The sequence below is a fragment of the Sciurus vulgaris genome, assembly GCF_902686455.1.
Source record: "Sciurus vulgaris genome assembly, chromosome: X".
In the NCBI taxonomy this organism is placed as follows: domain Eukaryota; kingdom Metazoa; phylum Chordata; class Mammalia; order Rodentia; family Sciuridae; genus Sciurus; species Sciurus vulgaris.
The window spans coordinates 118,364,231-118,435,024 of record NC_136471.1 but is presented as its reverse complement, the minus strand read 5'-3'; the positions used below and the strand labels follow the sequence as shown (position 1 = coordinate 118,435,024).

The 70,794-nt window shown below is 40.5% G+C and overlaps 2 protein-coding genes across 3 annotated transcripts; both read left to right on the top strand.

The window, feature by feature from the left end:
* Window positions 1–18,930: 18,930 nt before the first annotated feature.
* Window positions 18,931–21,312, top strand: LOC306651612 (transcription factor SPT20 homolog; the record flags this gene model as incomplete). The annotated part of the gene is made up of 1 exon (XM_079124261.1): window positions 18,931–21,312. The coding sequence occupies one exon, from the start codon at window positions 18,931–18,933 to the stop codon at window positions 21,310–21,312; it is 2,382 nt and encodes a 793-aa protein (XP_078980387.1).
* Window positions 21,313–37,457: 16,145 nt separating this feature from the next.
* On the top strand, window positions 37,458–70,451 carry LOC306650725 (uncharacterized protein). 2 transcript variants are annotated; one of them, XR_013760992.1, is made up of 4 exons: window positions 37,458–37,531; window positions 41,693–41,772; window positions 41,900–42,062; window positions 44,054–45,801. XR_013760992.1 is itself a non-coding variant. In XM_079122981.1 (3 exons), the coding sequence occupies exons 1-3, from the start codon at window positions 41,340–41,342 to the stop codon at window positions 70,026–70,028; spliced, it is 456 nt and encodes a 151-aa protein (XP_078979107.1). In that variant the 5' UTR covers window positions 39,964–41,339; the 3' UTR covers window positions 70,029–70,451. The 2 variants fall into 2 exon arrangements, 1 of the variants encoding a protein (XP_078979107.1); XM_079122981.1 differs by lacking the exons at window positions 37,458–37,531; window positions 41,900–42,062; window positions 44,054–45,801 and adding exons at window positions 39,964–41,448; window positions 69,762–70,451.
* Window positions 70,452–70,794: the final 343 nt, after the last annotated feature.

Below are 70,794 nucleotides of genomic sequence, written 5' to 3'. Positions count from 1 at the left end.
CTGCCAGTCCCCACCTCTTAAAGATTAACAGAACCTCCTAATAGCACCAGCCAGTGGACCAAAACTACAGAGGACACTTACCCAAACCATAGCAGGCTACAAGTTGTGATTTTTAAAATAATGAATTCTAGTTTTGATGCTTTAAGAAAATCATCCAACTTCCCTGAACCTCAGTGTTCTTATCTGTAAAATAGGGATATCAGACCAGTTCTGTCTAGGAGAAGCAAATGGAGCTAGCAGACAGAACTAAGACATTGAAGTACTAGTTTTCAATTCTGATAGCATAATAGAATCACCTGGGAAACTTTTGAAAGTGAATGAAAGGACTGGGGTTGTGGCTGAGTGGTAGAACACTCACCTAGCATGTGTGAAGCCCTGAATTCGATCATCAGCACCACATAAAAAAATCAAATAAAGGTATTTTGTCCACCTACAACTAAAACAAAATATTTTTTAAAAAAGTGAATGGATACCCAATTGCCTGCCCAGAACAATTAAACAGAATTTCTGGAGGCAGTTCCATATGTTGCTATTTTTTAGCTATATCACCAACCCTTTTATTTTTTATTTTGAGACAGGATCTCACTAAGTTGACCTCCAACTTGCAATCCTCCTGCCTCAGTCTCCCAAGTCACTGGATTACAGTGTGCTACTATACCCGATATGTTGCTATTTTTAAAATCTCCCCAGGTAACTTTAATGAATAGCCATGGATGCAAACCACTGTTTCAAATGCTGACTCCAAGCATTATCAGCCAGAATGATTTGGGTTAATTTCCCTGCACTTTTCTGCTTGTCTATCATCTGGGAGGCATATCACCTGTCCTGTGTGACACACAGCTCCTATGTATGTATGTAAGACCTACTACTGTAATTCTAAGGTGCATGTCTACAGTAAATCATCTGCTATGACTCAGAAGAAAAACTCTCAGTTAATAAAAACTTTTCAAAACACCCCCTACTGCCAACACTGACGTCACTATCCAGAATAACAAGGACCAGTGAAAATTTGTGAGATGGGAAGAAGTGTGCAGAGACTGAGGAGGTTCATTGAAGAGATCACTCAGAGAAAGTAGCTCTTTCTAAAATGAATTCCAGGACAGTTTTCATCAGTTCTAATGTTAGGTCTATGAATTTCCAAAGAAAACTCACCTAGTAATTGATACATTGCGCAGACCGAAGACAGCAGCAATAGGGATCTGAATTACAGTTTTTGAGTGGGCTGCTCTATCATTTGACCTGCACATTCTTTAATCATCAACAGGTCCGTGGAGGATCACAATAGCAGGGAAACTATGAAAGGAAACAGCTGGAAAATGACATCTGGCCTTCAGGGTTTAGGAAGGAAAAGGCTATTCTTGAATAGTTGGATTTAATGTTTTAATTTCCTATTCACTTGGTGGTTTTATTTGACATGGTTTCCCAGGGGTACCATTTTTGCCATGGACTCTGACTGGCAGACTGGCTTGGCTTGTCTGGTCAGCCCACATGGCACATACCCAGTGATCTCTTCCTGGATGGGTATTTTTTCCTCTACTTCATAAGAAAGTTGTCAGGTAGGTGTAATATGTCTTCCTACCCTCACAAGATTCTCCTGTGCCTTTATGGGATTCTCTTTCTCACCTTTCTCAGATACCCTATACTCTTTCCTCCTACCTCCCCCTCATAAAACAAAAGAAACCCCCAGATCTCAATAAAGATCTTCTGGAATTTGTCCATGGGCCCCCAAATTTAAAACTTCTACTCTGACTCAAAATTTCAGATATCAAGCCAGGGCAGAGGTATTTTTGGAATAGGGCCCCTGAAACCACGTGAGCAGCTATGTAGATGATTTGCTAACTAAGACCCATACCTCAACTCTGTTCATATGCATATTCATATGTCCCTATGCATATTTTTTCTTATTCCAGTCATGCCCCTAGGGTGTTCAGATGGTCCTTAGACCTGTCAGAGCATGAAGGTTCCCAGTGAGCCATCCAACAGATGAGGCCCCAAGGGTGTCCTCAGGCTCTCTCTGAATATTTTATCATATGGCATATGGGTACAATTATTGATCTAATAAAGTAGCATGAACTGACATTTTAAATCTGAGGAAGCTCTCCTGTTGCTGGCCTCCCACTCTAATGCACAGCAATGATGAGACTCCTCCTGGTCATGCTCTGGTTCTAAGGCAGGGTAAAGAGAGGCTGTGAATTACAAATCAAGCCAGTAAACTGCAGAGTTTACATGCCTAGAAGACAAATGCAGGCACAAGGATATTCCTTTAGCTCCTTTCAAGTTAATCTCTGCAAGTCTGAAAAATCTAGTAAGGCTTGTGTGTGCATGTGTCTGGGTAACACTAGGGCCATTTAATTTCTCCTATTTTAACTTCCATGGCATCCCCAACTTCCCCAGTCAGTCCTTGGTTCCAGATTGATTCCCCATTTGCCCACAAGCAACTTTGGGCCACAAGCCATCCCCCCCCTTTTTTTTTTCCTCATCTGGACCCTTCTTCTCCTTTGCCATGGGCAAAGCAGAACAATTTCCCCAATATTGTCCTTCCCTTGTTTTTTATCCAAGCAAGTGTCACTTACAAGACAAATAGACTTTTTTGCCATTAACAACTGCTAGAAAACATACAATTTAAAATTTTCCAAGAAATCTTGAAAGAAAACAAAGTCACTTGTGATTGTCTCTGGTTTTCACTGAAATGAGAGTTGTTTGTCTCAGGAATAAATCCACCCAAAGACCCACTTCAAAACTTCATTTGGTCCTTCCATCATGCAGAAGGTCTCTACACTTCTCCCTCCATCCCAATCTGTGCAGATAGATGCAGGTCTTCCAAGTGACCCACTAGGAATCACTAGTACCTAACCTAATGTTCAAGTCCTCACAAATTCAAAGATACCTTTTTATGACTTCAAAGATGAAAATCCTTAATTGTGTCTTTAACTTAATGATTTCTTTCATTTTTATACAAGAAAAGTCAACTGGGGTCATGAGCCTTCCTTTAAATCCTCTATGGAAATTCTTATGACAGGATATGATACCTCCAATCAAGATAAGGGTGATCTCATTTTGTGGAACTGGTTCCTTTTGGTCCATCTCCCTCTTCCGGGACACAGCAAGACTGAATATTTCATGGAGTCAAATGTCTTCTCTCACCTTAGGGTTATTAGATGAACTTATTTTTCCCTCAAGACAAGAAAATCCACTTTCTTATATATAGTTCTTATGTTCTGTTTTTGTGACTAAGCATTTCCAAAACCCCATCAAACAAAAGGATCTCACAGGGAACAGAAGAACGAACACTTAATAATAGTATTAATGATAAATGGAAATTACATCACCTTAATGAAGTCACCTTCGTCAAATCGGTTTTCCTCAGCTAGTATAGTCATCTGTGATTAGCCATGAATGTGTTTAGTTAAATTTTATAGGATGTTATTTTTGTTCAAAGTTATAAAAAAAAGTGACTTTGATATTAACTGACTTAACCATCAGTAAGTCACCTACCAAAATTAAAAGTCATGTTTGGCCAACTTGGTTTTCTTCATAGTTGAAAAGGCACTACCTATATGAGATATTTTATTTTTAATTAATATTTTGAATATGTTAAGAATGTATGCAATATACCACTCAAAGGATTCAAAAGAATGAAAGGTAAAAAGTAAGCCTTCACTGACAAAAGACTGTTACCCAAAATATACAAAAAACTCTTAGAATTCAACAGTAGAAAATGAACAACCAGATTTAAAAATGGTCAAAAGACCTAAACAGATGCTTCACTAAAGACACACAAATGCTAACCAAACATGTAAAATATGCTCAACATCATATGTCATCAGGACATTGTAAATTAAAACAAGGCGATATCAATGCATATTCAATAGAATGGTCAAAATCCAAAACACTGACACCACCAAATGACAGCAAAGATGTGAAGTAATAGTGGCTCTCACTCATTATGGGTTGGACTACAGCCACTTTGAAAGACAGTATGGTGATTTCTTACAAAACTAAACCTACTGGTTTTCAAGATGGCGGCCTAGAGGGTGGCTGCATTTCATGTTGCTCCAGGACTCAGGATTCAAAAGAGGAGATATTGAGAGACTTGGGACCAACTCAAAGCAGCCTGGTGGGTCTCTCCCGTTGGGGAGGCGTCCCTGATGGGACGGTAGTCCCGGAACGCAGGGAACTTTGTGAAGTAGAGCTGCTGGCAAGACACCCCTCCCCCCGCTGGAGCAGTGAACTCGGACAACTGGGAGCGTTGTAAAGGAGGCCGCTCAGCACAGCGCTGGGACTCGGAGCAACCACTGGGGCTCCGGAGGCTGCCTGGGGGAGGGGCAGCAGGGAGAGCTGTGTGGACTCAGAACACCCCCTGAGGAGGAGGAGGAGGAGGAGCATGGACGCTTGGATTTTGAGTGACTGTACCGGAGCTGCAGGCGGTTGCTGGAGGGGGAGCTGCGCGGCGAGCTGTTTGGACTCAGAGTGACTGCTTCTGAACACTGGGGTCTGCCCTGAGGACGAAGAGGAGGAGGAGCGCGGCCGCTTGGATTCGGAGTGGCTATACCAGAGCTACAGGCGGTTGCCAGAGGAGGAGCGGCACGGCGGACTCAGACCACTTCTGAACACCAGGGCTTGCCCTGAGGACGAGGAGGAAGAGGAGCGCGGCCGCTTGGATTCGGAGTGACTGCACCAGAGCTACAGGTGGTTGCCAGAGGAGGGGCTGCGTGGCGAGCTGTTTGGACTCAGACCACTTCTGAACACCGGGGCCTGCCCGGAGGAGGAGGAGGAGCGCGGCGGATCGTTTGGACTCGCAGTGACTGCATTAGCGCTCCACGCGGCTGCTCAGAGGAGAAGGCGAGTGGTGAGTTGTTTGGACTTAAAGTGACAGCTCCTGAACACAGGGGGGCTGCCTGGAGGAGAAGCGTGGTGGGTCGCTTGGTCTTGAGTGGCCGCACCAGAGCTCCGGGCGGTTGCCCAGAGGACCCGTGCAGCGGGTCACGTGGATTCAGAGCCACTCAGAGCGAGTGCTCCTGAACCTCCGGGGGGTTATCTGGAGAAGGAGGAGGAACAGGGAGGGTCACTTCTACTGGGAGTGATTGATTGCCCAGGGCTACGGGTGGTTGGTGGGAGGAGGAGGCATGAAGTGAGTTTCTTGGACTCCTAGTGACCACACCGGAATACTGGGCGGCTGTCTGGAGGAAAGGCGTGTGGCGGGTCTCTGGGTCTCAGAGCGATTGTACGGGGCCCCAGGTGGCGGCTCAGAGGAGGGGCCGCATAGCCAGGCGATTAGGTGCAGAGCAGGGTCCCAGGATCTAGGAGGCTTCTTGGTGGAAGAGCCGCACAGAGACAGGCTTAGGGCGGAGCGAAGGTTCCAGGCCTGCGGGCAGATTCTCTGAGGAGAGGCAGCCTAAGGAGATTTATCTGCGAAGGGTGAGGCTCCCAGGCCCAGGAGGTAGGGCCAGGCCCCTGGGAACTTTGCAGAGGAAGGCAGCCCAGCCCAGGCGGTAGCTGTAAATTGAGGGGAACCTCTAGGAGGGAACTGACCAGCAACACCTCCCCACCGGTGAGTCTTCCCTGCCGGGTGAGGTTTCCCCACAAGGACGGTAAAACCAGAGACTCAGGCCCAAACAGGCCTTGCCTCAGCCCGCAGCCTAGTTCCCCTTTGGATGACCATTGGTCAACAAGTGGAGGCACCTCTGCCCACTAGCAGGGATTATACCCCACCTGAAGGCCACCACTCCTAGAGAGGCAGCTTCCTTGTGGAGCACCGCATTATCAACTTCCTCCAAGACTTCAGCCTACTGAAGGCTAAGGGGGGATATATATAGAAATCTTCAGGGACATTGTAAGTCAATAGAGGAAATCTGCAATATCTCAGCGGTCCACTGATACCTGAACAATATGAGAAAACAAGGAAAGTAAATGCTGCAAACAAATCTAGATGTTACATCAATAAAACCCAATGACAGCATGGCAGAAGAAATGACAGAAAAGGAGTTCAGAATGTACATAATTAAAATGATCAGAGAAGCAAACGATGAGATGAAAGAGCAAATGCACGCACTGAATGATGAGATGAAAGAGCAAATGCAGGCATTGAATGATCGCACCAATCGACAATTAAAAGAGCAAATACAGGAAGCAGAAGATCATTTCAATAAAGACTTAGAGATATTGAAAAAAAACCAAACAGAAATCCTTGATATGAAGGAAACAACCAAATTAAGAACTCCATAGAAAGCATATCCAGTAGGATAGAACACCTGGAAGACAGAACCTCAGACATTGAAGACAAAATATTTAACCTTGAAAACAAAGTTGAACAAACAGAGAAGATGGTAAGAAATCATGAACAGAATCTACAAGAACTATGGGATATCATGAAAAGGCCAAATTTAAGAATTATTGGGATTGAGGAAGGCCTAGAGAAACAAACCAAAGGAATGAACAATCTATTCAATGAAATAATATCAGAAAATTTCCCAAATCTGAAGAATGAAATGGAAAATCAAGTTCAAGAGGCTTATAGGACTCCAAATACACAAAATTACAACAGACCCACACCAAGGCACATTATAATGAAAATACCTAACATACAAAATAAAGACAGAATTTTAAAGGCTGTGAGAGAAAAGAACCAAATTACATTCAGGGGGAAACCAATACGGATATCAGCAGATTTTTCAATCCAGACCCTAAAAGCTAGAAGGGCCTGGAACAACATTTTTCAAGCCCTGAAAGAAAATGGATGCCAACCAAGAATCTTATACCCAGCAAAACTTACCTTCAAATTTGACGATGAAATAAAATCCTTCCATGATAAACAAAAGCTAAAAGAATTTACAAAAAGAAAGCCAGCATTACAGAACATTCTCAGCAAAATATTCCATGAGGAAGAGATGAAAAACAAAGAAGCAAATCAGCAAAGGGAGGAATTATCCTAAAGGAATTGTCAAATAAAGGAGGAAACAAGTTGTGTCAAACAAATAAATAAAAAATGAACCAAATGACCGGGAAACCAAATCATATCTCTATAATAACCCTGAATGTTAATGGCCTGAATTCATCAATCAAAAGACACAGACTGGCAGATTGGATTAAAAAGAAAGATCCAACAATATGTTGCCTGCAAGAGACTCACCTCATAGAAAAAGATACCCATAGACTAAAGGTGAAAGGATGGGGAAAAACATACCATGCACATGGACTCAGCAAAAAAGCTAGAGTATCCATCCTCATTTCAGATAATGTGGACTTCAAGCCAAAGTTAGAAGGGATAAAGAAGGTCATTTCATACTGCTTAAGGGAAGCATAAATCAGCAAGATATAACAATCATAAACATCTATGCCCCAAACAGTGGCTCATCCATGTATGTCAAACAAATCCTTTTCAATTTCAGAAACCAAATAGACCATAACACAATAATACTAGGTGATTTTAACACGCCTCTCTCACCACTGGACAGATCTTCCAGACAAAAATTGAACAAAGAAACCATAGATCTCAATAACACAATCAATAATTTAGAACTTAACAGCCATTTATAGAATATACCATCCAACCAAGAGCGAATACACTTTCTTCTCAGCAGCACATGGATCCTTCTCTAAAATAGACCATATATTATGCCACAAAGCTAATATTAGCAAATACAAGAAGATAGAGACACTACCATGTATTCTATCAGATCATAATGGATTGAAGTTAGAAATAAATGAAAGAGTAAAACAAGAAACTATCCCAACGTCTGGAGATTAAACAATATGCTATTATATGATGAATGGATAACAGAAGATATTAGGAAGGAAATTAAAAAATTCTTAGAGGTAAATGAGAACAAAGAAACATCATATCAAAATCTCTGGGACACTATGAAAGCAGTACTTAGAGGGAAATTTATTTCATGGAGCACATTTAATAAAAGAAGTAAAACTCAACAAATAAACGAATTAACACTACAGCTCAAAGCCCTACAAAAAGAAGAACAGAACAGCACCAAAAGTAGTAGAAGACAGGAAATAGTTAAACTCAGCTGAAATCAATGAAATTGAAACAAAAGAAACAATACAAAAAATTGACAAAATAAATAGTTGGTTCTTTGAAAAAATAAACAAAATTGATAAACCCTTAGCCACTCTAACAAAGAGAAGACGAGAGAAAACCCAAATTACTAAAATTCGGAATGAACAAGGAAATATCACAACAGACAGGATTGAAATACAAAACATAATTAGAAGCTATTTTGAAAATCTATACTCCAGCAAAATAGAAAATTTCAAAGACATCAACAGGTTTCTAGAGACATATGAATTGCCTAAACTGAACGAGGAGGACATACACAATTTAAATAGACCAATTTCAAGTACTGAAATAGAAGAAGTCATCAAAAGCCTACCAACAAAGAAAAGTCCGCGACCAGGTGGGTTCTCAGCCGAGTTCTGCAAAACTTTTAAAGAAGAGCTCATTCCAATACTTCTCAAAGTATTCCATAAAATGAAGAGGAGGGAACCCTCCCAAACTCATTCTATGAAGCCAATATCACATGATACCTAAACCAGACAGAGACTCATCAAGGAAAGAAAATTTCAGACCAATATCCTTAGTGAACATCGACGCAAAAATTCTCAACAAAATTTTAGCAAATTGCATACAAAAACATATTAAAAAGATAGTGCACCATGATCAAGTGGGTTTCATCCCAGGGATGCAAGGTAGGTTCAACATCAGGAAATCAATAAACGTAATTCACCATATTAATAGACTTTAAGTCAAGAATCACATGATTATTTCAATAGATGCAGAAAAAGCATTTGATAAAATACAGCACCCCTTCATGCTCAAAACACTAGAAAAAATAGGGATAGTGGGAACATTCCTTAACATTGTAAAGGCCATTTATGCTAAGCCCATGGCTAATATCATTCTAAATGGTGAAAAACTGAAAGCATTCCCCCTAAAAACTGGAACAAGGCAGGGATGCCCTCTTTCACCACTTCTATTCAACATCGTTCTTGAGACTCTGGCCAGAGCAATTAGACAAACCAAAGAAATTAAAGGGATATGAATTGGAAAAGAAGAACTCAAACTATCCCTATTCGCTGATGACATGATTATATATTTAGAGGAACCTGGAAATTCCACCAGAAAACTCTTAGAACTCATAAGTGAATTCAGTAAAGTAGCAGGTTACAAGATCAATGCCCATAAATCCAACGCATTTTTATACATAAGTGATGAATCTTCAGAAAGAGAAATTAGGAAAACTACCCCATTCACAATAGCCTCAAAAAAAATAAAATACTTGGGAATCAATCTCACAAAAGAGGTGAAAGACCTCTACAATGAGAACTATAGAACAGTAAAGAAAGAAATTAAAGAACACCTTAGAAGATGGAAAGATCTTCCATGTTCTTGGATAGACAGAATTAATATTGTCAAAATGGCCATACTACCTAAAGTGCTATACAAATTCAATGCAATTCCAATTAAAATCCCCATGACATACCTTACAGAAATAGAGCAAGCAATTATGAAATTCATCTGGAAGAATAAGAAACCCAGAATAGCTAAAGCAATCCTTAGCAGGAAGAGTGAAACAGGGGGTATTGCAATACCAGATCTTCAACTCTACTACAAAGCAATAGTAACAAAAACGGCATGGTATTGGTACCAAAATAGAAAGGTAGATCAATGGTACAGAATAGAGGACATGGGCACAAACCCAAATAAATACAATTTTCTCATACTAGACAAAGGGGCCAAAAATATGCAATGGAGAAAAGATAGCCTCTTCAACAAATGGTACTGGGAGAATTGGAAATCCATATGCAACAGAATGAAACTAAACTCATATCTCTCACCATGCACAAAACTAAACTCAAAATGGATTAAGGACCTCGGAATCAGACCAGAGACCCTGCAGATTATAGAAGAAAAAGTAGGTCCAGATCTTCAACATGTCGGCTTAGGACCAGACTTCCTTAACAGGACTCCCATAGCACAAGAAATAAAAGCTAGAATCAATAACGGGGATAGATTCAAACTAAAAAGCTTTCTCTCAGCAAAGGAAACTATCAGCAATGCAAAGAAAGAGCCTACAGAGTGGGAGAATATCTTTACCAATCATACTTCAGATAGAGCACTAATCTCCAGAATCTATAAAGAACTCAAAAAACTCTACTCCAAGAATTCAAATAATCCAGTCGACAAATGGGCTAAGGAAATGAATAGACACTTCACAGAAGAAGATCTACAAGCAATCAACAAACATATGGAAAAATGTTCAACATCTCTAGTAATAAGAGAAATGCAAATCAAAACCACCCTAAGATTCCATCTCACCCCAATTAGAATGGCGATTATCAAGAATACGAGCAACAACAGGTGTTGGTGAGGATGTGGGGAGAAAGGTACACTCATACATTGCTGGTGGGGCTGCAAATTAGTGCAGCCACTCTGGAAAGCAGTGTGGAGATTCCTCAGAAAACTTGGAATGGACCCACCATTTGACCCAGCTATCCCACTCCTTGGCCTATACCCAAAGGACTTAAAATCAGCATACTACAGAGATACAGCCACATCAATGTTCATAGCTGCTCAATTCACAATAGCCAGACTGTGGAACCAACCTAGATGCCCTTCAATTAATGAGTGCATAAAGAAACTGTGGTATATATATACAATGGAATATTACTCTGCCATAAAGAATGATAAAATTATGGCATTTGCAGGCAAATGGATGAAATTGGAGAATATCATGCTAAGTGAGATAAGCCAATCTCAAAAAGCCAAAGGACAAATGATATCGCTAATAAGTGGATGATGACACATAATGGGGGGAGGGAAGGGTTAGTGTTAGGGTTAGAGTTAGTGTTAGGGAGGGGGGCAAGTATGGAGGAAGGAAGCACTGTATAGATGGATAAGAGGGGTGGGAGGGGTGGGGGGAAGGGAAAAATAATAATGAATCAAACAACATTACTCTATGTAAATTTATGATTACACAAATGGTATGCCTTTATGCCATGTACAAACAGAGAAACAACGTGTATCCCATTTGTTTACAATAAAATAAAAAAATAAAATAAAATTTTATAATGAAAAAAAAAATACTAAACCTACCTTTATCATATTATCCAGCAATTGCACTCCTCGGTATTTTCCTAAGCGAGCTGAAAACTCATGTTCACACCAAAACCTGCACATGAATGTTCATAGCAACTTTATTCATAATTACCAATATGTGGAAACAACCAAAATGTCCTTCAAATGGCAAATGGACAAACTGTGGTACATCAACACAATGGAATATTATTTGATCCTAAAAATAAATGAGATCTCAATCCATGAGACCACACAAAGGATCCTTAAATGCATGTTAATAAATTATAGAAGTCAGTCTGAAAAGACTATATGATTCCCACTATATGATTCTGGAAAAGGCAAGACTATGGATACAGTAGAAAGATCAGCGTTTGTCAGCAGCGAGAGGGGAGGAAAGGACAAAGCACAGGATTTTTAGGACAGTGAAACTTTTGTATGATACTATAATGGTGGGTACATTTGTATAAACTCATAGAAAGTACACCACCAAGAGTTAACCCTAATGAAAACTATGGATTTTGGTTGATAATAATGCTTCAAAGTAAGCTCATCCATTGTAACCAAGGTACCTCAGTTGTATGGGATGATGATAGTGGGAGAGGCTGTGGGTGGAGGGTAGGAAGTATGTAGGAACTCTGTGTTCCACTCAATTTTGCTATGAACTTAAAACTGCTCTTAAAAGTGTGTAAAACATAATAATAAAGGAGGCAAGGGACTGGGGATATAGCTCAGTTGGTAGAGTGCTTGCTTAGCATGCACAAGGCCCTGGGTTCAATCCTCAGCACCAAAAAAAAAAAAAAAAAAAAAAAAAAAAAAAAAAAAAAAAAGAAGGGAGACAGATGTTTGCCAAAAAATAAAAAAGTAAACCTTTTTCCTTCCCCCAATACTGCTACCCTGACTCTAAGGTGGTCAGTCCCCAAAGTCTGGAATGACATTCTAAATTCAGAGATATTTCAAAGGCTTTGTCTAGAAATCTTGCAGATTAAGCTACTAAACTTTTGTTCACTTTTGACAAGTTGAAAGTTTAATGGCCTCATTCCTCTAGCAGTGCTCTGAGGGGCTGGTGAGCAGTGAAAAGGGCAAAAGGTGGGAATTACAGGGTATGAGCATCAAGGAGCATGTATAATCCACCACACAGGGACCTTCCTGTGATGACTGAGAGGAGACCCCTTAGAACTGTGTCCACAGTTGATAGATCCAACTAGGAAATTCATGGGTATCAAGAAGTATGACAATTAAAATGGTTGAAGACTTTATTTCTTTTACCCTATCCAATGCTTCCTCTATCTGTCCCCCCACAAAAACCCTTCTGATTAATATGTTTTCTATTCATAGATGCTCTTTATTTTCATTCAATAAATATTATTATTAGATGCAGGGAGAAAGAAGAGTGGAGGATGATTCCCAGGTTTTTGGCCTGAACAACTAGCAGGATGAAGTTGTCATTTCCTGAGATGAGGAAGGTGGTTTTGAACTGTGTCAACTTAGCTGAGGCTATGCTTCTTAGAATTTTCTTCCTTCTCGGCCTGTCCCCTAAACTACAGACTCACAAAATCATGAGTATGGTATGATTCTGTATTAGGGATAACCAAAAGAGAAATGCTCATGATATCTGGAAGACAGAATTGAAGCAGAATCCATTACTCTCTGAAGGTCAATGTCAGGTACTAGGCACCACAGCAGCTCACACACACTGTCACTAATAATCTAGTTCATCTTGTTGGGAACCAGAAGCAGTAACTGGGCCCTTAGCCCCTCCACCTCCCACTGGATCCTCTCCTTTAGGGCTTTTCAGAGTCCTGGTCCTGGTTTCTGTGCAGCTCCATGGCAAAGAGAGCTGCTTCTTTTTCAAGTCACCTGCATCAACAAGGTTAAGGGCAGTAAGAACCAAACACAGGCTTATCCCCAACATTTCCATTTAGATCTTGTTTGTTCCAGGTAGTCCTTGCTCTCTCTTGCTTCATGCTCCCTTCCTTCCTGTCTGCCTGTGCTTCTGACCCCCAGTAGTATCAGGCTCATCCTCAGACACAGAGGCAACAGCCTTCCATAGACTTCTTCACCAGCTTCTTTTTGTGGTTCCTTATTCATGACTTTACTCTGATCCTACAGATGTCCTCTTCTACATCTTTATTTTCCTAACTTCATCTATGATTGTGAGGGGTCCAATCCCTATAAATAAATGTTATTCTATATCACTCATTGTGATTCAATTCTCTGTTCAAACCCCACTGATACACTGCCAAAGAAGCAAGCTTGGGTACAAGATCAGGAGTTTGGTTTGGAAATGTTAAAACTAAAATTCTAATCAGCATCCATATAGGGATTTCAAATAGGGAGCTTGATGTTTTGTGTCTGTAGTTCAGGATAGAGGTCCAAGATTGAAATAGAAATTTGGAAACAGATAATTTGTATAGATAGTCATAAACCTATGACACCTAGGTGAGGTCATCAAAGAACTAACTGTAAATAGAGAAAAGCAATAAAATGATCAAGTTCAGGGATGTTCCAACATTAAGAAAACAAAGTGCAGAGAATATACCCCAAAAGAGCAAATATTGAAGGAAGACTAAAAAAAGGTATTGAGATGAACAAAGGTTATCAGTTGTTAAATAAATCTAGAAAAAGTAGAAATGGTTGCAGACTGTTTATCAAGTAGATGAATAAAAATTATCTTGGCTAGTTTGTTTTTAAAAAATATACCCTACAGTTCTCAGCACCACATATAAATAGATAGATAGATAATACTTTTGTTAAAAAATATACCATATACCCTATAAAGATTACATGATGTTTTTGTTTGCATATCTCCCATTGGCCAGGTACTGTCTTAATTAGGAACAATGGCAGCATTAGCTTTAGAGCATTAGCAGGATAATTCATGACCAGCCATAACAGCAATTTCAGTAAAAACAAAAATAAAATAAGAAAGCACATCTATCATTCAAACAACCCTAGAAATTGAGGTGTTTTATAGTTTGGAGGTGGTTGTTTCATTTCTCAAGACATGGCTTTATGACACTATAGAGTGGTGATTAATAGCCAGGGACAATTCTGCCCCCAGAGACATTTGGAAATGTCTGGAAATATTTCTGGTTGCCATAAAATCCAAGGAACCAATGTTAGTATCTAGTGGGCAGAGGCCAGGGATGCTATTAAATATCCTACAATGTACAAGACATTCCCCATGATAAATGTGAATAATGCAGGGTAAGAATTCCTGACTTAGGGTATGGCTATGTAGAAAGCCAGAATGAAAGTCTTAATGAAACAGTAAAATCAGAAGAAAATCCAATTTTATTTATTTTTCAGAAAAATGATAAAAGGATGAATAAGTGGAAGAAAAATAAAGGAAGATATAGTTTGGGGAAAGAAATGACATGGTATCCAATGCTTATGGACTCTGAAAAGATTTAGGTCCAATAAACACTGACCAGATGAAGAAGCAATGAATGACTGTTTAACAGGAGGTAGGAAGTGATATTCACTAAATCTCACAGAGCCACAATGTTCTTTAGGATATGCTTTATGGTAGCTGGGGCCTGATCACAGGAGAAATACATAGAGTCTCAGAGTGAGTTTTGGAGGGTTAGCCCAAACTAAGATCAAGAGGCAATGGATCTTCAGCATCCCTACTCTGTGTACCCCATAGTGCTAAGTTCTCTGTTTATCCCTCTAATTGTAGCAGGGAAGAGTGACAAAAACCTAAACCTAGATGTCAATGGGTAAAGAACAAGGTAGTCTGCTAATAGGAAATTGAGCCAATTATGATGAAATTAAATGAATTCTCTTATTCTTTTAGAATATCTTAACCTGGTCATATTTTCTAAGCTTGTGTTACAATCCAATGAACAGCACTAGGGGAGGGCTGCAGTTGGAGTTCTTAAAAGCAGCCACCAAGCTAAAATAATGTGCTCTGAAGGTTCAAAGGCTGATGTGCACTCAGAGTAATTTTAAAAAAAAAAATTTTAGTGAAAAGGCTCAATAATTAGGCAGCTCAAGTGAAGGAGATGGGTGAGTCATGATAAACAGGCCAAACCAACAAATGCATTCTGGGGCCTGTTGCCTTTAACAGCTGGGGTAAAAACAAACCTATATGAAATTTCCCACTTTACATCAATGGAATACAATCTCATTTCTTCAATTGTCCGAATATATTATATAGCATATTATCTTAATTTTTCAGAAGTTCATTACCTCAAATTTATTATTATTTTGTGATAAGAGTATATCACAATCAGTCTCCTTGCATTTATTTTTATAAAAAAATGTGTAGTTGTAGATGGACACAACTTTATTTTACTTACTTATTTTATGTGGTGCTCAGGATTGAACCCAGGGCCTCTTATGTGCTACGCAAGTGCTCTACCACTGAGCCACAAACCCAGCCCCTCTCCTTGCATTTCTAAGGAAAACAATATATTGTCTTCAACTATAGTTACCTTGATGTAAAATAGATCTCTATGTTGTATGAAATGAACACATAAAATTTCTTTAAAATTTTAATGTTTATGCTTGACTCTCAATGGGTAAGAGAAAAGCAGTTTAATAATTTGAAAATCAGGTCAATTATCCTCCATTAAAAGAATTATTCCTTATTATTCCCTTATTCCTCTAGAAAATATTGGCCTAGTCATGCATGGGTTTCCTTAGCATGCACATCTCTGCTGAGATGTGAACAGGGATGACTGCAGTTGGAGTTTTTATAATCATGAATATGCTCATAGTTGGAAGTTTCAAAGGATGGTGTGCACACAGAGTAATTAAAAATAAAAATAAAACACTTCATCAGGTGGAAAGACCAGGCAATGAGGCAACTCAAGTGAAGGGGATGGGTGAGCCATGAACACAGTGCCAAATCAACAAGCACATGCTGGAAAGCACACAGACATCCAGAGTCTCCTGCAATATAGCCATGGCCCACACTGCTGTGACATATGCCCACCGGGAGTAAGGAGGAGGCCAAAACCTCCATTTGGGGCCTGCTGCCCTTAACACCTGGGAAGAAAACCTACATGAAATTGCCCACTTCACATTAATGGAATACAACCTCACTTCTTCAATTGTCCAAATACATTATATAGCACATTATCTATACCATGAAGAATGAGTGGCTATTATGGTTTAGATATTAAGTAGACCACAGAAACTCATGTATGGAACAATGCAAGAGACTTCAGAGGTGAAATGATTGGGTTATGAGAGTCTTACCTAATCAGTACATTAATCCCCTGATACGGATTATCTGGGTGGTAATGTTGGGCAGGTAGGGTGTGGATGGAGGAGGTAGGTCCCTGGGAGCGTGCCTTTGGGGTATATATTTTGTCCCAGGTGAGATGAGCTCTCTCTCTCTGCTTCCTGGTGCCATATCCCAAGGCACTTTCCTCCACCACACCCTTCTGCCATGATGTTCTGCCTCACCTCGAATCCAGAGCGATGGAGTTGGCCGTCTATGGATTGAGACCTCTGAGCTGTGAGCCCCAAATAAATTTTCCCGTCTTCATAATTGTTTTGTCAGATCTTCTGGTCATAGCAAAATAAGTGACTAAAATGGTGGCTAACCCCTTCCACTTGCCTTCGGTCCCACATGTTGCAAATGCCACCAGTGCCCTGTCCATCTCCCATGGTACCGGTCCTTCTGTACACACAAACTGACCCTCACTGCAAGCACTTGAGACTCTCAGTCTGAGGGCATCCTCAGGCCACATCAGATGGGTGGCCCTCCTGTGTGGCAACCAGAAATGTCAGTGAGTGGTGCTCCCAGGACTGTCCAAGACAATGAAGGAGAGAAGTGGATAAACACCCCAACTACCCTGCCTCTAGGATAGAACCAACTGAGGCTTGTTCTGTACAGCCCCCCAGAGGCTCCCAGCATGGACCAGTTGTCCACAACTGTCTTCTGCTCATGCACAGCCCATCTGTTGTCTTCTTTCCTGACCCGGACTCGGCTCTCTTTTCCCTCAACAGTGCTTCTTGGAATGAGCTCCCAAATAAACTACTTGCACTCAAATCTTCTACTCAGAAAACCCCTCCAGGGAAACCCAGTGCACAAACCATGCAACAATGAAGATCCAGTCCATCCCATAGTGGGGTGGGCACACAGTCCTCTCTGGTAAGGGAGATACAGCCTGGGATGTCAGCTAAGGGGCAGCATTTACACCACACCGTGGAACTGCAAAGCACAGAAACGTGGGAGATTTCAAGGAGACAAAGGATAGCAAACTATGACTGACTATCCACCCAAGCAGTCCTTATATTTTTCCTAAATTCAGGCATGTGGAAATTTTTAAAAGGAGAGAGAGAGACAGGGAAGAAAGCATAACAGAAAAGAAACCGTTTTCAAGTTCCTTGAGGTAGTCCAGAAGTGCCCGCCTGCTCAACGATGATTGGTGTTTCCAAAGGAAATCATTTTTGTCTGATTCTGAATGAGAGAAATTTTGTTTCACTCTTGGTGGTGCTTGAGGTCAATCAGGGCCTTGGGCAAGCTAGGCAAGCACTCAGCACTAAGCTACGTCTTCAGCCCAATGAGGGCTGTCTGAAAGACACTCTTAGTCAAGGAGCTTTTAATTCAACTTGAGGTAATATTTCTACTGTATCATATAACACTCACAGTCGTTATTGGTACCAAAATAAGCACGTTTATTTTAAAGTAGTCTGTGATTCAGCAGTTTCCCCAATTTATCTTGAATCTTCGCATTACTGATACTTCACTATGAATATCGGATCACCACTGTATCCAAATCTAATATCCAGAGATTCTTGAAACACCTGCCCCCAAAGACTGGCAGATTTCAAGGAAACATAGTTTTTGGGAAACAACATCCCATAAATTGTGGAAGCCTCAATCACACCACGCCAAATTCATCATCGGGACCACAGCCTTAGCCTACAGTTTAATGTATTGCCACCACTAGGAATAATTCCTTTCATCTACATCAAATTCAAGCCACCTTTCAAGGCAAGTAGTTGAAGGTCCCTTTACTATCCTGATCGTATTGTATAGACAATAGAGTGACCCACTATAGTATTTTTAAAAACTATAAAATGCCAACTCTGAAACAAGGAGAAATCAAGGATAAGTGGTTATGTACAAGAACATCATGTTAAGCATACTATGATATGAAATCCCTCAGGCAGGAGCTTGCTGGAGAATGCAATGAGAATTCTGACGCTTGCACCAAACGTATGGAGCCCCCATGTATGAAAGAGCTAGAAACACAGGCTCATTTACGTGTGCCCAACCGATGATGGATACCAGGGCAGCCCTAACATTCGAGGAAAGAATTCCAGTCAGTCAGTCTTGAAGTTCCCTCCAAGACAGATCACACCTTCCATGACGTTCCCGGCAGCTTCATTCCTGTGAACTCTGGAGAACGGTGAAACTGTCCCCACAGCATCCTACACTTTCCCTGGTTGCTGGCGCTTGTGTGCGTATGTTCTTAAAACTGAGCCAGCCCCACAACAGGCACAGCTCTAGCGGAAGTGTGGGCCACAGACAGGAAGTGCGGCCTGTGAGTCTCGTGCCTGCCAGCGTGGAAGTGCGCATGCGTGCTAACGGCCGCTCCTCCATCCTGGCCCCTCGCTTCCACTTCCGGCCCATCCAGGCCCCAACGCGGCACGGAAAGTGGCTCAAACAGGTACAGGTCTCTTAAGAAACTCCCAAGAGTTTTCTGTAGCTCCCTGGGGTGGGTTTCTTGGTGTCCCTGTTGAAGGAAGGTTGTTGGCTTCAGGGTGGACTGTAGAGTTAACAGGACCAAAAGTGATACTGTGGACGTAGTTTCCAACTCACTCCACCAACGCCTGTACGTTTTTCTCTTCTTTTAGGGCCTCCATTTTACTTTAAAATGCGGCGATCTTTAGAACAAGCTTTGGATCGTGCCGAGGATGTCATTGAAAATGCCCAACAGAGACCCCCTAAGAGAAAATACTCATCCAGTGGGGAAAAATCTCTACATCAGAAACTTTATGACATCTTCGTAGAAGAATGTCAAAAGGAGCCCGAGGGGACGGAGGAACTCAGGAGCAATGTCAACTTGCTGGAGAAGCTGGTGGAGAGAGAGTCGTTGCCATGCTTAGTGGTGAACCTGTACCCAGAAAACAAGGGCTATTCTCTGATGCTGGAGGACAAAACTGGGTTCTTTTCAGAGACCATCCAGCTGCCTTATGGGGAAAGGGAACTGCTTGAGTACTTGGATGCAGAAGAATTACCTCCTATTCTGCTGGATGTCCTAGAGAAATCTGAGCTGAACATTTTTCATTGTGGGTGTGTCATAGCAGAAATCCGTGACTACAGACAGTGCAGTGATATGGAGCGGTCCACTTACCAAAGCCGACATATTCTCTTGCGTCCCACCATGCAGACTTTAGCGTGTGATATAGAGTCCATGACAAGTGATGACCTTCAATGGACTCAGGAGGACAAACTTGCCCTTGAGAGCGAACTGCTCTTAGCTACAGCTGAGCCACTGTGTCTTGATCCCTCTGTGACAGTCACCTGCACTGCCAACAGGCTACTGTATAACAAGCAGAAGATGAATACTAACCCAATGAAACGGTGCCTGAAGAGGCATTCATTGTCCTCTCTGAATCTGCAGCAGGAGCTATCCCAACATCAGTCTCCATCTGAGCTAAGACTATTGACTACTTGCAAAAAAAAGAGAGAGAGAGAAGCAGGTCTACAGCATGACCTAAGGATGCCTGCAGCCGGATATTGTGTGGACACGTGGAGAGAGAGATGCTGTGACTTGGCCATACCTTCCCAAGTGGATGTGGAGAAATATGCAAAAGCAAAGGAGTCTGTTGGGCTTGATGACCCACAAGCAACAATCTGGCCAACACCCGGGCTAGATGATTCTGGATTTGAAAGTGAAGGTGGCAGTCAGCTGTGGGAAATGAAGCTCAGCTTCATGCAGTCACTCAATGATCCATTTTTCTCTGGCAAAACAGGACCATGCAAAGAGGCCAGATGTGAGATCCAGATGTATCCTCCCCTCGTCTCCCCAGATGACCATGCAGATGGCTTCATGCCTGGGTCGAAGACTGATGGAGGGGCAGTGAATGTGTGCCAGGAGTTGGTCCAGAGCAAAGTCAAGTGTGCAGGCAAAGTGCCACATGGCCCCAGTGGCTCAGCCCGTCCCAGTCAACCCTCTCCAGGAAAGAAGCCAAAGCAGCCTACCGCCAGATGGGTGCGACCCTCCATACCAGGGAAGGCGATGAAACCTCGAGCTCTGCCTGTGACACTTCCCCCCAGCACAGGACAGACCTTGTCAGGTAACAGTCCTCCTGCACAGCAGGCAAGCAACCTGCACAAATTCCCACCTCATGCCCCAGCTCCTAAGCCAGGTGGCCTTTCTCAGAAGTCCCCTGTGGGTGTCAGCAGAGGAAATATAGTGCTTTCTCCAGCCACCTGGCCCCCTGTCAGGACCTCAGAAGGAATCCTGTCCACCCAGGGTCCGGTGGGCTCCACTGGCCTAAAGGTCATCAACGTGGTGGGCCCAGTACAGGGAGCCCAGGTTTTGATGAATGGTTCCAGCCCCATGCTGGGCCATTCCACCAGTACCTGTGTTCCTGCGAGCATGTATCCCAATGGCCTTCTGCTCCCCAGAGGTCAGTTGCCCAATGCACAGCCATGTCCAACACAGCCACCTGCTCAGGCAGGTGTGCAGCTGATTTTAAATAATACTTTGGGTCCTTTAACTGTCCTCCAGCTTCCACCTGGTTCCCTCATTTTGAGCCCCCTGCAGCAGCATCCCCAGCCACTGCAGCCGCAGCCCCAGCCCCTGCCCCAGCCCCCACCTCAGCTTTACCAGCTGATTCCACAGCAACAGCTTCAACAACCTACAACTGCTCTTCCTCCACCGGCAGGGCCACAGGCTTCTGTGCAAGGTTCAAGTGGTCAACAGTGGGCCTTGCTGGCCCAGCAAGCTGTTGTCATTAACCTCGCTCAAGGCAGCAGTGTTCTGCAGCCCCAGTCAGCTATGTTGTGTCAGCTTGGCTCTGGTCAGCAAACACCTGGGCAGTGCCTTCCTCCACAGAGATTCCAGCTCCCTGCTGCCCCACAAGGGCAGCTCCAGCCCCAGCCACTGCCACAGTGTCTACAGCTGAGACTGGTGCAGTACCCCGTGTCTGTGGCCACAGCACCCACCCTGACAGTTCAATCACATGGGGTTGGTCACACAGCAGGCCAGGCAAAAGATAAAATGAAGAGTAGCACCCCAAAATTCTGAGTCTTGCCTTAGTTTTCTTCTCTTTTTATAAACACACCAGCATTGAGCCAAATCAATTCCAAGCTTTTACTTCATCTTTGGTATTTTTAATGTGTCAGTATTTTGCATTTTAGAGTATAAGCTTTACAGCAAAGCACAATCCCTTAATTTTTTCATAGAAACAAGGAAAGAATTTAAGAAACTGGGATTGTCTCATTTAAATTACTCTTTTAATTGTAAGAACAATAATAATTTTCCTTCTAGTTTTAATGTTTGCCCAAGTCCAATCTAGGTGCTGTTTTAACTCTTGAAGCTTATAATTTCTCTAAAGAAGAAAGTTACAGTAAGAATCCACTTCAAGTTAACATTTTAGGAAAATCTGTTTTTACATTTTTTATTGTGAAAAAATAGAACTGAACTTAATATCTTGACAGTTTTTAAGAGCACAGTTCTGTGGTATTAAGAACATTCACGTGATTTTGCAACAGAACCCTAGAACTTCTTCATGTTGCAGAAGTTAAACTCTGCACCATTTTACACCAGTTTCTCATTTCCTCACCCCAGCCCCTGGCTGCCACCCTTCTGCTCTGTCTCAGAGAAGTTGAGGACTGAGAGGACCTCTGTAAGAGAGATCAGACTGTGTTCATCATTTTGAGACTGGCCTAATTCACTATCATAATATCCTCTAGTCTGTCCATGTTGTCGCATGTGACAGGAAGCTCTTTGCTTTTAAAAAATAATTTCCCTGTACATAATATATACAGAGGTAACATAGGAGAAACCTCTTTCAGAGAATGTAGTTGGCATTTATTTATTTTGTTGAAAAGGTTTTACACAATGTATGAGATGTAATTGCTACAAATCCAGGTTGAAGAAATAAAGTCAAAAGAAATTACAACAAACCAAAGTGATCACACTGAGATTGAGTCCACCAGAGGCCTACAAGCCAGCTGACTGGACTTGGTGGCAGATTTGCTTGTGTGACAGCCCCCAGTCTTTCCAAAGGCTCTCCCTGCATTCAGTGCCCCTGGTCTTGCAATGCCCAGCTCCCCTCCTGCAGGCCCTGTCAGTGATTTTGAAAAGACACTTCTGGGATGTCCTGTTGTCTCTGTCTTTATAAAGTTATTTACATTTTTAGAACACTAGGTTACTTGCAAAGAGGTAAATAAACATTTGAAAATCTGTTCTATTTGTTTGCTTTTCAAATGCCTGCAAGTTTCTCACATGGTTAATTTGACCTTCCTCTTCCTTCATTTCCCTTTATCCGTTCATCATCAATTATTCTGTGTTCCTCACTCCTTCATCCATGTTTTTCTGCTTTCTTTTTTCAGTGGGACTTGAGGATTCCTCACCTTTTGTCTTTTTTCTTTTTTTATAATTTGAGGTGTTGGCCTGGTTGTATCAGTGATAGAGCTCCTGCTTAGCATGTGGGAGGCATTGGGTTTAATCCCCAGCATCAAAATAAATAAATAAATAAGAAAGAAGGAAAAGAATATAATTTTGATCTAATTCCCAGCAGAAAAATTAGCCATTTACAGTACATTTTGGCAACATTTCATGTATTCACAATATTCACAATGTGGTGCACCACTTCTCTTTTCAAAACATTTTTGGTGCCTTGAAAGAAATTTTTGTATCCATTAAGTACTTTGTTGTCTTCTTCCCTAACCCGTGTCCTCAACAATCACCAAATTTCTTTCTTTCTCTATTGATTTCACTTTTTTTAGTATTTCCCAATCAATAAATGGGCAAAGAAATTGAACAGGCACTTCACAGAAGAAATAGAAATGATCAAGAATATATGAAAAACTATTCAACATCTGAAAATATTTCCTATAAATGGAATCATACAATAAGTGGTCTTTTGGGTATGGCCTAATGTGTTTGTGGTTCATTGATGTTTAACATTTACAGGTACTTCATTTCTTTCTTTATTGCCTCAATAATATTCCATTGTTTGTATTCAGCACCTCCTGATTATCCATTCATCTTTTGTTGAACATGGGTTATTTCCACCTTTTGGCTCTTGTAGATAGTGTTGCTACCATCATTTGTGGGGAAATTATTTGTTTTAGTGTCTCTTATATTTTGGGTTCTGTTGCAACTTTGAAGGACAATCTGCATATATAAAATTTCTTTTTCTAAGTACACATGTATGTTTATCTGCCTTTTGTTTTTAACAAAAAGTAATATGGTCTGGCATCTCTGAAAAGGTTTAGTGATGAAATAGGTTGATTTTTAGCAAACATGTTGAATTTGCCATCTGAATGACAATGAGCTTGTTAAAGCATCCTGAACATCATTGTGAATGGTGCCTGCACTTTTAAGAACTGAACTAGTGCAATGAGCAGTTGTGAAGAATTTATGCATGGCCTTGGGCACTCAGCAGACACCTAACCTCAGAATATCACCACATTTGGTATCCTTCCTTTGCCCTATAGCTGGTACTTTCAAGAACTACATGGAGACACTAGCTGAGTTTGTGATTGAGTTACTTGGTCCTTCCTTTCTAGGCAGGCAAATAAATTCAGCTTTGTTTCAGGTTATCATTTGCTAGTTGTTGTTTATTTGCTTCTAATGATCCCCACCTGTTTGGTACTTTGACACGGGGTCCCTTTTGAGACCATTAGCTGGCTACCTTTTGTGAGTAACCTTTTATTTATTTTAGCATCATGAGAACCTGGGGGCTCTTTCCTAACCCAATATGAACCCTTACTCAGTAGCCAAAACTAGCTTTCTGAAGGCTGTCTTCAGGACTTTGCCAGAGGACATTGATAGAATTCTCTGACAGGTTACAGAGAAGGTGATCCCACAGATGAGTACCCATGAAAATTCCAGCAGCCCAGTAAAACAGGACATGTCAGGCAGAACTGGGCATTTGTCACAAGGTGGGAGTTTGGGAACAAGATTATTTTATTCCTTGAAAATCTTTGCAAAGGCAGGGTTGACCTTTGCTCTCTGAGTGCTGTCCAATAGAAATCTAACAAGTTCCATATGTAACTTAAAAATTTTTCTCATAGCCATGTTTTAATAAATAACAAACAACAAAAAACTCCAGGAGAAATTACCTTAATAATAAAATTTATTTAACCCAATGTAAAATATTATCATTCTCATTTTATCAGCATTAAAAATTTGGGGTGTGTGTGCCATGAATTGAACTTAGGGGCACTCGACCACTGAGCCACAACCCCAGCCCTATTTTGTATTTTATTTACAGACAGGGTCTCACTGAGTTGCTTAGCGCCTCGCTAAGTTGCTGAGGCTGGCTATGAACTACTGATCCTCCTGCCTCAGCCTCCCCAAGATGCTGGGATTACAGGCATCTGCCATCCTGCCTGGCTCAATATTTAGAATTTTAATGAGACATTTTTCTTTTATTTTTACTGTTCTCAAACTCCAGACTCTGTCTCAATTTGAATGTGAAATTTTCTTCAGAAGTACTTAATCTGAATTTAGGATTTTATAAAATTGACACTTGTAAAAGTAGATTCACCTTCCAAACATGCTTCGTTTTCCAATAATTGAATCAAGTATCAGTTTGTCAATTTAAGGTGATTAAAAGTAATATTTTAAAAATTAGTTCCTCAGCCTGACACATTTCAATAACCATACTTGGCTAGTGGATGTTGTGTTGGACAACATCCTTCTGGATGGAGGGAAAAGCAAAGCAGATAACCAAGATAGCCCCAGGCAGGAAATGGGTACCAGTTGTTGAGATCCAGGAACTGGGCATCAGGGTACACTGTTGGAATGAGAGTGATGATGCTGCTTCCAAGGACTTGTCTTAGCTCCCTGAAATCCTCACAGCCTGGAGTTGCCTAGGCTGGGATCTGCAGGTAGAAATGGAGGAGCCCCTGCCATGGAGCAGAAGTTGGTAAAAACTGGTAGACAGGGGTGAGCCCTGTGCCAGGCTCTGCACAATCATATGCAAAATGCCTTTGAAGAGGAGCTTAACCACCTAGCAGTCAACTAAAATTCTCTTAACTCACCTCTACCCCAAGCAGCTTGGATCCTGAGGGAATGGGAGAGAGGCACTACCTTCTCCTTTACTCTTCTTTTCACTCCTTCTCCCTGTCCATCTTTCAGCTTGAGTCAATACTTCCTCCTGCACATGTTAAACCAGATCAGCCATGAGTTAATTTTGGGAGCTGGGTGATGGGTAAATGGATGCTTATTATATTCTTCTCTCTACTTTGCCAGTTGAAATTGGCTATATTACAAACACACACACACACACACACACACACACACATGCACATCCCTTTGAACAGCTGAGTTCTTGATGTTAACAGCCCCATTAGCATACCTTTCCCCATCCCAGCATTCATCTTGTACAGGAAGTCCTGACAGACCCCAGCCTTGGACTTGCCCTTGTGTCTTCCTGCTTCACTGCCATAACTGCAGGCAGCAAAGGGTGTGTGAGTTAATTGTTAAATTCAGTTCAACAAGTTCCTCATTAGGGACAAATTACCTGAGTTTGAAATCTGCTAATTTTCCAATCAGAGTGAGTGTTTGCACTTGTGATTTGGAAATAATTACCATATGGTAAAAGCAAACCTATGTGGGGATTAAAGTAAAGGTGAGGGAGGACAGGAGCTTATTTTGGCATCTTCCCTGGAAACCATGTTAGCATATGCAGATTGGTTGAGGTGCCTCTGCGGTTGGGGTGGGAAAGCTCACCTGTAGCACTGTTTTGCAAAAGGCTATTTACTTCGTGTGCTAATCCTCCTGAAAGGTAACCATGGCCTTTGATGAGAGAGGAGTATGGGCTTCATAGGCCAGAATTGAACCTGTGAAAGAGAACAGCATTTTGAATTGAGCTACCTCATCTAAAAATACACCTATATTTTTGCTTTAATCTCTCCTCAGTCTGAAGTTTCTGCATGGGTGATAGAAATATTTCCTTGGAGGTGGAAGTGGTGAGTCTAAATGTCCTTTGGGTGAGTGCACAATGAATATATTAGGGAAACTCATCTGAAAGAATTTGAAGAATTATGAACAGTAATTGCTACAGAATTTGTCCCAGTTACTACATCATTAGTTCTAAAGCTGTTGGAAACCCATGGCAAAGAAGAGCCAAAGTTTCATTTACTTTATAAACCAAAGATCCCCTTGTGAGGTGCTGGGGTTGGAACCCAGGGCCTTGTGCATACTAGATAAGTGCTCTACCACTGAGCTACCCCCAGGCCTCTGAGGGGTTGCTTTTGAAATTTGGAGCCAAGAAAAGCTTTGTCTCCCCTGATAAAGTGTTCTTCCTCCTTTCTGATAACTGGAGTTGTATAAGTTCTCAGGTTTCCCTTTGTACCTCAACTGCCAGAAAACTCAAAACCAAAATTGAAAGTCAAATCAACTAATTTACCTTTGTGGTTAAAACTTTAGCATTCCTTACTCCGTATTTTTTATTTCAGTTACTAGTTCTGTTGTCATAGACTACAAATCTTTTGTCAAGGGAAATTGAAAACAAATATCTCTCTCTGCAAGTGTTAATGATAGGGGACAGATGGACATGAGTGGTGGGAACATAAGGGTAAGGGAATAAATTTATAAAATGGGTCTACTGTGCTGACTGCCCCCATAGCTTTCACTTTTAGAAAACAATTTACTTGCAGCCCTGCCTAGCTTATCTGGACGGGATATGTTACATTCCTCAGCAAACTACCTGTTATCTGTAGGACATATACAGGCCCAAACTAATGCTGGTAAGAGGAACACAAGTTACCCTAAAGGGGGGGGGGGATTTTTGTGATCCTTTCATAGACCAAATACTGGAACTCAGGGAGATAAGAATAATTCCTCCTAACCATAAAAACTGTAAGAACATGTTCCAATGAAAACTGGTCAGCATGGGCCAAAGTGACCTAGAGTTGTCATGGCAGTCATCCTGCTGTCAGTAAAAAGTCCAGAAGTAGACCTGGGTGGCACTCTGTGGAAACTTCTCTGGGACCTTCAATAAAATGGCACACTCACCCTCTCCTCTTTGAGAGGACCCACTCTTTCCCTTGAGAGTGTCCTGTTTCCCCTTTCCTATCTCCTCAAATACATTCATATCTGAAACCTTTCTGACTTGATTTCAAGAATTGGGATTTGAAGGGGAACCTTTATGCTGCCTCAGTTTCCCAGAAGGCCAAAACATGTCTAAATAGTAGCTTCTATTCATTTGCACACAGTCTCCTCTAATCCTCTTAGTTAACTTGCTAGTAATATCCATTAGGTGTTATCCTTATTTGCAAAGAAGAAACTAGGCTCAGATAGGACTTCTTAGGGCAATACAGCTATTGAGTGACACAATGATATTTAAGCTCCCTTTTTGTCCACTTCTGAAGTCCATGCCTTGTGCCTGGATACATGGAACTGACGTGTCGATGGGTCTCAACCAGTGGTAGACTGTGTATGTGAAACCATTTTATACTTTCCAGTCACTGCTTTTGAACATACACCACCAAGTCCTTTTCCTGCCCTTTAAGGACATCTTGGCCAGATCTCATAACTCTGGGTTCTCTTAGTTGGTAAAGTTGATTGCAATTACAATATCAATATCAGTTACAATTTCGTTATCATTTGATTATAATTTGAATATCACATCCTTTGTTCTGGGTGTGGGGGTGGACAGAGAGTGGGAAAGAGAGACAGAGGTCTTCCGGTGGAAATGGTTTCTTTACAGGTCTGATGTTATGATCAGCTGAATGGGGAATCTTCCTGCAGGGGGCTGTTAGTTTTTCTGAGGTGACATCGGACAGCTTCATCTGGGTTTTTCCTTCTCTGGGGAGTTCTGCAGAGTAGCCCTGTGCTCCTCCACATGGAACCCTGGTGGTGGCTGAGGTCCTTTTCCTCATTCTGAAGGCTGTGGGGGTCAGTGGATCAAGGTGGGAATAGTATTCCTATTTGCTTCCCAGTCATGCTGCCCCTCAGTAGTACTTTTTTGAATCTCTCACATTCGGATATTTCTAGACCACGAGGGGGCACCAGACTCCAGGTTCACACACAACACATACCTAGAGAACATTTGTCAAACTTGCCCAAGAATTCTCTCACCAATAATCCCTAAGGGTCCAGGGTGGGCCTGTGGATCTCTGCAATCCAATAAAATTCTAGGCAGGAAACTGGACACCAACTTGCCCCCTGGAGCAATTCCATTAAGGCTATCCTTCTTATAGCTCTCTGGCTTGAGAAACAGGAGCCTCCACACTCTTCTGCTCTGTCTTTGCCACACTGTCCCAGCAGAAAGCAACCTGTCACTGTGGACACTATACTCCTCTCCCTCTCCTTCCCAGTTCTCCCCTATTAACAGAGACTGGAAAAAGGTGGCAGTTGGTGGTTGAAGAGAAAGGTCAGAGTCTTAACAGGGCCAGTTCTGTCATCTCTTAGCAGTCTCTGAGAGGATATGTCTGTTGGATAGTTGCAGCCTTTTTGTTTCCAGTTTTAGGAACTCTGGGATAACAGGAAAAGTCCTATTGTGTACAGGACCATAGATGCATAAACACACCACACACACACACACACACACACACACACACACACACACACACAATGCCCCTTGTTCTTCTCCCCTCCTTGCCTATTTAAGACCTCTGGCTTTGCCCTCCTCCTGAATTCCAATGGGAAAGACTTGAAGGAAAAGAGATGAGACCAAAGGCTAGCGGGACAGTTTTTCAAAGGGTGAGTCTAATGAACTCTTAGAGTTTATTGTACGTAAGACTACAGTCTGTCAGAGTAGAGGATGGGAGACACTAAGGAAGCTTTAGCCCTCCATCCCCTAATCACTATGGGGGACATTTTTAACATGGAAAAGTGATGTTCTTTCAGAGATGTGGAAAGGGTTATATAAATAGAGCTTTAACCCAAATCCCAATGACCTCCCAAGTAGGATTGCTCTTGAACTGTTGATGGCTCCTGTGTAGAAATATTGGAGCTTTCACTGAAAGTAAGAGGAAGGGAGGGAAGGGGGTAGTTTTAATAAGTGTTATTTGGAGCTATGCATCTTTTTCATATTCTTTGAGAAACCAGAGTTATTTTGAAATTATTATTTGGCAGTGTTTGGAGAGTGGGATGTTTGAAGTTGAGACTACGGAGGTCTTTGTGGTTATTGGAAATGATAAAGTCCAGGGTCAAATCAAGGGAGTATTGCCTGAGGTAAATGTGGAGAAGGGAAGGTCAAGGAAGTGAGGGCTTGAGGGCCCAGGCTATTGCAAGGATCATTCATGGAAATAATTGTTACCTGCCTAGTGTTAGAGTGACAATGAATCTTCAAAGTAAACTAGGAAGTTGATATCCCACAATGCAGAAGGAGAGAGGTTTGCTTAGGAGGTCATTTACAGCAAAATGACCCCTTAATATTGGCTGTAAAAAATGTCTTTGCCGTCACTTTTTGAGTTATTGGAGTATTCTTACAGGGGCTGGAGTTATAGCTCAGTGGTGGAACATTTGCCTAGCATGTGTGAGGCCTAGCATTACAAAAAAAAAAAAAAAAGGGAGCATGTTTACATGCAAGGCATTGGGGAAAGAGTAAGGCACATTCTCTGTCAGTGGCATTACAGTCTACTCACAGACAAGGGAAATATACAAATACTATAAATCAAGGAGACTCTGGCAAATACTGTTAAAGATAAATCTTACTGGATGAAATTGGGGAAGGCTGGGCAAAGGAGAATCTTGGCTCAGATTTCAATAGGCTGAGATGGGCATGGAAAGAGAGTGTTCTCAGTAGAGCAACAGCGCAAGAAAGAACAGTGGAAGATGATAAATGCAGAAGAGGAGCTATTTATAGCATGGTGTATGTGCAAAGGGGAAGTGAAGAAGGCTGAAACGACATTCTGGCTCCATAGCATAGATCTTCTTGGTAATTTAAGTGAGGCAAACTGTGCTGTTTGCATAAGGAAGACAGTCATCACAAGATTTATAACACCTTCATGCCTAGAGGGAAAGAAATTCTAAAGCTCTTCTTTCATTTAACAAAGAACTCTAGCAGAAATATTGTTACCTTACAAAAAACAGAATTGACAATGTAAGTATTACTATTTATTACCAGAGCAAGTATTACTATTTATTACCAGAGCAACACTTTATTAAACAAGGTGACCAATCAGAGATGCAGGCCTTCATGGGTTATAGGTTCCATTTTGCAGGGCATAGTAACAGACTGTGATACCCAGGTGTCTTAACAAGTACATTTCTTTATAAATGACACATCCAAAGACAAGTTTAAAGCAATAGCCTTTCACTTAAGCCTCCACCCTGGCCAGGGGAGTGGGATAGATACTTGAGTGAATGTGTCCAATTCTAATTTTGTGACATGGAGGTGTCTCTGCACCACACAACAGTGTCTGTTTCTCTGCAGCTTCAGGAGGAGAGGGGGACATTTTATCTTTCAGAACATTTTTTCACTAGAAGTAGGGGCTGGTGGTTTCAAGATTAAGAATTAAAATTCCAAGAAGTTTAAATCTTACAATATGGAAAAGGTTTTTCCATATTAGTAGAGGAGTTTAACAAATTAAATATAAGGTAGATAATATTAGCTTGAGCCATATAAAATTGCTGACATTTGACTATTTTTGCCCCATTAAAGTGACAGTTTCACATGATTCAACCTAATATCTACCGTTTCAGTCTTGAAAGCCAGATGAGAAATATAAAATTAATTTGGTTAAGTATTGGGAAGCCATCACTGAAAGTGGGGAAGGCTATAAATTGGAGCTGTGGTTTATCATAATTTTTCTGACAGGAGTGTGCAGGAGGCATTAGAGAAGAGGAGCTTGTGGATAAAACCATACTTGTAATATAATATAAAGCTGCTCCCCCGCCCTTTCCGCTGCAGTCATTTCCACGCCTCCCAACTTCTTGTAAGTCTGTGAACATCCTAGCTAGCTATTGGTTCATCAGTCAGCTTGCAAGTATCCTTCTCCGTTATTGGTCCCATTAACCCGCGGAATTCAACTGCTTAAGGATAGCGCCCCTCCATTTTCTCTCTCTCTTCTCACATTCATTCTTTCTCTCACTTCCTTGCTTTCGTGCTGTCTCCTCCTTTTTACTCTCTCCTGCGCATGAGCCCTTTCTCTTTTCTTCTCATTTTCTCTCTTACCCTGCAGGGAGACACTCTGTCTGTGTGCTTAATAAACTCCCTTATGTGAGTTCCCATGTCCGGAGTCATTTCTGGGTTCTTACAATACTTGTATACCTATTGTACTTGAAGTAGTACCCCTAGACCTGTCCATAATATAAATCCATAGAGAAGTTAATTAGCATTAACCTTTGAAGTTAAAGATGGAGAGTTTAAATCTCTCCTGAATGATAAACCATGATGGGTAAACTGTACAAATGAGTTTTCAGCACCCTAGTAGATCCATATCTTGGCATAATGTTTTACCAACCTAATTTTTAAACACACAACCACACACACACACACACACACACATCTACATCAAGGAGGAAAGGAAGCATCTTCAAATCCATGGATCTCCCCTAAATCCTAGGCAAAAATGAAGACTTGTATTTATAGAGTAATACTGAGTGTTCTTCACTGCTTTTAATATCTTTTTGAGGACAAGGGCTATGATATGTATTTGGCATCTCAGAACAAATCTAAATCTCAGGATAGGCTAAGTAGCAGAGAATGCTCTCATCTCATTATTTCTGAAACTTGAGAGTACATGAGAATCACTGAATCACTGGGGGATTTACTGAAACACAGATTGCTAAGTCCCACTTTCTGAGTTTCTCATACATTAGATTTGAAGTGGGGCTGAGAATATTCATTTCTAACAAGTTCCTATGGAATGCTGCTGCTCCACTGGGGATGACACTTTGAGAAACACAGCTTTACCCCATGAGGAAAAAAAGTCTTAATATGCCAGCGAGAAGGTTTCTGCTTCTGAAGAAAGAGAAGCATGGAAGTGGCACACACCTGTAATCCCAGTCTCTCAGGAGGTTGAGGCAGGGGGACTAAAAGTTGGAGGCCAGCCTCAGCAACTTAGCAAGATCCTGTCTCAAAATTTAAAAAAATTTAAAAAAGGATCGGGGGCCAGGTGCAGTGGTGCATGCCTGTAATCTCAGTGATGTGAGAGGCTGAGGCAGGAGGATCACAAATTTGAGGTCAGCCTCAGCAACTTGGCAAGATCCTAAGCAACTTAGTGAGAGCCTGTCTCAAAATAAATTAAAAAAATAGAAAGGGCTGGGGGTGTGGCTCAGTGGTTGAGCACCCCTGGGTTCAGTCCCTGGTACCCCAAACAAACAAACAAAAAACTGGAGATATAGCTGTGTAGCTCAGAGGCAGAGTGATTGCCTAGGATATGCAAGGTCCTGGGGTTCTATCCTCAGTACTGAAAGAAAAAAAAAAGAATAGAATACTCAGGTATCTGAAGTCATCCAGGTAGGTCTGACAACTAGCATTTCTAACTAATTCGCAGATGTTGCTGCTGCTGCTGCTGCTGCTGAATCAGGGGCCACCCACACTTTGAGAGCCACAGTTTAGGTGCTAATCACATGGCAGTCCTCCAGGGTTAGGGTTGTATTTCTAAACTTAAACCTGAGTTATTCTTAGAGGAGCTGGTTCAAATACTCAGATTCTTTGGGCAGAATGCCAGTTGTCTCTGAATTCAATACTTCTTAGTAAAGTGGTAGAAAAAACAGAGGATTCTGTAGGAGGGAGGGGATAGAAGGGGAGGGAGAGGAGAGTTAATAATCTCTTGCTTGAGACCTATTGGTTCCTAAGTCACCAGATCTCCAAAGCTAAATATATATCTATGTGAGTATTTTAGGCAGTAGAGAAAATAGGAAAGTATCAAAGGTGATGGTCCAGACACAATGTTATTAAGATTCATTTTTAAACCTGCTGGCTGTTTGTTGAAACCTTCCTTGGAAAGAGAAAAATGCAAACCATTACTCTCATCTGAAAATTCTTGGGAACAGGAGGGTCTGGGTTTTATAGAACCAACCTGCTTCCTGGAACATTATTTACTTCATAAAAATACCCTTGCTTGCATTTCTTTGCTATTCCTGGGGAAAGAGTGCCAATTTCAAAATCCCTTTCTGTAGTTAAAAATGTTATCAGATATCTTCTTAATATGCAACTACAAAATAATACCTTCTTTCTGTATCAAGAATGCGTTTGGAGGCCTGAAGAACTGGTTTCTTGTTGATAGCAAAAAAAAAAAAAAAAAAAAAAAAAAAAAAGAGAGAGATATGGCCAAGAGAGAGGGCAAGAGGGAATGGCGGGATAAAGGCACCTCTATTTGATCACATCTTGAAATTATAGGGTTGTTGGAAAACTATTATTAAGTCTCCTGGAGAACTAGCAATATTCTAGTTGCCATACTTTTTCTGGCTTTGTTTTTGAAGTAAAGAAAAAGCATAAGTATAGTCAAAAGAATCTGGGTCTTTTTTTTTAATTCCCACGATGACTTTAATATGGTAATCAGCCATCAAGGTGATTAAGGGATTAAGCAATTAAGGAAGGTTTTCCTTACAATCAGTAGCATGTCCCACATACACCATTCCTCCCTGCTCCTCCCTAGTACCTAGGACCACCATGCTCCAAGCCCAGAATTTCTCCTTCACATATAAAAATGTGATCCCCAAAGACCACAGGGAAAGATCTCTGGGTCATCGCCTTTTGGGACAGTCCAAACTCCATACCTATTAGCAGTTCTGATTGACCAGTGTTGTGAGAAGTGGTTGTTAAATTCACTAACATTTTCTCTTGAGAAAAACAAATCCTTCATGTTTGCATAGGGTTTTGTGGGTAAGAGAGCATTTCCAGAGCATTTCCAAGTGTTTTACCCTCAAAATAACTCTGGGTGGAGAGAAGGCCCATGAATAAAAGAACAAGAATATGAAATTGGTTCCAAAAAGAATTGCTTCATGCTATAGTGCGGGTTTTTGCACTTGAGTGTCTGTGAGAATCCCCTGGAGGGCCTGTGGTTTTTTTTAAATTAATATCTCTATGTCTGAAAATATTTTTATTTTGCCTTTACATTTGATCAATGCCTTAGTTAAGTATAGAATTTTAGGTTCTAACCCTTTTTTCCTCCATCTCTGAAGACATTGTCCCAGTGTCTCTCAGCACTGGGTGATGAGAAATCTGAATCAATCTGATTTTGGAAACTTTGAAAATGCCATGGCTTTTTACCTCATTAAAACACAAATTGCCAGGCCCCAGCCCCAAAGTTCCCAAAGTTGTCTGGGCTGGCTGGGGTTCAAGAATTTGTATTTTCCATAAATACCCAGGGCAAAAATGCCTACGTGGGGACCACACTTTAAAAATAACTGCGATTATAACATGACCCAGTCCCAGCCCAACAATATAATGAGTTTGGGCTTTTCATTTCTTTGATGTGTTGGATTCCTCATTCTGTTAGTTCTGCTTTGATAAGCTGCATCCACTCACTCATTTGAATCATTATTATCAGGTTTATCTTTTGCACATCTTTTATCCATCTGCTGGTTTAATGGTAAATCAGAGCGAAAACAACTTCAGCCAAGTCCAAGGTGACATTCTCCCTGTCTTTGCATCTGATGATGGTGTACCCAGATTGTGGACTAGACAACCTCACTGGCTAGATATTTTAAATCCTCATATTTATACATACATATATATATATATAAACTGAGCATCAGAAAAAAGGAAATAAATTGTTCAAGGACTCAGAGCTAGTGAGAGGTCAAATTAGAATATGGATCCAAGATATCCAAATAGAGTTTGGGTACTAAGAATATTCAGGGGTTTACAAAAGTATTCCCAGGTTCGTGATTTTAGAAATCTAGTAGTGTGTTTTAATTTAACTATGAAAGCCTCTAAGTATTGACTAGATGTTTGGGGCAGTTCATGAAGATCAGCCTGGCTAGATCCTACATGAGCTGCTTGATTGGTCAGCTAACTACTTCACTTGCTATGGTATTTCATTTTTGTTTTTTATTTTGATTTTTAAGACAGGGTGATGCTATGTTGCCAAAACCAGTCCTGAACTCCTTGGTTCAAGTGATGCACCCTCCTCATCCTCCTGAGCAGCTGGGACTATATAGGTACCTGGCTTTACAGTGGGGCCATTTCACAGCTTTCAGTTATTTTTATTCAATTGTCTTATTCTTGAATGGGTTATTGAGTAAAGAGAGGTGGCATCAAGAATGCTGATTTAGGACTGTGGTTGTGACTCAGTTGTAGAGCACTTGCCTAGCACGTGTGAGGCACTGGGTTCCATCAGCGCCACATAAAAATAAATAAAATAAAGGTGTTGTGTCCATCTACAACAACAACAGCAATGAAAATCATTGATTTTTTTTTAGTGAAACTATGTTTTGATGGACCTTTGTTTTATTAATTTATTTATATCAGTGCTGAGAATTGAACCCAGTGTCTCACACAAGCTAGGCAAGTGCTGTACCACTGAGACACAACCCCAGCCCCAAGAACATTGATTTAAAGTAGAACTACCTACTGAATTCTTCCCTTAAAGTGGTTAAGAGGGTTAAAAAATTAGAATGAGCTGCTGAGGGACATAAAATAGTAATTCTGAATTTTGACCTCAGATCAGTAAGGTAGATTCATATAATCATTTCTTAGTATATCTAGATATCTCTGGTTCTTCAAAACAAATGTTAAAAGGAGATTTTTTTTATCCAATTTGGCTTTTCCTTTATTGGAAATAAAATTATCCAGCCCCACAGTGTGTTATTTCTGGAGAGTACTTGCAAATAGCAGCCAGAAAGTACTCATGTCTCCTCATTTAGAAACAAAACATGAAAATTATAATAATAAAGTAATTGATTTTTTTAAAGTGCAAAATTCAAGAATTCCAAATATCAGGTCATGGAAGCAGTTTGGAGGGTTTCAACACATAGTTAAATTTTGATCTACATATTAATACACATTTGGTCCCCAAACACAATATTAAAATGTCATTTTGAATTTGTAGATAAACCATGCTCCTTCTTGCATACTTAATTTGAAATAAATTAAGCAGCATGCATCACTTGTTAAATGGGGAAAGTCAAACTTTGTCCTTATATATTATGAATATTACTAAAGAATACATTAAAGTGAAAATTATAATACAATCTTTAATAATATACTCATCTAAATTCATTTTTAAAATATAAAGTTGCCTTCTCTCACATACTGTACTAAAATAACACAGTGATTTAGCATTTCTGTGAGAGTTGATGAAATTACAGACTTCTTTGAATGCCGTTTGTAAGGGTGGAGACAGGAAGAGAGTGGGGGTGACTGCAGTAGAGAGGGTGATTTAGGTCAGTGTGTGTCTGAGTATATTTTCTGTTATCAGGGTTTTCATGCTGCACCATTTTCTAGCACAAGTAATAGAAATCCAATTCAAGGCAGCTTAAGGAAAAAGGGATTTATTGGTTCAGAAAACTGGTGAGTTCAGAGATAGAACTTATTTCATGGACTCTAAGATGTTGAGTGATATCATCAGGGTGCTCTCTGTCTCTCTCTCTGTCCTCTCAGCTGTTTCTCTCTGTGTGTTGGTCTTTTAATCTCCTAGATATTCCTCCACGAGGTGGGGAGGAGAGGGCAAAGTTCATGTCATTGACCTTGGAGAAAAGACAGATTCTCTCTTCTCCATAGATGGATGGATGGACAGATAATAGGAAGGAAACAAGCAAGGAGAGAAGAGCTAAAGTTCTAGGGACAAACTCCACTTTTTTCTACTTCGCTCATACCAAGTATCATCTCCCCAAGTGGTTGGGGACATGGGGTGTTATCATTTATCAGGCCTTGATGTCACTCCACCCTTACTAGGGGGATAGAGAACCACACAAAGCTGAAGAAAGATAGTTTCACATGACAAAGCAGCTTCTGTTACCAGGAAAAGGAGGACTGAAATGCTGGAGAGAGGTGAAACCACAGACAAAGGCTCTAGTGGGTGCATGTGTAACCTGGATGTCTTCAAACTCTCTAGATGCCTTCAATGTCCAAATGAAAATAGCTTGAGCCCCTGAGCTGGGTATTTCCCATTTGTCCCTCCAGATCCAGTCTGGAAAGTGGTTGCTTCCTGTTGATTCTAGCCAATGAGGGAGACCAGCAGGAAATTAGAGACAGGAACAGAGTGAGGAGGTCAGTGTATTTGTTTTTCCAGCTTGCTTCATGCCAGGCTTTGATGGACAGCAGCCATTTTCCTCTAGTGAAGGCCACAGCTCCCATCAGACAGCCCTCTCCCAGAGCTATCGTACCCTCCAGTTTCAGAGAAATTGGTGGAGAAGTGGAATAACTTCAAGTCTAGGTATGAGGGTAAGTTTCTCCTGTTACTTACTCGGGTGTTTCACCATCCCTTGTTGATTTCCTTCAATCCTGCCTGCATTTTCTACATACTTTCTTTATTAAACTTCCCCAATTCTACTTTGGAGTGTGCCATCTCTTTCCTGCAGGAACAAGCCAGATGCACTGCCCCATCCTCCTCACCATGGCAATTCTGGTCCTCCTAGATTCCCCCTTCTATATATTTCTACAATCCTAACCATTTTAAGTGTATAGTTCAGTAGTGTTAATTATAGTATGTTGTTGTGAAATATCTTCAGAACTTTTTCATCTTGTAAAACTAAAACTCTATACCCATTAAACAACAATGCCCCATTTCTCCCTTTTCCCAACCTCTGGCAACCACCATACTACTTTTTGTCTCTATGAATTTGACTATTTAGATATCCCATGTAAGTGGAATCATATGTAGTTATCTTTTTGTGACTTGCTTACTTTACTTGTCTTCAAAGTTCATCTACATTGTGCATGTGACAGGATTTTCTTCCTTTTTAAGATTAAATAATATTCCGTTATATGATTAAACCAAATGTTATTTATTCATTCATCTACTGATGGGCATTTGGGTTGCTTTCACTTCTTGGCTATTATGAATAGTACTTTTCTGAAAATGTGTGTGCAAATATCTATTGGAGACCCTGCTTTCAACTCTATTGGATATATATACCCAGAAGTGGGGTTGCTGAATATCATGTTCTGTTTTTAGTTTTCTAAGAAACCACCATACTGTTTTCCATACTGGTTGTCTCATTTGGCATTTCAGCATAAGGGCTCCAATTTCTTCACATCCTGCCAACACTTGTTATTTTCTGTTTTATTTTATTTTTGATAGTGGCCATCCTCATGAAGGTAAGGTAGTATTTTGATTTGCATTTCTTTGATGATTCATGATGTTCAGCATCTTTTCATATGCTTTTTGGCCATTCATATGTCATCCTCAGAGAAATGTTGAAGTTCTTTGTCCATTTTTTGATCAAGTTATTTGATTTTTTTGTTGTTGAGTTGTCTCATTTTGCTTTTAAACAGAGATCTCAGTGTTAAGAGGAAAAAGATATGTCATCTAGTTTTGTTTTAAAACCCTCACATTCCCATGTCCTTTGAGGACCAGGGACTCTGGGAAAATGGGTGCTGGCAAACAAGAGGGAATGTGTTTGATGCTACACAAAGTTCATCAAATAAAGAAACAGAGCCATAGCTACCCGAATTCCAGGTGCCTCCAAGATTCCCTAGGACTTGGTAAGGTGAGGGAAGAGATTACCTTCATCCACATCTTTCAGCCCTTTCACAGGTTACATATTAGCATCCTTGTATATTAGGGAGGTTATAAATATGATTTTACTCATAGTGTTCAAGAGTCTATGGACACTGGCAAGAAATAATTGTATTTATTTTTCAGAGAAAAATCAACTGTGTTGATCTCTAAAGTAGTGCTAAGAGATCTTTCTGTGATGATGGAAATGTTCTGTTATCTATGCTGTTTTCTATGATAACCATTAGCCATGTGTACTTAATAAGCACTTGGAATGTGGTCAGTGGGACTAGATAACAAATTGGACAACAAAGTATGCAAAATATATCTTGATTTGGGGCAGAGGACTAGGGGATTTAGATAGGTTTGAATTTTACCATTATTCATGAAGTTAAGCCAACACATACAGTTTGGTTATATAGTATCTAAAATTTAAACAACCTACTGGGCATGGCACATGATGATGACAGATGATGAGGAGGAGAAATTTGGGGCATGTAACCAGAGGAGGTTCATGCCTGAAGAAGAGGACCAAGGACCAGGCAGGAGGAACTTGGTGAAGAATATGACCAATCAATATACAAGTACATATATGGCATGTCTTGTCCTAGGGAGAAGTTACAAATGATATGAAGAGTTGGATCCATACTCAAAGGGGTAAAACAAGATATGTTCACATAAAATGCAAGACAGGACATAATGTCAGAGTTATGCCAAATAACCCTGAGAAGTGAAAGATCTGTGTCAGTCACAGATATCAGAACCAGAATGCCTGGATTGATTGCTGGTTCTTCTACTTACTGGTTTCATGACCTCAGGCAAGTCACTTACTATCTATGTAATCAGTTTTTTCATCATGAAATGATAAAAGTGCCAATACCATAGGGTTGTTATGAACATTAAATAAAATACACGAAAGTGCCCAAAACGTTGCTTGGAATACAGTATATGCTAATTAAATATCAGCTATTATTAAAGGGAAGGGGGAAATGGTAGAGTACAAAAAAGAGCATGAGCTTTCATGACCTATACCCACCCAGGCACCTTCTTTAAATATAACTTAAACTCCTTGTGAAGAATTTTACTGAATAGAATGATTATTTATGGTAAAATTAGCTACTTGGAAGTTCACTCATGTAGCAAAAGTCAGGAAAAACAAAAAGGAGTAAAATAAGTTTTTAGGTAAATGTCTCCAGAAGTAGACCTTGAGATGAGGATCAATGTGCAAGTGGTGTATTAAGGACATGCTCCCAGGGGAGACAGGGAAGGGAATGGAAGGGCAGGACAGAGAATGGGAGGAAGCCAAGCAAAGGGATGATCTTAAAGTCCCCACCTCAGCCCGATCCCACAAGGGAGCTCTTGCAGGTAAGTTACACCCTAAGAGTGTATCCCAAATCCAAACAAGGCAGCTGGGTTTTCAGATGCCTACACCTATCCACATTGGCTAAATTCCTCCCTAGGGTGCCTAAACCAGCAGGCATGCCTGCTCTCTACACAATTGAGCAAAGCAGGGTTGACAGCCAGAGAGGGCAGGAAAAGTATTACCAAACTGAGGGAGGGCCATTTAGAGACATCTGACTTTGTCCTCTGAGTACCGTGGGTTTTGCTGAACAAGTTTGGACAGATAACTGAGTGGAGTAAATTGGTACTGCTGATTGCTGAGTGCACAGACTTCTGAACAATAGATCACAAATGTCACACTGTATAAGATCACCTTTGGAACTGTCTGAACTCTAGATTCCTGAACTTCATCTATAGATATTCTGAATCGGTTGGTAGGACCAGAGAAACTTCATTTTCAACATGTGCCCCAGGCAATTTGAATGTGGAGAACCTTGCTTGGATCATGTCCTTAGACTCACTGCCTTAGCGGACTGGTAGAGATTGGCAGGAAGGTGAATTGTCAGACTGGCTTATAGGCAGGGTTCCCACGGTGCTTAGTGTAATAGGGAAGCCATTCATGAGCAGATGTGGAAAATCATGGAAACTGTTTCATGACTGCCTTCCTGGGGAGGCACAAGGTGAGAAAGTTAGTCAGGGGTAGTCTAGAAAGATACTTTTCCTGGAGTAGTCATTATGCAGGCCCTGAGGGAAGGGGGAGAAAGGGATGGGATTTAAAGAACTACAATCAGGAAGTAGCTTAAGATGAGCATATCCCCCACCATCCCACCCCACCCTGATCTGAGTACACTATACTAGGAGGTGTGAATCTACCAGCATGGAAGTGGGGAAGGAAAGAGAAGGCAGTCCATCAATATAGACTACTGTTGGTATCTGTGAACCACTGTGGAAGCAGGAGCTCAGTCCTGCTGGACATTTTTGGGAAATTACTTAGCACATAACTCCAAGTTGTCCCACTTGGAGGTGAAAAGCTAGGGCATTTTGCCATCAAATCCCTTTCATCAATGACTGAGGGCTGTTTTCCTGAAATTTTGGAACTATGTTGGGTATGTGGCAAGACCTAGGGAGAGTTGCAGATGTTTGCAATCAAAAGCTGTCAGCACTAACAGGGCTGGTAAGTGCTGAGCGGATATGGGCAGGACACCTATAGTGCCTGCCAGGGTGAGAAGGAATTATACATTTTGCCAACAAGGACAGTGTCTGCTGCTAAATTGCCTTCTGACTGCAGAGTTTATATTAGGTGGGTCTGCTTGGCTGCAGCTATCCTCAATCCCTCAGCTGCAGGCTCTGATGCTTTCAGTCATTGTGCTCAGCCTGGCCAGATTTCTGGAACAATCTTGGCTAAGGGATTGTAAGGTCCTCTAGTTCATGAGGTACCTAAAGACTTGTGCTGCTGGTGGCTCAGGAATTGGTGTACTCAAGGTAAGAACAAGGCAAGTACTTCCACCTACTCTGATCTTATACATTTTCTGTTCACTCCACAGCTGGTTATTGTAGCCACACCTTCGTCTCAGAAAATCCACTCCAGCCACCATTTCACCAGGCTGAGTACACGAGAAAAACTGTGAGACACAGTTAGCGCTCATAGAGTTCTTTTTAGTACTGTTCTTTTGGTCTGTTTCTTCCTAATTTCATCTCTGGCCTTAATCATTTGTCACTGTCTCGTTTGTTTGCCTCTCATTACCTTACAGTGCTGATAAAGCCGTGAGTAGAGCTGATTTACCAATCCTAATTATCATCAATGAGGAGGCAGTGGGAGTGATAGGAAACAGGAGAAAATGACAAGAATAGTTTGACATAGCCTAAAAAAGGATCCCCAGGCATGTTTCCAGAGTTTAAGGAAGAAAATTTCAAGTACATATAACGTGCCATGAGTGTGTGTGTGTTTTCATAGAGTCCAAAGGAGAGCTAAGAGAAAATGGTTGCTTCTAAAGAAAGCTGATAAAGAGAGAAAGGGTGCAGATCTAAAGAAACCATTAAGGCTGCAGCTCAATAGTTTTGATTTTAAAGCAATTTGTGCAAAAACAGAAACCTGACATCACTGAAGGATAAACACAAAGCATGTCATAAATTTATCAGAATGAAAATGAAAAGACTAGAAAAAGCTCAGATTTGAGGCAAATCCAATGTTAGCAATAAAAAGGCTTTTATGCTATATTTGAACCAGAAATGAAATAAAGGATAGATCTGCTTAGGGTGAATGAAGTGATACAAAGGACAGGGAGAAAGAACCACACTGCTCCTAGTTTACTTCCTCCATTTTCTTATCTTTGATTAAGGGGTGTGCTTTTCTTAACTGGAAAGGATGAAAGACTCTGAGTTAGACTGGAGAGTGGCAGAAATATAAAAGAGTGTCTGGGTGTTTTGAATGAGTTCAAGTCAGGAAAACAGTAGGTGGAAGGGGATGTCACAGAGGGTAGTATGTTCAGTTTTGTATGTCAGGTTTTCAAAGGAGCTTTCTCTCAAAAAAAAAAAAAAAAAAAAAAAAAGGAGAGGGTTCCTTGAAATGAAGGCTCTGAAAACCACAGCAAATGAAAGCTGTAGGGGCCAGTAGATTTAGCCTGATAAAGGTGAGACATGAAAGAAGGGAATCAAACTGGCATGGATGATGTGAGGAGATGCCATTTGGTATCTTTTTATTTTCCAGCAATGGGGATTGAACCCCAGGGCCTTGCACATGCTAGGAAAGCATTACCACTGAGCTACAGCCTTACTCCCTTAGGAGATGCCATTTGGAAAAGGTCTAGATTATGTTGTGGTAGGGAAGACTAAGCCCAGTAGGTTGACATTTTAGGGAAGCACTGTTCAATATTCATATCGAATTCAATATTAAACTTCTGAATGCTTAGAAATGAGTAGCCTTGAACAACTGCCTCAAGGTAATGGCATCTTTACCACAATAAAGTCCAAACTGAGGGTTCCTGAATCTGTCAAGACTGTTGTAGGTAGAATTTTCTTCTAGGGCTTGAGTTCAGGCTAGGATCTCAAGCACTATTTCTTAGTTTTTGTCAAGCCATGAACTCCTTTCAGAATCTAATAAAAAGTAGTTCTATGTTCATTTTACCTAAAGCAGTACCACCAGGGTAAGCCCACCTCTAGAGAGACTCTTCTGTCTCTGAAATGCAGGGATTCTAAATCCTTTTCCTAGATATTGCATTATGATTCTCTCCTCAGTGGGCTTTCTAAATAATTTCATGGTTGACTGTTCAGGCTGACCAAAGACCTTCTGTTTCCCAATTTATGATTTACGCCTTGTGGAGGCACTTAAACATTTTTAACCATCTCAACACCTGTGTTTGGCACTTGCCACACACTATTCAAGGCCAAGTCCCAGAGGTTCGACTTTGTATATCACAAAAGGACTTGTTCCAAGTTGTTTGTCTCTGGTTTCCAGCTGTCTGCATCAGCTCGAAGAAATGTTGTAATACACAACAGTACCACAAGATGACACCCTTGGGAAAGTCTTGCTTTTGGGAGTTGGCTTCCCAGCTCTGACGTCTATTCTAAACATAGCCTTGTAAACTTCGTGTGGAAGAGGGAAGAGAATCTATTATGGGGGAGGAAAAACACCAATGACAAAACAGCCCTGGCACTTTCCTGTGCTGTGGTAGACAGAGTCAAGCCTTGATTACTTTCTTCTACTTAATCATCAGCTTTTGGAGGCAGACACATAGATTTATATAATAGTGTCAGCATATCTTTCATACACATACATATATTTTCTGCGTTTGCTGATGCTGTGTGATTTAGAATCTGCTCATAATTTGGGGGAGGAGCCTGTTATTTTGGATTGTGAGCTTGCATATTCATTCCTGTATCACTTCTGTCCCCTACTTCATTTCCAGTAAGAATATTGGGTTTGCGCGGAGACATCAGAGACATTGCAAAAAGCCCCCCTGGAAAGGGAGAAGCTCGGGTGGATCAGCACTCTCTGCTGCAAACCTCAGGCCAACTGGAAAGAAGATCAAAGGGAGAAGGGAGGGCAGAAGTGGGCCAGGCTGGAAAGCAGGATTAACCACTGAAATTGACATGTCTCTTCAATCTTCTCTCTTTCTCCTTCCAAATTTTTCTTTAAAACAATGTGAAAAAACCCATATTTATGTTGCCTAATGTCTCATGCTTCCCTCTTGTTTGTTTGCTTGGGTGGCACTTGCCATCACTTGGTAAGCTTCCTTAAGAGAGGGAACAATGTCAATTAGAGTACTGTTATCTTTGTTGAGAAAGAACCCTCCATTGGTTTGTGGTCTTTGGCAGGCAGTTAGTGAAAATAATAAGCTCTGAACAGATGCCATGTTTCTGTGGGGCACGGCTCTGCCAGCCATCTTTTCATTTTTGTACCTGCAAGTGGAAAATCACCACTTTAATGAGCCATATACCCTGGGGTAAAAATGTTTGAAATTACTCAATAGAGGAAAGCAGTCTTTTAAAAGATCTATGAGAAGAGGTAATACAGAACCCCACCAAATACCATGGGGGAATTCTTTTCTCCTTATATTTATTTCAAGGATAGTTCTGCTAGAAACCTGCATTTCCAAGCAAAGAATTCCACAGTAGCTACAGAATTCCACAGTAGCTATGACTGCAGCAAACAAGGCACATAGTCATTCAGGGAGCATCTTTCCTGGCCTGGCTCTGTGCTGGGTGTTACTGGCAATGCAGAAATTAAAGCAACACTGTTCCCCTCCTCTTGGAGCTTCCAATGTAGTGGGAAAGACAAACATACAGAGACCCCATGTTATGCCTGGAATTACAGTTGAGTGCCAAGAGCAAAATAAAATCAAAGCACAGCTCTGCCTGGCTGTGCCTGGCTGTAGCAATTCAAATTCTACTAAAATGCAGACTGTTAGTAGTGTCAAATTATCTTTTGTCCTCAAAATGTAAGTAACTGACTGGATGTGGGCTATTTTTTCCTCTTTTTCATACTTTTCTGTTCTTTGTAAAATTTCTAAAATAAGCATGTTTAGTTTTTTGCCCTCATTGTAGAAGCAAGTGGGAGTCTGAAGAGGAAAATATATACTTTTTTGGCAATAGTCATAATAATGTCAACAAAAGCAAACACTTCCTTAGTGGTTACTATGGTGCCAGGTACTATTCTAAGTGCTTTTATATATTAACTCATTTAATTCTCATAAGCATTGTGTGAGACAGACATTATTATTAAATCCATTTTATAGAAGAAAAAAATCAAGGCACAGAGAAGTAAAGCAGTGTGCCCAAGGATACACAGGATTTAAGTGGCAGGTTGGCTCCAGAGTTTAAGTTGCTTAATTTAGTGAATATGATGAAAGAATTTTTTTTCAGTTAATTTTCCAGATAACTGTCATTATGTCTGATGATCAGGTTAATGAATAGGCCATTCTGGAGATCAGGGTGGGGCCAGGCAGGGAGATGCTGGATTTGAGAATCAGGTCTTCATTTGATTCAGTCTTTCTGAGGAACCTTCATTTGTAAACCAATGAGTTTCCCCCCTGATTGACCTGGCCTGGTCCAAAGGGCTCAGGGAAATAGAGAAGTCTTTGTCTAGAAAAGCAGCTAATCCTGGGAGGGAGTTTGGGGAAGGAGTTGCAGGAGGCAGTAGGCAAAGTGTACTGGAGAAGGGAATTGAGGACTAGGGGTCATTTTAGGTCTGGGAGTTGAGATTAAGGGTTAGAGTTACATGTTAGGGTTGGGCTTGAGGGTACAGTTAGGGGGTAGGGATTAATCATATATGATAGTTTTGGAAATTAGAGGGTTGGAGATAGCACTTGGTGTTTGGATTAGGATTAAGAGTTTGGGTAACCATTAGAGTTAGGACTTAGGGTTAGTGTTAGAGGTTTGGATTATGATTAACAGTTAAGATTTAAAGTTCAATTTAGGGTTAGAGGTTAGGGATTAGTGTTAGAAGTTATGATGAGTGGTAGGGTCAGGGGAGCTAGTCAACCTCCAACTCTTTTGTGTGGCTACACTAGCCACCTCACAGGATGGACCCTGAGAATTGAGGGCAGAGTTGAGCTACAGGGTGAGGTCTAGCATATGTTTATGTAATTTAATTTTTAATAATAACTATGTTTAACTGGCTTGCAAAATTCCTGACAATTTGTCAGCTCTTGCAAGCTGGTGCAAGCCTGCTACAACACGCCACTGGTCTGATCCCATATCCAATTTTTTCTATGCCCATCACATTTGTCTCTATATCATTGAGGCTTCCAGTTATACGTAAATATCCAGGAGGACATTCACAAGGTGGAGATCATTCTATTTATCTCAGTGTATTGTATGGTTTAAATAATCAAGATTGTTAATACCTAACACAATGCCTAACACATAGAAGATATTTGAAAAATGTTTTTGGTTGGGACACAATATTACCAAATATAATCCTGTCTTGGATGGATTTTAGGAGCCAGATTGTAACTTTAAAACTTGTAGAGATGTGTTGCACTGTAAGCTAGCTTCTGGGAAAATGCCCATTGTTTTTCAGGAAGAAGGTATAAGATATCAGTCAGTGTCAAGATGACCTTGGAACTTCCTGTGGGAAACTTAGAACTGACTCCTCTATACCCAGAGGCCACCCAAAGGGCTGTTCCATCCCTGACCTGGTTTTCAGTCACAGCATCTTTCTTCCTGTCCATAGCTAGGTTATGTGACTCTACCCATGAAACACACACACACACACACACACACACACACACACACACACACCCTCTGGTGACTACATCTTCTCCAAAATTAAGTGCATTCTCTCCCAAGGCCAGACAATGAGTTGAGAGAGAGTGAGAGGGAGAGAGAGAGAGAGAAAAAAATGAATTAGCTTTTTCACCAACTTAAAAATTTTAATTAGTATTTCAAACATAATACACACACAAGCACACACAAACACACACCCATACACACAAATATAGAGACTTGATAGTGGGATACAAGATTCCTACCAAATATTTAAGAAAAAAATATAACCTCTGCTTTATATACTATATTCCAGAAAAATAGAAGAAAGAACAACATCTTAGGAATTATAAGTTTTAACAAAATAATTAAAAATAAATTTATATTGTGAGAATGCCACAAAATTGAGTGGAATAAAATTGAAGAACATAATTTCTATTATATTCTTTACTTCATGTCTTTTTTCCCTTTTTATGTAAGTAGTTGTAGTTTTATAAGAAAATGAATTAGCTTTTATGGCTTTGAGTAAATCCTCACTGCCAAACCTGGATTGACCCCACCTTCCACTGCCTTTAGGGGTAATTGTGTCTTATTAAAATACATTGACAGTTGATCTGAAGCCAAGGGAGTGTGCTCATTTGAAATAACCCTTGTCTCTCTATCTTACCTACAATTGTAGTCAGTGCACACTTACAGCAAATCTTCATAGACAGAATTGGAGATCCAAAGAGAATCACAGGGGTGAGAAGAGAAAGATTGAAAAACTGAACAAGGGTCTTTGGGTTTTTGGAGATGCTAAACCCACTGGTTAGGGGGTAAAAGACTGGTATAGACTATTTTGTGATTTCTCATCTTGATATTTGACCTGACTCTCTACCTCCATCCCACTCATCCACTGAGAGAGAGAGAGAGGGAGGGAGGGAGAGAGAGAGAGAGAGAGAGAGAGAGAGAGAGAGAGAGAGAGAGAGAGAGAGAGAGAGTGTAATTGGGTGCTTAGTTGCTTAGTAAATTTTCCTACTCATTCCTCCTTTAGCAAATTCATAATATGCATAATTTGAATGTTGCTGTCAGGGGGATGGAAATTTTGCATAATGAGGCCAAAAGCCTTCTGGAAGGAAAGGCACTGTAAATGCCAAGCCCTCTCCTTGAGATTCAGAGATGAAATCTGTTGAGGTGGTCCTGGGTGGCAGAGAGCAAACACCAAGGATAGAGAATGGCTCAAAGATTCCTGTACTCCAGTTCCCATGTGGGTAAGGAGATTGAAGCAGTTGGGCTGGGTGCAGGTTTGGATTAGAAGTGGTATTCCTATGTCTGTAACGTGGAGCACCAATTATTTGTTCTAAGGCATTCCACCTGGGGACAGACTTAGTCTGGTAAAGTGGATGTGTGGATGAATATAAAGTGACCTGGTCACTGGATTTACTCTTTCTCACATTGTATACCCTCTTATTCTCCATCTCTTCCTTGGTATCTATAGTAGGGATAAATGGTCACATCACCTGCATTGTTCCCTTGGCCTAGTGATCTGGCAGACTACTGATGGCAATTGTAGTATCTTCCAAGGTCAAGGGGAGTGTTGTGAGTTTTGATTCCCTCCAAGACAAGCAGGAATTTTCAGATTGGGACACTAAAAATCACAAAGGATTCTTTTTTTTTTTTTTTTTTTTTTGTACCAGGGATTGAACCTAGGGACCATTAACCACTGAGCAACATCCCCAGCCTTTTTAATAGTTTCTTTAGAGACAGGGTTTCAGCAAGTTCCTTAGGGCCTTGCTAAGTTGCTGTGGCTGGCTTTGAACTTGTGATCCTCCTGCCTCAGCTTCCTGAGCTGCTGGGTCAAGGAATTCTTATCATATGAGAGGCTACGAGGGGAGAGGGACTTCTACAAGTCTGGGCAGGTAGGGGCCTAACCATTGCATTCTGGACAATATGGGGGTGAGCCCTCACTTGAATTGGAAACCAAAATCTGACATGCCAGTTGCATAGTAATATGAGAAAAGAGAAAAATAAATATGGAAATATCTTTGTTATATTCTGAAATGTTAATGGGGTACACTCTTATAGTTGAAGTCTCTGGATTTAGTGTGTATCCTTATTCTATATTTTTTTGAAGTGCAGAATTTTAAATTTTTGTTGTGGTAAGAAACACTCATAAAAATTACTATCTTAACCATTTTCAAGTATATAGTTCAGTTGTGTCCAGTCTATTGACATTGTTGTGAAACTATGAAACACATCTCCAGAAATTTTTCATCTTGTAAAACTGAAACTCTATACCAATTAAATGACTCTCCTTTTCCTCTTTCCTGCAGCCCCTTGCAATTGCAATTCTACTTTCTGTCTTTATGAACTTGACTACTTTAGATACTCTATATAAGAGGAATCATATAGCATTTATCTATTTGAGACTGGATTATTTCACTTAGCATAATGTCCTCAAGTTTTGTTCATGTTGTAATATGTGACAGGATTTCCTTCCTTTCTAAAAACTGAATTATATTGCATCATGTGTATACCACAAGTAATTTTATCCATTGGTCCATCGATGGACATTTGGGTTGTTTCTACCTCTTAGCTATTGTGAATAACACTATGAACAAGGTGTCTTGTCAATGTCTATTTGAGTCTTTGTTTTCCATTTTTGGGGGATATGTAGCTAGAAATAGAATTTTTGGATAATATGGTAGTTCTACTTTTAATTTTTTCATATTGTTTTCCACAATGGTTGCATTATTTCTCAATCCTATCATCGATGCATAAGGTTTCTTAATTCTCTATCTCCTGCCAACACATCATTCTCTGGTTTTGATTTTTGTTTTTCAATAGTAGCCATACTAATGTGTATGAGGTGATATCTCATTGTAGTTTGATTTGTATGATTTCTCTATGATTCATGACATTGAACATCTTTGCATATGCTTGATGGCTATTTGTATATCATCTTTAGATGAATGTCAATTAAAGTCCTCTACTGACTTTTTACTTGGGTTATTTATTTTTTTTAAGTTGTAGGAGGACTTTATGTGTTCTGGATATCAATCCATTATTAGATATATGATTTACAAATATTTTCTCCAATTCTGTAGGTTACCGTTTCATTATTTTGATTATTCCCTTGATGTACAGGAGTGTTGGTTTTTTTTTTTTTTTGTACCAGGGATTAAACCCAGGAGCCCTTTATCACTAAGCTACCCCCAGCACTTTTTATTTCCTATTTTGAGGTAGGGTCTTGTTATATTGCTTAGGGCTTTTCTAAGTTGCCAAGACTGGTCTTGAATTTGTGATCCTCCAGTGCAGGAGTTTTAAAATGTGATATAATCCCATTTGTTTATTTTGCTTTTGTTGTCTGTACTTTTGGTGTCAGATCCAAGAAATCATTGCCAAATTTAATACCATGAAGTCTTTCCCCTCCATTTTCTTCTAGTTTTATAGTTTGGGTCATATGTTTAGATCTTTAATCCATTTGAGTTCATTTTTATATGTGTAAAATAGGGGTTCAACTTCAGTTTTTTACATGTGGCTATCAAGACTTCCTGACATCATGTGTTGAAGAGACAAGCCTTTGCCCATTAAGTTGTCATGGCATCCTTTTAAAGATCATTTGACTACATATGCATGAGTTTATTTGGGGGCTGTATATTTAATTCCATTTGCCTATATGTCTGTTCATATAGTAGTACCACTGTTTTGATTATTTTAGCTTGGTAATATGTTTCAAAATCAGGAAGTATGAGTCATACAATTTCCCACATTTCTCAAATTTATTTTGGTTATTTGGAGTTCCCTGAACTTTCATATGAATTTTAGGATTTTTCTATTTCTATAAAAAATACCATTGGGGTTTCGAAAGGGATTGCACTGAATCTGGAGGTTGATTTTAGTAGTATTGTAGTACTGATGTTTTAAAAATATTACGTGTTCTAATCCATGAACATAGGATATTTTTTCATTTATTTGTGTCTTCTTTAGTTTTGTTCATCAATGTTTTATGTTTCTCAGTGTACAAGTCTTTCACCTCTTTGGATAGATTTATTCCTAAGTGTATTATGCTTAATTTTTTCAGAACATTCATTGTAGTGTATAGACATACAACTAGTTTTTGTGTGTTGATTTTTTTTATCCTGGAAATTTGCTGAATTCATTTGTTAATTATAATGGGGTTTTTTTTTTTTTTTTTGGTGTATGTAATCCTTAGGGTTTGGAGTACAATTTTTTTTAAAGATAGTTTAAATGTAAAAACAAGACATCAATATATGAATAATGAATCTCTAAATAGCTCTTGTGAAAATAAATTGAAACTTCACTAGGGGAAAGTATTTTCAAATTTTAGTAACCTCAGAATTCATGGCATCATCTATTTTCCCCTTTGAGATAAAAGTGGATAGATTGTATAATAGTTACCATTGTCCATTATATAATGGAAGGAGGTGGGCAGATTTTTGTCAGTTGAGTCTGTTTTAATATTCATGCATGTGACATTTTTGCTTTCAATGACATTTCTATTCCCTTACCCTTCTAGATTTTTGATAACCATAAAATAGTTTTCCCCATGCCAGTATAGTATATTAAAACACTGAATCAGGGCTTCTAGAGAATTCTGATTATAGTAAGTAGACTGTACATGGTGTTTCAGTCTCACAATTACAAAATTCACACAAAATATCATTGCAAAGTAACAATCTCAGTTTGAACAGATTCTTTGCCTAGGAATATTCTTCAGTTTGGAAATCATGAGCATTTGAGGAAGTTAATGCACATATGAAATAAGAAAAGGTATTCTTTATCCTACTACAATTTGAGAGAATTACTTTTATGTTGACATAATACTCTGAGATATTGATTCTCAATCTCAGGAATTGTGGCAACAATATTGGGTTACTTTTAAACAAACTCTTCTGAATTTATCAGAGTTCTTCAGTTGCCAACATCAGAATCCTCTCTAACTAGTCTAAGGGTTTTATTCCAAATATTAGGAAGTTCTCAGGGAGGGTCAGAGAGCCAGGCTTGGAAGCTGCACAACTAGGCTCAGTACAGTCAGAGAAGTGGGCAAAGCTTCCACCCACTTTATGGTGCTGTTTCTGAGAAACCTCCCTGTGTGAGTACTTATGGCCCTAGATAGATGAGTCAGCTCTGAGTTCCTAGCACTCAAATCCATTTATCATTTAAAAAAATAAATGAATTTGGACTTGAAAACTTCATAATAGTCTTTGAAATATAATAGGCTAATAAAGTTCCTTAATGATTTATTCAATTTGAATCAAGGCCTTCTGATACTTGTAGTCCTAATTATTCTAATTGCTAGGCATTCTAGCCCCTATGAGTATACCTGGTAGGAGCTAGAGCTGAGTCATACCCCAAATAGCTGCTCTTGGAAGTTTTTATAGGCAGAGGGTAATGATAAGGATATCCTCAAAGGAACTGTGCTGAGAGCTGATGAGATAACATAGATTTACCTTATAGATTAGTGCCAGGTATCCCTAAACTGGTTTGAGTTTCAAGCTAGTTTTGACCACTCTCACACAGAGGCTGCCCTGATGTACTGCTCTGAGGGAAATAAAGGCTCAAGACTAGAACCAAAACTGCCCAAGGAAAGGGCAAAGGATTAAAAATCACCTTAGAGTTGATCCAAAACCAAATCAGGATATCCCTTCCAGAGAATAAATGGCTACACATGCTATTAATTTTCTGTTTGTTCAAGTAGGTACAGAAATGATCAATTTTGTGATTTTAAAAAAGTACCACATTCATCTGTTAATTTGACTATGTAAACATGAAATCTAACAGCATTCACCACCTTGGAAATAGAAGTAGATTTAGACTCCAAACTTCAGACTTCAAAGTTATGAATTTGTGCCCTATGATGTGTTCATGGAAATCAAGTTTGGGTTAAGAGTAGTTTAGTTATACATCTGTGGTCTTTGCAAAGTTTCTCCCTTATCAAAGACTTGCTGGTCAACCAACTAATATATCTTTGTAGGGAGTACCTGGTATCCTTGTAACATACCATTCCGGTAAGTGATGAAATCTGCTATCATGTGACCAAACAGTACTTATTTCTACTGGGATCAGACATGACCATCTTTCATCTGCTTTCTCAAAGTGCAAAGAATGAATCACTTGAGATGAAACCATGGAGGCACATTGCCTAGATCTTCTTCTAAGAAAGAACTTGCCATGAAACTGTCAAGAGTGCAGTTAGCTAGCTGGGCACAGTGGTGCTTGCCTGTAATTCCAACTACTTGGGAGGCTGAGGCAGGAAGATTGCAAGTTTGAGGCCAGCTTGGGCAACTTAGTGAGACCCTGTCTCAAAAAATAACAATAAAAAGGGGCTAGGGATGTAGTACCCCTTGGTTCAATCCCCAGTACCACTACTACAAAAAAGAGTGCAGTTAGTTATCAGCACCTTCTTCATCCTATGACTGGCATGGTAAGGGGACTAGGGCCTAGAAATCTCTGCCTAATATAGGGCTCCTATCATGGGCAGTCCTTGCTCCAGTGCTCCCCATGAAATTGGCTGAGACTTTGTCAGAGTGGCATCAAGGTCCAAAGCTCTCCCTGACAAATTCTGCTTTCCACAGCCCACAGTCACATTTCCTTTTACAGATATAAGAGTGACTTTATAGTCTGAAGATTTTCCCTGTCTGGTCCAGCTTCTTCCCCTTTTATTTTTCACAAGTGTCACTCTCCCCAGATAAATCTCTTGCACTCCTGTCTCATCCCCTGCTTCTTCAAGGTCCCCACTGATGAAATATGTATTATCCATTTTCTCTCAGTTTCTGGAAAAAATTATTGATATTGTTTTTTCCATCCCCTCACACCATGATAGAAAACTGAATTTTGCTTTATTATTTAAAACCTCACTATTCCTTTATCCCTCCATTTCAAGGTGCAGAGGTCTGGGTAAGCTGCTTTTCTTGGTATCTTAGGTGATATAAAGTGGAGCCTTGGATTTTTATGTGAAATATGGGATACTTCTTTGGCAAGATACCACACTGAAAAAAGTTATTGTTTAGTCAGTAAACATAGCCCAGCTGGGCCATTGTCTCCCCTTAGAGTCACAGAATTGCACAACTAGAGACCTGAGAAATTTTTTAGCAGTTTTTACTTTCTTTACTTTAGTCAGAACCCATAAGGAAAGTTGTGGACCCTCTTCAGTCAAATTTCAGTTCAGTCATGTCCAGAGCACCATCCATGGACCACAGATTAGAAAGTTGCATTTTAGTCAAGCCAAATCCTAATTTTCAAGAGAAGGAACAAAGAACTAAGAAGTTGAGATGATTGATGCATGATCTTCCAACTCCTGGCTCAGTATGGAGGTATAGGATGGGGTGGGGGAAGATCTGCCCACGTGCCAAGCAGGTTGAAATAAAAAGATGTTGTCAGTGGACATAGATATTGCTGGACTTCCTTTGCTAATTTGTCATTTGAAAGATTATGTTTACCTTCTCTCCCCTGCCTTCACCTGACCCTAACTTTGGAATATTGGGCATCATGCAGCCTCTCTGGCTTCAGTAGTCTCACTTTTAAAACTCTTAGGGGATTGAGCATGAACCAGATAATCATTTACAGTTGGCCCTCTGTATCTGCAGTTCTGTGTAGTTGGATTCAACTATCTGTGGGAAGAAAATATGTTTTAAAAATTGTGCCTGTATGCCTATAATACCAATGATCTGGGGGGCTGAGACAGGAGGATCCCAAGTTTGAGGCCAGCCTGGGCAAGTTAGCAAGACTCAAAATAAAAAAAAAAATAAAAAGTGTTGGTAATACAGCTCAGTGGTAGAGCACCACTTGACTTTAAATCCCCTGTACCATAAAAAATTGCACCTGTAGAACATGTACAGCCTATTTTCTTTTCATTATTCCTTAAACAATATAGTATAACAACTATTTACATAGAATTTACATTGTATTACAAGTAATCTAGAGATGATTTAAAGTATACAGGAAGATGTGTATAGGTTATATGCAAATGCTATGTCATTTTGTATAAGAAACTTGAGCACCCTCAGATGATGATATCCTGGGGGTAGTGGGGTCCTAGATTCCATTGCTTGCAGGATGCCCGGCTATGGGACAGCCGTTAAGCACTTCATGTGTACTATCTCACAACCACACTATGAGGAAGATACTTTCATTAACTCAATTTTATGGATGAGAAAACTGGACCTAAAGGGTTCAGAACCTTATCCAAGGGAGCAAAAATCAGAACTTTCATTTGAGTGGAGAAGCACTGGATAACTCTAGGGCACTTGCTCTGAAGTCCTGCCTCTCCATCTTTACAGAAAATTCTAGCTTTAATACTATATTATTCCATGATTCAACCTTGATACTTCAGTGGGAATTGAGTGCCCTGTGTGTTCCTGGAAGACCTATAATTGCCCACTGAACTGCACTCTTTCTGGTCTTGGCCCAGTGTGGTATAATGACACTTGTCCCTATTTAACAGGGAAGAGTGTGAGGATTAACAAGGTGATGATTGGTAAGTGTTTTGAATCTGTTTAATAAAAGTCTGGTCTTGTGGGCTTCCACATGGGAAAAGAATGATTTTTTAATAGGAGTGAGAAACTGATGAGCACTTAATAGCAAGAAGCATTTTGTTTTTAGATGGCAGTCTCTTAAACCAAGAGCTATCATTTTGTTTAATGATTTCCAACCTGAATAAGCAGTATAACAAGTGAGCCTCAAAATCATTTAGTCAACCAAAAGGCAAACATTTTTGTAACCAGGGGATAGGGGAGCTTTACAACCTTTAAATAATATAATCTTAGAGAACCCCTGCCATCTTACTGACTGGCAGCATAAAATAGGTGGGTTCTAATCATTGTGCTGTGCCAACTGATAGGAGGCATAAATCTAGTTTATTCCTGAGGGTGAAATAAGCTTAGAACCATGTGGTGTGTTTATTTTATTTATGTTTTCAAATGGACTGCAAGGAATTAAAGAATTCAAATGCTCCGAACACCACAATCAAATAATACCCTCTTCTAAAAATGATGTGCTGAGCCCACTGGAGGATACAAACAGAGCCCATGGAAGAGAAGTCAAGTGCAGGGGCCTGGCTTCCTGCAGTTCATGCTCAAAGAGCCAAGAACATGTACGTTAGGCTAGACCTTGGTCTATTAATTCTTATGTCATTTCTCCCTGGAGCATTCATTGCTGCAGACATTTTGACACTCTCCGTGCCCTCATCTCTATTCTCTCTTACCTTCCCTCTCAAGGCAACTTGAACTTTCCCTCATAACCTTATCCATAATTTTTCATGATCATGTGTTAACTTCCACCTCTCCCAGCATACAATCAACTCCACATAATAGACCCAATACTTAATGCACAAAGTGCTCAATAAATATTTGTGGATTTGTGTAATCTTGTGGGGGATGGGGAAGAATGGGTGAAAAGTTTTTCATCATTCTGATCGCTTTGTAAACTTTTAGGTTGACCAGTTAGATTTTGATTTTAGAAATCTGTGCTGCAGAAGTCTGCCTGGGTTCTGGAGTTGATCTGAGAAAGTTCAGAAACATCCCCAGTGCCCTTTTTTATTTTAATCAGCATTACACTTCTTGGCACAGGGAAACCTTCAGCACAACTAGAAAGTCTGTAAAGTTTGTCTTCCCAAGAGCACAGGTTTATAGAATAGTGACAAAACAGTGGGATTTAGAGCCAGAAAGGTGTCAGTTCAAATCTTAGTCCCACTATTTTTTTACTGGCAGTGTGATTTTAAACTTTTTGTGACAGACTTGAAAGTATGCCACTTAGACCTTCTGCTTCCAGAGTGTGATTGAGGGCCAGTCGAGTCTGGGTCTACCACTGCATTTTTATTCAGGTCATGCTGCTCATGTGCTGTTCCCAGCTGATGTCTGTGCACACTCAGGGTACTAACAGGGCTAAGAGATACAGAATTCTTCCAGTGGACCACTTTGGCTTGAGCCAGGGCTGCAGCCCAAGACTCTTCCTTCCCCTTCCTATTTCATCTATTCTCCACAAGGGTCAGACTGACATCAGACTGGCATCTGACATCAGACGGCATCACCATCTGGAGGTGTACCCTTCATCCCCCTGCTCCTTCCCTCTGAGTCCTTCAGGGACATTTCTGCCATATATCTCTTACACATCTAATTCCTTCTTGGCCTGTGTACAGCTAGTTACCTAACCTTTCTATGACTCAAGTTTCCTCACCTGTTAAATGGAGCTAATATTACCTACCTTTAGGGTTGCAGTGAGGGTGAAGTGTAAATAACTTCAGAAAACTGTCTGGTGCCCTGCCATACACAAGCTATTATTAGTTCCCAGCTTTCTGTCTCCATGTTGCCCACTCCTGCTCCTTCCTACTGATATTCTGTCTCTTTTGAAGCGTTTTTTTGTAGCTCTTCTCTTCAGTACCAAGGTATCAATCGTTCCCCCTCCCAATTTGCCTGAATTAATATACTAATGATAGCACTGTTTTAATGTGAATCCTCTGAGAAATAACTCATAAGCAATTCTCACAACAGAACAACTTAAGAAATCAGGAAATGGTGACTTATCTTCAGCACCCTCCTAACTCCTCTTTCTGCTTCTCTTTCTGTTCATCTCCCATCAGTTGTCGCTTTGCTGCCTCCAATAAAAACCCATTGTTAGTGGGGACATGTCATTTGGAGCATGCTTGTGTTTTACTCTGTATCTACTGCCTAGTTTTCTTAATCATAGACCAGGCATGCCTAGGTAACTGGAGGGTGGACAGGTGACACTCCCAGCACCACTGACTCTGGCTGCCTCTCCACTCTGCTCTGAAACTTCCTTTGAAGCACTCCACTCCAAAATGGCAGTCCCCCCTTTGTAGACTGGGTACAAAGTGCTACTGCTTGCACCAGAGCAGTTGACTAATAGAGTGGGGTTTATTTATCTCTCCAAACACAAATACTTAGAGCATAGTACATGGAAGGACCTGTTTGGTAGACAGATGGCCTTCACATAAGCAGGTTGTGGGCAAAGTCCACCCTCTCCTCAAGTGCTGGAGACCTTCAAAATATCTCCTTTAGTGCTCAAACCTCTCTGGACTGGCTTATTGCAACTCACAAATAGACTGATCCCCTAGGACACACCTGGCATTAAATTAACTTGACTTCTGAACTAGGGATAAACTGGGTGTTTAGTTTCATTCTTAAGTGAATTGAGCTTTCTGAACCTTTTGGAACCTCCCTGAAAACCCCCAGCCCCCTTTTCTGTTGCAGTGTTATATGTTTGAGCCACAAGCAGCATCTTTCTGCATCTATAGAGCTCAATAGCATAGGAGATCCTTTACAATGGAATGGTCCCAAAAAGTACAGAAGAGGCTGCCTGGGCTGTTTCTCTGACTTTGATTACACACTATTTCCAAGGCCTTCAGGACCCTCATGCATAGATCACTAGTATAAAACAAAAGAATAATAAGACAGATGATAAATGCTGCTTATTGTAAAAATTCAAACCATGAACAAGCCCAGGTGGCAGATACTGTGGGTGCCCCATCCAAAAACCTTGGCTATCACCATTCCCATGCATACCAGTAATACCTCCTCTAAGCCCCTGACTCCCAGTCTGAGAGCTATCTTGGGCTTGCCAAAGCACAGGGAATAATGAAAGTAAATGCCCCAGGAGTGGTTCTCAGCTTATGATGGCAGAAGCTGGTATGTGACTGACTCTTTCTCTTTTCTGCAGGATAAGAAAATTCTAAGGTAGTGGTAGTCTACACCAGTTTTTAGTTGCCCCAGTTGCCCACAGTGATAACCTCATCACTAACATGTTCTATACTAATTTTCTTCCTTTTCTGTTTCATATTCCCACTTTCCTCCCAGTACTTCCTGGGTGCAACTCTTAGTTAAACTACTTGCCCTCAAATCCTTGTCTCTGGAACTGCTTCTCTGGGAACCCAACTTGGTTTTTGTTCTTTTTTTTTTTAGTTCTGTAAATGTTTTATTATGAAGATACTCAGTCCTTACCAGCTACTTGCCTGATGATGATGGCCAGGACTTTTGCTCAGCTACTATTGCTTCCTGTTGGTATGAATGTGTATCCTCATCCTTTTCTTGATAAACTTGACAGTCCACTTATCCTTGGGGACCTTATACAGCTTCATGGTGTACTACTTGCATGAGGCAAAGCCACAAATTCTCAGATCAAGTCCTGTGTGAATTTGGTGTGCTTGGGGAGGCAGCAGCAAATGGGGCGTCCTCATGTTCTTGGTAACTTTAATGCCCTTTTTGAGACTCATGGTTATGGGGTAGCATGGAGCCATGGCTGCTGTGGTGAAAGGGCAGATTGTCATTGGTGTAGCTTAACTGTGGTAGACAAAGAGTGTTCTAGAAGAAGGAGAAATGCCACATTTGTTGGTGTTATCAAAAGGAGAAACCTTAAATTTTCTGGTTGTTTGATTATTCTTGCCTTATCAGTATATTTTCAAACAGAAGTTCCTTTGTGGTATTATTTAAAGTCACTGGTCCTTTTCTTGAGGATTGGTTTCATTGTAACTGTATACTAGAATCTGTAAGCACATTTAACCAGGCAGAAGAAAAAAAGCAAATGATGAGTCTTATCTCCTCAATTGAGAAATTTCTGTCTTCAAGATAACTTCAGTATTGTTCTTGTCTTGTGACTGTTTGACCTACAAATAGAGGATGAGGACAGTACCAATCCTAGTATCACCTACTAGGTGAGATTCCTTAGAACAAATTAAATACAACAGAAGTTACCATCTTTTCTTCCCTGGCACCAGCGGACCATCTTAACCACTCCTTAAGATATGCACCCCTTACTTTGGAGACCCACATTTTCTTGCATGCAGTACCATTCCTTCAAGAGTCTTTCTGCCCTGTACCTACCTTCCTGTACCTGCCCAACCTCTCCAGTCAGCCCAGCCTGTTCCCTCCTCTAGCTTTTGTTTGTTCCCAGTTCTGATGTGTATCTTCCTGCACCATTTTCACTCATATTTTGTTCATCCTTCTTTCCCAAGAGCCTCCTTTAAGCTATTCCTGACTAGAATGATCTCACCCTGCTTTAAATCCTTGGAACACATTTAGCCCTCACCACAGTTACTTATTTGTCTTTGTAGCTGAGCTCTAATAGCTGTTCACAGGCCAGAACTACTTAAGCACAGAGAAGACAGAAAGCTTATTGGAGGTGACATGGATTTTATTAGGTGGCACCAGGTCCTGTGTCCCAAAACCAGCCCATGGATCTGAGGAGCCTCCTGAACTCTTAACACAGACAATGCTCTTCAGGTCTCCCAGATCTGCCTCCTCTGGTGACAGGCTGGGGAGTGTAAACCTTAATTGGTTTATGGCACAGAGGCAGTAAGGAAGCCTTGGAGAAACTGACTTCTCACTGAGAGGACAGAACTGTATCAGGCTCAGTGAGTTAGCCCATGTCTCTCATGCATTAAAACTTCTGTTCTGACTTCCCAGGCTGAGTCAACACATTCATAATAAGACTTTTATTTTTTTTAAAGAAGCCCACAGTTATTAAGATATATCTCACATAGCATATAACTCACCCACTAAAAGTATACTCACTCACTTAGTATATTCACAGAATTAACTCTGTGATGGTCAGTTTTACATGTCAACATGATTAGGCTATAGTCCCCAGTGATTAAATTCAACACTCCTCTAGGTGTTGCTGTGAAAGCATTGTGTAGAAGTGATCGAAGTTCATAATCAATTGACTTTAAGTATAGGAGATTATCTTGGATCATCAGGGAGGGCCTGATTCAATTAGATGGATGGGTTTAGGAGCAGAGCTGATGTTTCCCAGAAGAAGAAATTCTGTGTGTAGACTGCAGCTTTAGCTCATGTTCAAGAGGTCTAGCCTGTCCTTTCTGACAGCCTGCCCTATGGATTTCACACTTGCCTCACCAGCCCTACAATTGCTTAAGAAAATTCCTGGCAACAGATATCTTTATATCTTCTGCTAACTATATTTTTTTAGTTAAGCCTGATAGAGACCCATTTTTAAATTATAAAAACAAAATTCCATTTGCTAGAGCAGTCTGTTTTTGTTTATTATGAGCTCTTGTAGTCATTTCTCCCTTTGCCATATGTTCTTAGGGTATTTCTACTTGCCTTCTTCTCTCAAGGACTGAGTCCTGGATTGAATCTTTTTTTTTTTTTTTTTGGTAGCAGGAATTGAACCCAGGAGTGCTTAACTACTGAGCCACAGTCCCAGTCCTTTTTAAATATTTTACTTAGAGTCAGGTTCTCACTGAGTTGCTTAGGGCCTTGCTAAGTTGCTGAGGCTGGATTTGAACTCTCAATTCTCCTGCCTTAGCCTCCTGAATTGCTGGGATTATAGACATATGCTACCATGCCTGGCCTGGGTTGAATCTTGACTGTAAGTAGGTAAGAGCAAAGAAATTTTTTATTACTACCAGAACAACTTTTTGGGAGTCTATTCTCAATTTTTCGTTTTGTAATTTTCATTAGAATGTAAATTCCACAGGGGTTAGAATCTTTGTTCTGCTTACTGAATTATATTAAGCATCCAGAACTGTGCCTGACACATAGTAGATATTCACTCATTTGATTTTTTGTCCTCTCCCAAACTCATGTTGAAATTTAATTGCTACTGTAACAATATTGAAAGGTGGGACTTTAAGAGGTAATTAGTTCATAAGGTTTCTGCCCTCTTGAATGGATTAATGCTGTTATCATGGGAGTGAATTCCTTGTGAAAGGACAAGTTTGGCCTCCTTTTCTCCCTCCCACCTTCTTGCCTTCTGCAAAGGGTGACACAACAAGAAGTCCCTCACCAGATGTTGGCCCCTCAATCTTGAACTTATGAGCCTCCAGAACTGTGAGAAATAAATTTCTGTTCATAATAAATTACCTCATCTGTGGTATTCTGTTATAGTAACACAAAGTGGACTGAGACAATATTCAATAAATATTTGTTGGATGAATGGATGTCCACAGTAATGTTGTAGACTGCTTGAAAGTAGGAAAGGGTCTCCTTTTACATCTTCCATAAGAGCCTCACAGTGCTGGACACATAGGAGATGTTTCTGTTAGATTTCAAAAATGATTACAAGTTCTTCCCTTCTCCTAAGAGCTGGAGTCCACTTTATTCCTTAAGTTTGGGATCAGCTATATGAATTGCTTTGGTCAACAGGACATGAATAAATGTGATCCAAGCAGAGACTTAAAAAGTGCTTGAGTATTGGAGTTTGGGTGTGGAACTTGAAGACCACCAGGTGAACAAGACTGAGATAGCTTACCAGAGGGTAAAAGGCTCCATGGAAAAAACTAAGGCATTCCATCCAATATCATCAAATGTGGGAATGAGGTCATTGTAGATCATCCAACCACCTACTAACCTGCAAATTGAACACAGATGCATGAGCCAGCCCAGACCAGATGATCTGCCCAAACTTCCCACCAAATCATTAGCAAATAAAATGTTTGCAGTTTTAGGTCACTAAACTGAGACTATTTGTTACATGGCAATAGAGAACTAATATAGTGCCCAATTAATTCTCAAGTTCAGATAAAGATGTGTCATCTCATTTCTCAATTACTATGTGCCTGCTATATGCCAGGCTTTGTGGTTGGCTTCAAGAGTACGGAGTTTAAAGATGTAGTTCTGTAAAACTCCTTAGATGTGACACCAAAAGCATAAGCAATACAAGGAGAATTAAGCTGGGTTTCATCAAAATTAAATTTTTTTCCAGGTACAAAGGTGCATTCTTGTAATCCAGTGGTTTGGGAGCAGAGGCATGAGGATTGCAAGTTCAAGGCCAGACTGGGCAACTTAGCAAGACCCTGTCTCAAAATAAAAAATAAAAAGGCTTTGTTTTAGTCAGCCTTTTCACTGCTGTGACTAAAGGACCCAATCAGCACAATTGAAGAGGAGAAAAGTTTTATTCAGGGGCTCACAGTTTCAGTAGGCTCCATTCCTTGGGGCTCGAGGTGAGGCTGAACATCATGGTGGTGTGTGTGGCAGAGAGAAGCAGCTCACATCATAATCAGAGAGCAGAGAGAGATTCCACTTGCCAGACACATATACCCCATAGCCACACCCCCAATGAATCACTTCCTCCAGCTATACCCTACTATTTCAGTTACTAGTCAGTTAACCCCTATCATGGGATTAATTCACTGATTGGTATAAGACCATTACCCAATCAGTTCTCCTCCAAAACATCTTGCATTGTCTCACATGTGAGCTTCTGGGGACACCACATCTAAACCATAACAGACTTGGTAGGTAGCTTAGTGGTAAAGCACCCCTGGGGACCCCCTAGTAACAATATTTTTAAACTTTGGGGCTGGGGGCATAGTTCAATAGTATAATGCTTGCCTAGCATGCACAACAAAGTAGACAGGGCTGGGAATGTAGCTCCAGCACTGGAAATTAAGTAAATAATTTTTTTGAATGCTTCAAGGAACACCATCAAAAATGTAAAATATAATTCATGGTTGGGAAAAACTATTTACAAATGATATAATTCAAAGATACAGAAATAGCCAATAAGCACATGAAAAGATGCTCAACATCATTGGTAATCAGGGAAATGCAAATCAAAACAGCATGAGGACTTGAGGACTACAGTTAATAATGTTGTATTGTGTACTGGAAATTTGCTGAGAGAGTAGATTTTAGGTGCTCTTAACACACACAAGTAAATATAACTATGTGATGGATACGTGAATTTGGTTGACTATACTAATAACTTTATTATATATATGTATATCAAAACATGTAGAATTTAAATACAGACAATAAAATAAACATGTATAAAAAAGAAGAAAGAAAAAGCATTATTCTAAATAAATCTTCAATGACACATCACTCAGAACCTACTAGAATGTCTGCAATAAAAAAGACAGTAACAAATATTAATGAGGATGTGGAGAGATTGGAGCCCTTATACACTGCAATGGGCCAGATGTAAAACGGTATATCTGCTTTGAAAATCAATCTGGCTGTTCCTGAAAAGGCTAAACATAGTTACTGTATGATCCCATGATTTCACTCCTAGGTATAGACCTAGGAGAAGTGAAAACATACATCCACACAAAAATTTGTACATGAAGGTTAATACCAACATTATTCATAATAGCCCAAAAGTGGAAACAACCCAAATGTCCATCAACTGATGAATGAATGGACAAGGAAACTGTGCTATATTGATACAATGGGATATTATTTAGTACTAAAAATGATACATGCTACAATGTGAATGACCTTGAAAAGACTCCAGACACACACAAAAAACATAACTGTATGATTCCATTTATAGGAAATCTCCTGAAGAGGCTACTGTATAAAGACACAAATTCAGACAGTCAATAGTAGGTTAGGGGAATGGGGAGTGGTTGCTAATGAGCATGGGGTTTCTCTTTGGAGTAATAATATTCTAAAGTTGGATTTTGGTGATAGTTGCACAACTCTGTGAATATACTGAAAAACAGAATTTTACCCTTAAAGTAGATGAATTGTATGGTATATGAATTATATCTCAATAAAGCTGTTTTTACAAAGTTCAGCCTCTTGTCCAAGGGTGAACAATTATTTTTGAACAATAGCTGAGGTTTCATCTCCACACTCTCTTTCTGTTTAACTTTCTATCTCAAATATGCTTAATATGATTATTTATTTTAAACAGTTCAGCAACTCAGGAGGCTAAGCAGGATCACAAGTTTGAGGACAGCCTCAGCAACTTAGTGAGGACCTAAGCAACCTAGTGAGACCCTATCTCAAAATAAAAATAAAAAGGGCTGGGGATATGCTCAGTGGTTAGCAACCCTGTGTTCAATTCCTGGTTTTAAACCAAACCAAACAAAATATCAGTGTGCCCCAGCTATTTGGGTAACTGAGGGTGGGAGGATCACTTGAACCCATGAGTTCAGGACCATCCTGGATGATATAGTGAAACCCTACCTCAGAAAAAGTGTGCAAAGGAAAAAGCTTAGGAATATGTAACATGCGACACACTTTTTAAACTTTAAAATAGATTGTAAGCACTTTTCTGTGTCATGTCATGATCCTTAACAACATACAAATTTTAATAGCTACCTAATATTCCATTGCATGGCTGAACCTTAATTTATTTAACCAAGTTTTTTTTTATTTGGATGATCTAACATGGGGCTATTAATAAACTCACTGCTATGAAGAGGCCAGTGAATTGTTTAAAAAATTTTTTTGACAGCATCTGGGGTCATTTTTCAGTGATCAATGTAGGGTCTCTTGTTTCAAAACTTTTTACTAAAGCACAATGTACATATGTCAGAGTGCACATATGGTAAGTGGACACATTTTCATGAACATTCAACTCCAGAAACAACATGATTGACACTTCTGAGGCCCCCTTTGTGCCCCCTGCTGGCCAGGTCTTTTTTTTCTTTTTCAAATGAATATCAGCTGTCAACATTTCAAATTGGCAAATCCAACACTTCGTTTTGAAGCAGTCAATAAAGACCTCACAGGTGCCACTTAATTTGTATTGCTGGCTCTCTATTCTCTGTGTCTTGACTCTCCCACTTTCAGTGCTCTGATATCTGGTAACTTTAACCCTCACTTGGGTGTCAACTTTACCATTTGCCTAGTAGCTTCAGTAACTGAGTAGGTGGCAGAGGAAGGCTGGCCTTGGTGAGGGGCCTGACCAGGTATGTGGTACCCTCTCCCTGGCCACACACACCTGGTGGAAGCTGGTAAGGAGGGTCTGCCTAAGCAGTTGGGAACAAGGGCCAGGTGTCCTAAACTCTTGGATCCCAAAGTTGGTGACAAGTTGAAATTCGTGGAGAACAGAAACTGTAATGATGTCTGGGACCTACCTCCAGAGATTCTGTTTGAATTGGCCTGAGGTACAACATAAGACATGAGATTTCTTAAATACCCCAGTGATTCTAACGTGCAGTCAAGGTTGGGAACCATTGTTTTCAATTCAGAGTTTCCTTGTTTTTTGTGGGTGTGCTACTCAGTGTCAACTGAGGATTAAATGCCGTGTCTCATTGACTCCATAATATTTGTATAACTCGTGCCAACTTTTTCTTGACTTTCCTTAGAGGGCCTTTGTAACACTGTTGTGTCAATATCTCAGTCTCTTCATAGATTAAGGTGAGAATCTCTAAGATGGTTGTGGATAGAATGGGTCATTTAGCCTGAGTGGGAATTAAGATGATTTCAAACAATAATGAGTTGTAAAAACTACTCCTTAATGATATTTGGTGTGCTTTTCTACCTCTCTTGTAGACTGTATGCCTTGACAAAATAGTGTGCTTATTATGGAAGAAATGATGGTTTCAGATGTGTAAATTACATGAGAGGTTTGCAAAGTGATCATGTATGACCCATCTGAATTGTTCCCTGGCTGTTTCCTGCAGAGGATATGAGACTTTGCTAGAGAGTACTCTGTGGATGGGGATGGGGGATGGTCTCCCAAACAGGGGACCAGACAGCAGAGTTAAAAGATGATTTAAAATTTCTTTTATAAGTTACCTTCAAGAAGAAGGGAATGCCTGTTTTTTGAGGCCAAATAAATGGGTTGAACAGAAATCAGACTTAAAACCAAAAAGGAAGAGAAAGGACAACAAACAATGAAGGCAGAGGCACAGGTAAGACAATACCTCCTGACTCCCTGGAAAATGTAAGGCTCTTCCCAGTGATACTCTTCAAAAAATTCACATGAGAAAGCTGATGCATGGGCTGGAGTTCCCAGGAACCCTATCTTTTCCTTAGGAGTGTTGGTAGATACTGGCTAGGAGTTCTGCTCCAATAGAGCTCGGAGTCGATGATACATTTTACCACGTGATTTCAAAGCAGTGGTGGGTTCTCTCTTATATTTATATAACCAACAGAAAGAACCTATTTTAGAGAAAACAGGCAAAGAAGGGAGCAGAGGGTAGTAATTTCATAGCCTGCTCTGTAATTTAGTCGGGTATTCTTTGCTGAAAGAGAAAATAGTCCCTGTGTTAACACACAGCTGAGAATTGAGAGAAGGAAGGATCAAGCAATGTGAGTCCTGGTCCCAGAATTCTCAGTGTATTTGATAGGGAGGAAAAACTTTTTAGCATCATAGAAAGACACTGGTTATTTGTGGAGGAGACAGATGTACAGATTAAGATAAAAATGGAGGTGGATGGATGGATAGATAGATAGAATGGTGAGCACTGCAATAATAGGGTGACAGGAAATAAGAGTGTTGGCTAACAGCGTGGGCTTTGAAGTCAGAGTGTGCCTGGGATTGAGTAGCTGCTGCCACTGACTAGTAAGTAACTTTGGGCAGGTAATGTAACCTGGCCTCATTTGTAAAATGGGTTAATACAATACATACCTCATGGAACCTGGCACAAAGTAAGACAATAAACACTGGATTTTATTTTGTTACAACATTATCAATAGTATAACTTCCCAGAATATTACATGGGTACAGATGAGAATTTTCTATTCCAACCTGAGTTTATAAAACAGACTCATCCCCAAGTGCAGGGGAAGTAGTTGCCTGGCATGAATTTTAGCTGATGAATAAGAATTAACATGAGAGGAGGGAGATAGTATTTCCTTTCTAGGTAGAGGAGAGGAGTCTGTAGGTTAGGTGTGTGGAAGAGAAGTTTTTAAGTGATTTTGCATTTTTTGACTCACAATTGCTTCCATGTTTGAAAAATTGAAAACATATTTAAAGCATATATGGAAACCACAATTTTTTTCAGTGTATCAAAAGTGGCCTCAGTAAGGAGGTTCAAGAACATCTTACAATGTCTAGAGACCACATTTTGTAAATTTTATTAGTCTTTTTTCTGTTGCTATATCAATATACCGGAGGTTGGGTATTTTATAAAAAATAAAGAGATTTGTTTTGCTCACAGTTTTGAAGATGTGAGAGCCTCTGCTCAGCTCTAGTTATGGAGCTCCTGACTATCTCACAATATGGTGGATGGCATCATGGTGGGAGAGAATGTGAGAGGGTGAGATCACACAGTGAGATAGGAAGCCTGAGAGGGATTCAGTGGCCAGGCTGGTCTTTTATAACTATCTGTTTTCCCCAAAACTCACTCACTCCATGATAGCAGCATTAATCCTTTCCAAGGGTAGTATTCTCAAGGATATAACTACCTTCAGCAGGCCCCACCTCTTAAAGCTTCCACTATCTCTACACCACCACATTAGAGACAAAGTTTCCAGCAGGAGAATATTTGAGGGGCAAACCATAGCAAAAATCATTGCTGATGTCTGCTGTGTTCCTGGGCCCAGGCCCTGCTTCCCTTCAACAATTCTATCTAGATGGAGAATCACTAAAGTTTTCCAAAACAGAGAACCATGATAGAAATGATTATTCTGCACATATTTCAATTTATTTTCAGTGTGCCATTATGTATAGAAGGCTAGAGGAACAGAAAAACTACATTTCCCAGTCGCAGCTGTGTAATTTAAGCTCCACCAATCAGATGCAGTCATTTGAGAAATTTGGAATTTACTTATTTAAGTGGGGAAAGAGGAATGGTAAGTTATTTCTGTTTTGCAGGTGTAGGTTACAATAGGCCTGGGGTGACTGTGAAGTCAGTGGTTCCAGTGGTCGCTTCCTGATCCCCAGATTATGTCTGAGGCAATGATACTTGAACCAGCTATAGAGAGGGTACCTTCCTGATTTGCCCATACAACTCTTTCCTGAGGGTGGTGGCTTGCTGTCAGGAGAACCTAGTTGGCACATGTCTGGTGTCTGCTGTATTTTAGACTTATGTCCTACTGACTTTCCTTCAACAGTGTGATCCAGTGCAGGGGGCCAACCCCATTTTCCTTATTGCCTTTCACCCTGGCCTATGGCCCTCCATTGGAGTCATCTGAATCACTGAGCTGAATCACAGAATTGGAGTCTTAGTTATTTTTGTTCCAGAAGGTACCTGGGTTTCTTATACAGCTTCCCAACCCTCTCTACCTCTGTGTGAATCTGACCATTCTCTGCCTTTAAGCTTTTTATTGTTTAGCTTAAAGGAAATTTACCTTCCCAGACATCTTGCAACAAAGTGATGCCACTTTCAGGGGGTACAGCAGTGTAGCTTTGCAGTGGGGATGCTGCTACAGCTGGCCAAATGATCTAGGTAAACTAACTGAAATGAAGAGGCAGGGGATTTCAGATAACTTGTGAAGGAAGTAAGTTTAAGCAAGAGTTAGATGTTGTCTGAAATGGAAAGAATAATTCTTTAGGATCCTGAACCAAACACTTATAGAGAAGAGAGATACAGAGTATACTGTAGCACTGACCTGGGGTGGAGTGGGCAATAACAGGCTGGGATAGGATTGGGGGATAGTTTCTTCCAGTCCTAGACAGATTTCCCACGTGCAGTATTGGGCTGTGTCTTGCACATGGATACCTGGCAGAGGGAACCCAGAGGAGCTAAAATCCAGCCTGTGCCCCACTTGCCAAGCTATGAATCCCAGCATGGGGCTACATGCTCCTGGAGGAAGGGGCACTTTTAAAAGTCCTCATTAAGGACAAGCAGGAACAGGCTTAGTTTCAGATGATTGATAGAGAGGAAAGACCCCAAAACAGCCAGTTTCAAAGCTTCCTGACACCCAGAAGGGTGTGATCTCTCCCACACTTTGAGCTATGAAGGGCACAGATGTGTGCAGAGCTGTTAGCCCAGCCCTCTCCAGCTCTGCATGAGACAGCAATTTGACCTTTTATTATAAAACTGCACAGAATGAGCAAGATGGCATTGGCTCTGCTATTGCTTCCTCTGCCAAGAGTTTTCATGCCATAAACTGCATGTAACAAACTGTGAAATCATTCTTTGGACTTTGAAAATTGCTTAGGAAAGAATACTTCATCTCAAGAGAGGATGTGGGAAGACGAGGGGTGGAGAAAAAAAACAGGAGGAGACAAAGTCCTCTGGGAACAGAAACCACCAGTTTCCATTCTAGAGTGACTAACTGCATTTGTCTTTTGTTCTTTGCCCAGGGAACATGTTTGACAAGTATAAGACTGGATCAGGTTGTTTGTAGAAATGCATTGAAGATACCAGGCCCTTCTGCTATAATAGGACTCCAGTCCCTGTTTTCAACTGTCCTGAACCACATCCATGAAGAACAGATTACAAGTCAGACCAAAAGAAGTCCCTTTGACACAGGCTCCCACCCTGCCGTTAACCAGGTACAACCTCCAGGAAGGCAGTACACCAAGGAAGCCTGTGTTGATAGCATGGGCACAGCCCCTGTATTAGGGTAGGAACAATGAACATACACTCAAAAGAAGATGGGAGATAGAAAGTCAGCCTTAAGGAATTTCAAACATAAATGTAATTCACCAAAACTATCCAAGAAGAAAAAGACTAACGCAAACTAAAGCCCCATACCCAGGCCTGTTCTTGCCATCGATAACAGATGCTTTGGTGCCCCACTCACAGCCTTCAGCAGGTACCGTTTTCATACTTACTGACCCAATCTCCAACAGTCAGCAACTACTACTCTTTGCCTTGAGACCTTCTGTAGACACCAGAATAGCCCTCAAACAGTGCCCTTACTTCTCATGTGAAACTCTAACTTGTCACCTAGAATTTCCCAACACCATTAAGCTGCACTTGCCCAGGATGCTAACTTGTTTGACAACACATCCTTAAGTGGCTTCCTTCCATTCTCTTCCTTGTCTCACTTCCCCACTGCTCCAGTGATGTTTCCTGAAATCTCCCAAATAAACTACTTGCACTACTACTACTTGATGTAAGTAGTACATTTTGCATAATCCAAACCATCACGTCCTTCAACCTTTATCTATTTTTTAAAAATGTTCTGTCTTCCCTTGTTTAACAGGTTTAGTTTTCCTTGAAATCATTCATTTTGAAAGTCAATACAAAGTTGGGGTGGCTTCTCATCCAAACAACATGTATGCTACAAGGCATATTATCCAAGTTTTAAAGATCCTTTTGTGTTTGTAAGATACTTTCCCAATTCTTTGGTAGACTGGAATTTATTGTATTAGGTATTTGTTCTGATAT

Bases quoted from the DNA above. Each gene is read 5' to 3' on its own strand.
- LOC306650725 (XM_079122981.1), top strand. From the start codon at position 41,340: ATGGGCAGGACACCTATAGTGCCTGCCAGGGTGAGAAGGAATTATACA. The intron at 41,449-41,692 runs GTGGGTCTGCTT...TTCACTCCACAG, and splicing joins GACTGCAGAGTTTATATTAG to CTGGTTATTGTAGCCACACC. The intron at 41,773-69,761 runs GTGAGACACAGT...TTCTTTGCCCAG, and splicing joins CTGAGTACACGAGAAAAACT to GGAACATGTTTGACAAGTAT.